This window comes from Thermobia domestica, chromosome 10, assembly GCF_964235325.1.
Source record: "Thermobia domestica chromosome 10, izTheDome1.hap1.1, whole genome shotgun sequence".
Lineage (NCBI taxonomy): Eukaryota > Metazoa > Arthropoda > Insecta > Zygentoma > Lepismatidae > Thermobia > Thermobia domestica.
The window spans coordinates 155,056,216-155,128,304 of NC_137463.1; the positions used below are offsets into that span (position 1 = coordinate 155,056,216).

Below are 72,089 nucleotides of genomic sequence, written 5' to 3' on the forward strand. Positions count from 1 at the left end.
CAAGGGAGAATACACTTCACGATGAAACACCTTTTTCTTTTTCTTCTCATTAACCAGGGAGTTGATTTTCTTGTTTAGTTCATCATTATTCATAGATTATGCTTTTTCCTGACGATACACTAAGTTCTCATCAAGAATACGCCCAAATTCTGTACTAACTCTACCACTAGTCATTTTATTAGCATCCATTGCCTCCTGTTGAAAAGGATTCTTCGAAAAAAAACATCTTTTTTTTTTCTTAGTAAACACCGAGTCACCATCCACTGAAGACCTAATCTCATTTACTGCAGAACTTGGTGGTTGATTTAATCGATCCAAATCATTAAACTAAGTTCGAAATGATTTTAGTTCTTCATTATCCGGAGCAGTTATTTCTAACTTCTTTTCGATACTGTTTACCTCAATATCACATTGAATTGAACGATCACATCTATTAGATGACACTAACATTTTCTAAAACAATGATGAGATCTTCCCACTAGTACCTAACTCTGAAGAAATATTTCTGTTAAAATGGCCAGTACGATCGCCTGATGTAAACTCCAGTTTATCCAGGTCTTTTCTATTAGTCAAATTAATAACACCCAATTCATAATGGAAAAGCAGTCTTATTATTTTTGAATACAAGTCTATTCTTAGAATAATCTATTGCCGAAGAAGTTGCCCTCAAAAAGGGGGTACCCAGTATACAGCCGCATGGTAAATCCATAAAAACTTTAAAGGTGACTCGCTCGAACCACCCAGAGAGGTTTACCGCACAACAAATTTCCTTATCTGAAAGATATTCAGATCCTAAGGGAGCACGAATGGTTTCTGGAACTGTCTCTACAAAATGAGGCACCAACTCACATCTTTTAATGAAATCTTCCGTCGCGAGATTATATGATCCGCTGTGCAAACAAATTCTAACTTTTATTATTAGTGATCGCATCGACAAAGAAGCTACCAAATCACTAGTCTGAGAAGGAATAGTTCGACTATAATTCCTATCAAGACGTTCAGGTTCCGCTAACGATACTCTATTTGAATATTTTGATTTTTCAACAAACCTCGTATTTTTGTCCTTTAGTTATTATAAATGGAAAGACTATAATTTTTACTAACAGTTGAAACAGATACACCAGATTTAACACCAATCTTTTCCCTGTATTCTACATGTTCTCGACACTGATTAGCATAATCCCGGCGGGAGCTCATGTGGTTCGGATTCCACGTTAATCAGTAGGTCCACGTCTCATATAGCCTTGCTGCTGAAAGGGACGCTAAACTAAAATCCACTCCACTGATTAGCATAAGCATTACATGTTTCCCTTAATTCAGCCAAATGTCGAGGAATCCAAGTTGGAAAATATAAAGATCAGCTCGATAGATACATGTTCGTGCCCGTAGCCATTGAATCGAGCGGCATTTGGGGCCAAGAAGGGCTCAATTTCATCAAAGAAGTAGGTCAACGTATTGCACACCTTACTGGTGACAAGCGGGCTACTACTTTTCTGATACAACGTATCAGCATAGCAGTTCAGCGAGGAAATGTGGCTTCCATTTTAGGTACATTACCTCCTGGAAAATTATTAGAAAAAGTTTTCCTTTTATAACTAATTGTTCAGAATTTACTGTTTATCTTTCTGTAAAGAAATGTCAAGTAAAAAAATATGAAAATATCATAGCAATAAAAAATTTGAGAATAAAAAAAATTAAATGTAATTGATGGATTCATTTCGTCCATAATAATTCTAATTAACTGAGGTTCGCTAGCACCAAAATTCAGTACAACAGCTGAAAAATATTTTCTACATATTGATCTATTATTTCATTAAGTTTCTGTTTACGAAAAATTCTTTCCGAAATTAAAGAATGCTTTATACTATCGGTTATAAATTTGTCAACTATCTTAGATCTAAATGCTTCCTACGGAACATTTACACTAAGGGCTTGTATTTCCAACTGGAACTGACCCTCGCTCTTTGACAATAACACACTATAATATGGCAACAAGGTAACAACATTCGTCAACTATTTTTTTCTAAAAATCTCATTATTTCAAATATTATTAAACTATGTTTCCCATCTAGCTAAAATCATGTGGTTCGGATTCCACGTTAATCAGTAGGTCCACGTCTCATATAGCCTCGCTGCTGAACGGGACGTAGAACTCAAAATCACCTCACCATCTAGCTAAAATCTTTTAATCTGATTTCTAATGACTCATGTAGTTTTTGAAAAGCATGTTTATCAATATTTTTTGCAGTAACTCTAGGTTCTGTAGACTCAACAGGAGCATTAATATTCTCTAACCTATTTCTTGGAGGTGAGCTAAAATAATTGTAATCATGAGGTAATGGCCACTCAGTTCTGTACATTCCTATTAGGGTTGAATTCTTGATAGAAGAAACCTTTTTATAATAGAGAATCGAGCAAAATTATTATTTATTCTACGTCTATTTCCTAATTCTAAGCTGTCTTCTGAAATTTGAAAACCGACCTCCCTCGTATTTGGCATTCGGAAATAATTCTGACTACTGTAACAAGCATTCATTCTTGTGCTCTAATTCACATCCTAAGTTTACTTGTGTCCGAGATAATACAACACGACTGACATTAGTTAAATATGGCTTCTCTAAATTATACCTCCACGTACTTGATAATTATCAAATAAATTAGCTGGGAAAATCCCCGTACCATCATCAACCTGAAAGAGATTATTTTGGAGAGGGTCAAACTCATAGACGCTCTACTGAAACTATTTTCGGCTGGAAACCCCGTCTGATCTAAAGTTATCAAATTCAGACGATCATCTTCGTCTTCAATATTGATTCTGACCATCTCTGCACGCTCAGATATATTTAATTGTATCAAAAACTTATTTGAGGCAGTGTACTTAAATAGTTCAATAATTATAACAATTTCAAATACATTAACAAAGAAATCCCAAACAAATGTTAAAAATTATTAATTGTTAATCTAACACTACTGCTACACTACAACCAATAACTAGTAGGGAAATGAAACCATCATGAATCGCTGCAACACATCTAGATTTCAAAATATTCGAACACAAATAAATATTATAATTATTAAGTATATTATTCATCGAACAATATCAGATTTTTTTCAGGCGATAATTTACAATAAATAATACAATTCCAATAAATTAATTTCTGACCGTCAAAATATTACTATAAAAATTCAAAGTAACAACCAGGACAGTATTGAAAAACGACAATTATTGTGAGTGGAGACAACATTGGTTGAATGGTGAAATTTGTGGTGGAGTTGTGATTAAGTTTTTAATTTGTTACGTTCCATTCCTGTTCCGTCTACGATTTAAATTTAGCTCAAGAATCCATAGTCTTAAGAAGCTACAGAAACGCAAACGGAATGTGGATGGTCGCTTTACAGTGTTAACCCTTTGGAGATCTTGTGTTTTTGGGCTATTTTTGAGACTTTCAGTCGAGCAGCTACTGCATCGTCACTATTTATCCTAGGATCATGGTTCATACCTCATTCACTTCAGAATAGAGCTGGCTTTCAAATGGTACCATTTGCATGCTCATACCATATACCAGAAGCGGAAAAAAATGTCAAAGTGAAAATTTCGGAGGGAAAAAATTTTTCTCGAAATTTGGCCCCCCCTGGACCCCCCCTGTGTGATCGTAGCCATCTAAAAATATCATAAATAGTACTTGGTATACTGAATGTTTGTGCCAAATTTCAAGTTTCTATCTTGAATAGTAAGGGCGGGAGAATTTTTATCAAAAATTCCCACAATGCCCCAAATCATCATAAAACACTATGATCTCAGGGGGAAAAATCCTGAGACATCCCTAATTACCCTAGGGTCATGTGTCGCCCATATTATCTTCTGAATAGAACTGCCTTTCAGGCGGTACCATTCACATGTCTCCATCATGTATTTAAGGCGGGAAATTCCTGAAAAAAGGGAGTTTTTGGGGCAAAATTTCCCTTTTTTCAACTTTTGCCCCTCTGGACCCCCCTGTTTTTACGCAGAAATCGGAAAAAACTTCTGGTAAATACTACTCGGTGGACTGAATGTTTGTGCAAAATTTCAATCTTCTACGTGTAAAAATAGGCCCGCCAGAAAAAATTTCCCTACCATGCCCCACTTTTACCCTATACAGAAGTATATTTAGCTAAAAATTCACTGAGACGGCCCTAGTTACCCTAGAATAATAATTCGACCGTCGTTCTTTTCAGAATGGAACGGCCTTTCAGACGGTATGACTCACGTGGTCCTATCATGTTTTTTTTGGCGGGAAAATGACGAAATACGGGATTTTTGGGGTAAAAAATCCCTATTTTTACCCCTTTGCCCCTCTGGTTCCCCCCTGTTTTAGCACTGACATCGGAACAAAAAATCTGGTAAATAGTACTCGGTGGACTGAATGTTTGTGCAAAATTTCAATCTTCTACGTAGAAAAATAAGCCCGCCAAAAAATATTGAACATAGGCTTAGAAAATGAGAAAATAAATTTTTGACTTATGACGTCATCACCTCCCATGTCTAGACGCAGGACGGTCTGAAACCATACGTAATGTCTTCTACAATGTCTCTGGACTTGAAAAAAAAAAAAAAAAAAAAAAAAAAAAACCGGACGAAAAAGCTCAAATAGAAGAGAAATAACGCAATGTACCATGAAAAACGCGTATGGTACAAAATGTACCATAAGATCCCCAAAGGGTTAATAAATAATAGAAATCACCACAATTCCGTACATTGCGGTCACCAATTCAAATACCTCCAATATTTTAATTAATTTCCACTCTAATTTTTAAATAAGTTCAAATACATCAAAACACAATCGGGAATAGTGGAAACTAACAGCATAAAACTAAACTCAACTTTCGTCTTAAAAATGTATCACAATTATCCAAAATTAAGTGAACAAATTCAAGTAACGTATATTCAATACTGGTTCTAAAATTTCCAGCGATTTAAATTACTCATGTATCGAATGCCAATAATCCATCAAATCAGGTCTCCATTCAATTTTCAATTTAACTTATCGCAAAAGAATAACCTTCTGCTAAATCAAATAGAAATTTCGTAACGAAAACAGCCTTAGCTAGAAACAATACAAAAATACAATTTTAGTTTCATATTGACTTTAATTTAAATTTTAACAATTTACTAATTATTAAAATTACGTGTACTAAGAGTTCTTTATCCAATTAACAAAAATTGAATATTTATGCTGATACCTCCCAAAATGACAGGTATCATGTGACGGAAAAATTTGGAACACCCTATATATATAAATAAATTAGGTACTGTAGATAGGTGTGTATTTTCTGGTTTAAATTTTGGTCGTATTTCGTGTCAACAGGAAAAATGTATCTTGGTTAAGTTAGTTCGTAGAATTGTAGTATATTGATTTTTGTGTATTTTGTATATTTTCTTGTGTTTTATGATTTTTCGTGGTAAAAACTTCGTATTTCAGCGTTTTTCATGTCTTCAGAACATTTTTCTATCGAATTTTGCAGTTAGAAATCATCTATAAGAATTTTATAATTTTTCTACGTAAATTTTAGTAATTTCTAATTTCTATACTTTCGGCCATCTTAACATAAATTCTCAAAAATTCCTTTAAATCGAACATTTCTTTCTTCTACATGCATCATCTGACGTAAACGAGGAATTATCAGGTGTCAAAAGTTAATTGGTCGGTATTTTTCATCTCAAATCACGATTTACTCATCCTGTTATTGTTGAGATTTATCAGCCAATCCACGTAATCTTCTTTGTGAGACAGGGTTCGATTCCCGGCGGGAGCTCAGGTGGTTCGGATTCCACGTTAATCAGTAGGTCCACGTCTCATATAGCCTCGCTGCTAAACGGGATGTTAAACTCAAAATCTTTGTGAGACAGACACCTTGAAAAGTAGCATCCATAGTGGATGACACGAATTTATCAGTGTGAACAATTTTTGGCGAAATACAAAAGATTTTGGGATTATTCGAAGAAAAAATTAGTTTAGAAAAGAAACCAAAGTGGTGAGTGTTAAAAGTGGTCATAAAAAAACATAAAAAGACAGTGACGGAACGAAACGAGGACAGAATAGGAAGTTGGTGCTTCGATGCTGTAGGCCTCATGGCGGAGTAACTGTTGTGATGAATTGGTATCTTCTGATGAAGACTATTTTTTGAAACTACCGTTTTGTTCGCGGATAGCGAACAGTAGAGAGCGAACGATTAAGAAAATATATATATATATATTTACATATCCAAGTGTCTATAGAAGGAACCGTGCGTCGAAGCCAGAAATCTGGAATGTTAATACCTGCAAGTGGAAGTGAAGCCCAATCATCCTATTGTTCAGGTTCGATGTTCGGTGGAAAGAATGGAACCCAGACCCTCTTTTTAGTGTGAAATTGGACCTGAAAATTGGTATTCGAAGTTGTGAGTATAGTGATTGTTTGGAAAGTGTAAACAGAAAACCAGGTTAGTGAACCAAATTCATTCTACTCCATAGTACAGTTTGACGATCAAGAAATGATTGTTAGTGATAGCCACCATTTGCACGATGTGTGAGTAATAACCTCGTTCCCTATAGAGCTGCTTTTCGAGCATTCACATGTAAACCAAAACAGTTTCTCTTTGGAAAAGGGGAGTTATCAAAATTTACATATCATGTACAGTATCTTACTTCAGTATGCGATGTAGAAGGTAAATAAATCCATAGGAATTTCGATCTCTCTCTTTAGGCTTGCACAACATTTTTTTTATATAAACATGTACCAAATTAACTAGGTAGTACCGTAATGATACATACAAAGTAAAAAATGAGAATTCGGTAGTGACGCGTTCTGAAATACCTATAGTTCATTATTATTTTATACACTCTCAAAAGAAATGGAAAATATATATTTGTGTGTACAGTTGCACCACGCCATTGATGGTACGGAGTTCGTATCCCGTCTTCGATATTTAAAAAAAAAAAAGTTTGCTGTTCACCTTGAAAGATTTTTTTTAAACGCTAAATTAGAAGAAAATGATGGAAAATAGACTAGGGTAAAGATATCCGTTTCGCTTTCTTGCACGTCCCTATGCTTAATATGTGCCGATACATATAATGTGATTTTTGTGTTTTGTTTGTGTATGTACTTGTGTGTAGGTTAAGTTAGGGTAAGGATGCAATGTTGATTTGTGCGAATATGTAATGAATATTGACATAGCAGTTGAGTATTCCTGCTTAATTAATTTGTAATGAATAATAATAATTTGTGCCAAAATAAGTAATATAGCACACAAAACATGAAGGGACAGGGTGTTTAATTCCCTGCATTAAAAATATAAAACTGAAAGCTTATTGATGAAGAATAATGATTTTAACGTAAGTAACAGGGACGATGTAATACGAAGGTGGATTTGTAAGATATTAAGCAAACTTTTGTAAAATGAATATTTTTGATTTTCTGCGGTAATAGAATACGTAGTAATGTTTAACATAGTAAATATAATGCAGATATTGAAGATGAACATGCTGTGCAGCATAACCAGAGAAATGTAGCATAACTGTACACATTACATTATTTTTTTATTATTTAATTTTTCTTGAGATACCAATTAAATAGATAAAATTTGAAACCTAAAATTTAATTTCAAATAAATACAGAGAAAACCCAATAGTTTAGGGAATCTAGGGGCTGTTTGAACAAAAATGGTACAAGGGTAGATTCAGTAACAAGGTTCTGTAATAATTACGGAGAATAGGATCAACAGAAAGTGAAGCGGTACAGATAACGTTTGAGGGGAAATCAAAAGTGGACATAACAACTTTTTCCAAATTCTTAATTATTTTTATTTTTTTTTTCTTTCGGTCGTTGCGCAGATTTTTTTTTTTTTTTCACACATGACCCCTTTTGAGTTCAGCGTTCCCACATGATAGTGGAGTGTACGAATGTTTTGTGGGTTGCCAGGCGCACTTCTGTGGAGGTCAAAACAGGTTTGTGACTGGTTAAACTTGCAATGCATTTGGGCACACTTCAATCAAGGGAAGGTGAACGTCATACAATACACAAGTCAGATGCATGAGTTACATTTTCTTTTATTTATTTCTGGGTGGTAACAGATATTGGCGCCTTTTCAGCCAGGATTATGTCTGGTCTTGGAACTCTCAAACTTTATTTGCACCGGAAGACATCTAAGTAATGGAAGCCTTAAAGGAATGAACATGTTAGTAAAATAATTTTTTTGTGAAAATAAATCTCAACTTATTTACGAATAACAGTGCGCTAACTGAAACCATACCTTAATGAAAAAAAAAAAAAAAAAAAAATCTGAAAGCATAATTACTTTCCTTTTCTTGAGAGTAATGTGGTTACATGTGTCATTTATTTATTTCGGGTAGTAACAATGCAATACTTAATCCTCAAACAAGAAATTTAATATTCATTTCCCTGTTACATCAGTTATAAATTCGACCACCCCCATTCAAAGCACTAACTGCTTATTCAAAATGGGTTCAAAATTCTCAATAATGATCACTCTTATTCTATTTTTTTTCTTTCTTTCAACTAAAAAAAAAAAAAAAAAAATCCAGAAATGCTCTCCAGAAAGCTATGAATGTTCAACTAACCGGAAAATATTTTGTGAACAAATTTTGGGTTTCTTAATTTTCCGCTTTCGATTGATCGGATTTTCCCAAGCAGAATCTAATCAACCGAATGGAAAACCATGACACAACCGGGCAACATTTAATTAACGCAGACAAGGAAGTTCTATCTGCGTTTACTTATCGTGCTTACTGCTGCCAGGGCTTCTAGGAATTGCTCTCGTTAACTCTGTACCATTAGATCCAACGAAGAAAAACTCAGACAATTGCTGAATTATTAATGTCACTACGAATTCATATAACAAAGAGATTTTAACTTTTAAATTAACTTCATTGTCCCTTTTCATTCCTCGCCGAAAACAACTTTAAAAAAAGAACTGTCCAATACTAAGCTAATTTCAATTAAATCTTGTTAAACCGAGTCGAATCATGAAGGCTGTCAAATCTAGGCAAGAGACTCTACCCTGAAGGAAGCTTAATCACAACTGCCAACTCCCACCAGGACAAGCAGCCGCGAAGGTTAGTCTTGTGTCCTGATTGATAGCTGTCATACCTATATACCAGACAGCTGTATACGTCTTTCTTTCCTTCAAACAATAGGCTGACGTAACAGCTATTTCAATACAAACCAGTTTTTGCTCTCAATTTACCCTTACGTTACATTCCCCCTTAAAAAAAAAAAAAAAAAGAAAAATATAATACATATTTTCATTATTTCCTTAATTATTAACAAGTTGTGAAGTTTTTAATGAAAAATAGCTTCAAAAAACATATTATTACTCCACTTTATTTTTCGACCCCGAGCATAGGTGTCGGTAGCCCTTATAACAAAATTTTAGAACAGTCCAAACTCGAATCTTCCTTGGAGATAATGATCTACATCAATTTATAGTCATTGTAGCCACCATTAGGCTCCGCCATAGGGTTGAGGATAATTCTAACATAACGAAGTGTTTCATTTAATCCAAGATCAAGCAAGTACTATTCAAATAGCAATATTAAACGTTTGACTATTCGGAATTCTAATTTAACTGCAGGTTCACAAACTGAGGACCGCGTCTATATAATTTACACTAAATAGAAATTTAATCTTTAGTTCAACATTCATAGAGTATACGCATTCGACCTATAACAGACAGTAAAACATATATAACCTAAAAGAAACATGACAGGTTAAGGTTTACATTAGTAAGTTTCGGGTTTGAGACTCTCTCCCCACATGAACTGGATTATCAATTAATCGAAATCTCTTAACGGTTTAAACCGCCTGAATTCTGAATCGAATGTATGCAGTGACAGGCAAAATTGCAAAATAAACACCCAAAAATGGCAGGTAAAATATTAAAATAAATAAGCAGTCATGAACTTTGGGAAGAAAAATAGATACTAAAATATGTAAAAGCTATAATAGGCTATAAGTCGTTTACTATAATGTTTCATTTTGCACTTTGTACTTTCCACTTAAAATTCTGGAAACTTGCCCAACCCGTGAAGGACAACATCTAACAATTCATTCGCCATTCTTCAGTAGTAACAATGAAACAATAACACAACTTAAAAACACTATCACAATTTATTCACACGCGGTTACATTAGCACAAACATTCAAAGTACAAGAAACACCAAAGTGAAGTCATTTTACACTACACTAGCAGTTTATTTTCACTTGCGAAAGGTTTTTCATATTTTTGTTCTGAAATTATTAACATCTCTTTAAGATTTTCAAAGGAAAGACTTCGTCTCCTGTCAGAAAGAATTTGCTTTAAATGTGAAAATGGTCTTTCCACATCTACAGATGTCACTGGAGCATACTTAAAACATGTAATTTGGGAAGGATCCATGTCACTGTCAACAGTTATATCAGCATCACCTACCATAACACTAGCGATGTCCTTCAATTTTCCCAAATCTCGATTAGAACTTACAACACGATTACACTTAACGCCGAATGTACTCGCCCTTGTCACCAGGTACAACACTCAGATCGTTGAGAGTAACATTGAATATTTTCAGAGAACTAGCGAGAGTCTTTCTTTCTGTCTCTATCTATCTATCTATCTTTCGTTCGTTTTTTCGTTTCTTTTCTTTTTTGCTTTTTCATTTTTTTAAAGCTTGGCAATAGCATCTGGTAACTTTGCAAAATGTATTGCAATGAAGACTGTCCTTTTTCAAGGAATTTTTCTTAAGCAGACTTTGAGCAACCTTAATTAAAGACGCATCATCCTCATCAACAGTATCAATGATTCTTTTGATGGGTTCAAAGTTGTTAGCATAATAGAGAACAGCTGTAATCCATGTATCGCATCTCGTTAAGACAGGCTGTGGTGGAAGCGGAAGTTCAGGGGCTAATTCGCGAAACGCACTTGTTGGCGAGGGAGCTTTTAGAAATACCTTTTTCACATTCAAGAAGGTCAACGTCAGGAAAATGAGAACGAACTTCCTTTGCAATTTTATGTAGCGCGTGTGCCAAACAGGTGACATGCAGCATACGTGGGAATAGAACCTTAAGCTACACTTTTCATGTATGCAGCTCCGTCTGTGACAAAAAAGAAGGACCTTATCGTATTTTACACATTCTGGCCACAGAATATTCAGCGATTTTGTAAAAACCTATGCAATTGCCGTGCCATTTACTTTTTCCAGAACTTCTGATGCAATCAAAAATGTTTGTTTGCCTTCTTCTCCCAAAGTTCCAATAACAACGTTGGCAATGGAACGTCCTAGAATATCGCAAGTTTCATGAATTGAAATCCATATATTTTTGTCAGCAACACTTTTACGGATATCGTCAATAGTTCTGTTGTACGCGCTATCAACGTAAGTTTATCTCAAAGATGATTCACTTGGAACTTGTTGTTTTGTGTATTTCTCGAGAAAGTTTCTAAAGGAAACATTTTCTAACTTCCATAAAGGGATGTCCGCGTTAATTAGAGCTTCACACAGATCATTCGCAAAACTGTTAGTACGCGAAGCGGGATTCGTGACTGTTCCAAGATGATTTTAAACCTTTTCACCAGCTGATTTGCGTGTCCTTGCAGAATTGTGTTTTGCAGTGCTTATATGGTGTGTTCCAAAATAACGCTTTTCAGGTAAAACCAGTTTCACATAACTTACAAAACAGTACAGAACCGACTGTTGAAAACATAGTACACCCGAACTCACTCACAAATTTTTCCAACTTCTGTTGCCTAGAAAGACCAACTTTCGGCATCTTGAAACACTGAAACGCACATAAATACCAGTTCTGTATCACGCACGCTTAAGATTCACAATAACTGCCCACCTAGCTATTTCTGTAATATACCTATTACAGTTAGGTATAATAATTTTTTTTTGGGTGAAATTAGAAATGGGACACCCTATATAATAATGGCTCTTAATAGTGAAAATTTCGATTTATTTGTTAAATTTATTCATTTTACGTTAAAAATTAACTTTTCTTCATATAATTCAATAATAACTAAAAGAAATAGACTAAATTTATATTTTTGATAATATTTCTCTTTTCTTAAATGGTAATCAAATTTTCTCTGTTTATTTCCTTATTTGGTCAGTAACAATGGGTAAAAATCTGGTTTATAAATTTTTTCTTTAAAACAATCTGTCAGAACAGACACACAAGTCTTTCTTAAAGAATCCTCCAATCATAAAATTAATAGAATAAATTAGAACCTTCTGAGATTCCCAAAAGTCAGAAATTCTGCCAGATGTTTCTGCAGCATCATAGCGTCAGTCACGAGTGTTTTCCTTGGCCGTGATTGGGTGAGAGATCTCAGCTCACCTCGGTCGAGAGGGTGGATCGTGTCTTCTATCATCAGTCATCGAATGATCAACATCTCATTTCCGACGCAGTGACGTTATAAAATTTGGTGTCTATTTCGGTTTTATACTTTATAGTTCAGGAACAGTTACGATCCTAGATTTTATTAGTTTAATATAACATATTCCTGCATTCAGTGAACAATATTTGGAATCTGAAATTTATTTTTGCAAAGAAATTAATGATTTCGAAGGAATTCAGTTACCATGACAGATGAGTGGAATTGATTTGGACTAAATTTGGATACTTCAAACAGTGAGTAAAAGTGTTAGTTATCACAGACAAGTCTGGGAGGTTTAGGAGTTTGTCATCGTCATTGGTTCTTTTTATCAAAATTTTCCGTTTTTTTTTTTTTTTTTAACCAGGAATCCCTAGTTTGTACGGTGTGTTTGTTCGAGAGATTTTTTTTTAACATGATGCATTGTAATTTGAAGTGTGCTAAGTTGGTCGACACTATGACAGCTTAAATTTCGAACCGGGTTTCTATCAATCTTGATTTGTCGCTCCCATAATGTAGGATATTTTCACAATGTAGGTAAATTTTGCAAAGATTTCCTCTTCCTTCAGGGGGGGAGGGGGAATCTTCTCAGGACAATTTAATAGGTCCTCTTGAATTTAACAATGATTTAGTGAGAACTTTAGGGCCAATGGGCCCCGAAAATTTTCCTCCTTAAATTTATCTTAAATATTTATGTTATGTATTCAGAGCTATATTATTGGGATAGTGAAATATTTATACATGTAGATTCTAATTAGTAACTCGTATTTATGTCATGTGTAGTTTTATGTAATTTATGTCATTATGGTGCAGTAGTTGAATAGTTGTGTGTGTGAGTGAGTGGATTATTGAGGACGATTTAGTGTTATATTTATGCAATTAGTTATTTGTTTTCTTACATTTTTTGGACAAAAACCTTAACCACAAAATTAAAATTTATTCTTGCTTTAGTACGGAATTCAGTATTCAAATGTTTAAACTTTTATCAGCACAAGGTTAGTTTATGCTTTCACAGCGCCCTCTAGTAGGGAAATAGCGTCAGTCAATTGTCGTCGACTGATTAAGAAAATAGAGGTTACCAAAATGAGAACATTGTTATATTTTCGGAAAATAACAATAAATGGAGTAATTTCAATGTTTCAGGTTAGTAGGTTGTATTTACATGAATCGGTATTTGCAAATTTTTACCTCTTTCAACTCGAAATAATTATGTAATTGCAAAATTTCAACTTCGCTTTTGGCGTTAACAGAACTTACTAGTCCGTATCTTAGAACCTTAACAGCATAAAAACTATTTCAGTCACTTTATAAACAGACATTCTCTCGTGTTGTTTTATCTACCCGCTTGTTAAGAATAATTGGGATTGAATTCTAGTAAAGTATGCGTACAGAGTTATTCAGCCAAATAGTTAAAATTTTCATATTACTAAAAATTTACGTAAGGTAAACACGAATTCGATATGTTACGGATACAAGTGTTTGGGTTCATGGGAGTTTGATTTGTACTAGCCATTGGTCGATTGTATTTCCTCGAATATGTTGACTTGAGTAGAGGATTTATTAAAAGAGTACTGTAAATGTAGGTTAGGGGTAGTTAATATATGGATTGATAGTGGTGTAAATGGCTATATTAATGACTGGGTGTGCTTTAAATGTGAGTCGTCGCGATAATAAGTAAATAGAATTTTTAAAATGAGTCGTTGTTAATGTAAATGACCACCCCAAAGTATACTTGTGCCAAGTGAATTTTGCCACTAGAGATATAATTGAGCTACTTGACCTCCTATTAAATATTCATCGTTAGATAGGAAACACTTGACCACTGGCTCTCACATTGCAAACTCACATGAAACAAGTGTTGTATTAAGTTAGGCTATTGAGTTTGCCTTGTACAAATAAATTCATAATAGTTGTTGACTCGAGTTCTGTTTATGAATGGCATGGACTAAGAAATCGAAGCGTGAACAGATAGAAATAGCTGTGAAAGGTTCAAGGTGGCGACGAATTGGTTTTCTTAGTAAAATTTATTACAGATACCGATAAATGTTGAATAGCTTATATTTAGCTACGGATTAAAGTAACTAATTCATGAAAGTAATACAACCGAGGTGACTAACTAATCCAAAAAAACCTGAATTAATGTGAGTTAGTCCCGGATTTTTTAAAAAATTTCTTCTCTTTCTCAAGCGCCAGTCGAATTTAAAAAAATTATTAAGGTTCACCAGTGAAGGAGGGGACAAGAGTGTATAATATTGAAATCATTTTTATTGTGTATATGTAAATTCCATACCAGAGTGTCGTTCTCCCCTCCCCCCCCCCCCCCCCGTTATATCTTCAATTTCCTTAATTTAATATTAGATAGCATGGAAATTTACACGACACTTCAAGGTTGGCGTCCTTGTGTACTGGGAGCCACTAATGAGAATTTGGCAAACAACTCGTTAGTACAATTTAAATTTTTTTTTTTTTTTTTATTATTTTTACTTTGGTTACCCCCTTTGAATATAGTCTCTTTAAAATCTCTATTATCTTACTTCATACTTTTGTCGTTGGGATATCGAACAGTTTTTTGTTGTTTTAGAAATTTCCAAAACATAGACCTAACTAACCTTACGGCTAGACCGTTCGTAATTCTGATTGGTTGGGCCGGATACGGTGAGTATTAATACATTTATGGGGACTATTTTCTCCCTATAAATGTATTGATCTGGGCACGGACTTGCGAAACTTTCCGATCAGAAGACACCCCAGCGTGGCGTTATTTAAGCCCGCCCCGTTTCGAAAAAATAGAAATAAATTTCGGCCTAAAATCGACACTTGTCGTACCCTTTTTTTTGGTTCTTTTATCACTTAACGACCCTTCTCTCTCTCTCGTTTAATTTGCTTTCTTGCACTTTTCTATTTACGTGTTGTTTTTTTAACCCTCCCCTCCCCCTTTTTATTTTATTTTATATTTTTCTTTTTTTAATTTTACATTCTTGTATTTGATTATGAAATCGTTCATACGCAGAGTTAACTTGGAACATTCAATTGAGACATTGACAGACAGAACTTGTAAGGTTATTTGCTCTTATCGAATACCAACGAAGCTTTATGCAACTAGTTTTGGCCAATTGTGTTTGAGATCGATCGTACGGTATGAGACCCTTTTTTTTTTTTTTTTTTTCACATAGTACAGGCCTACCAATTGTTTATTGAAAATTCCGTCTTTTTTTTTTTAATTTAATTTCACTTTTGTTTCCACGATTACCATGAGAATCTAAAACCTCTGTAATACCTGCCATAAAATTTTGAGTAACTTATTTAGAGAACAATTAAGGATTCGTTAATATATTGCCTTTTTGAAATGTTTGTTGTGATTTTAACTACGTAACTATATTTAATGTGTGGCAATGAGTAATGAAGCTTGAAAGTTATTGAAATGGGGTAATTGACGTAAAATAAAAAGTAAAGTAAATATAAGTAAAATGTATATGATGAAAATATTAGTGAATATTAATAATATATGTGAATGTGTTAAAGGGTCTTCACCTACCCCGCCGGTGTGTGTTTGCCATAATTTTCATAAATATGTTGCACGTAGTTAGTCATTGTATGTCGTAGAATGTAAAGCACTATGCCATATTACATGTGAATCCTTTGTGTCGGAAAATATAAACCCTGTGTCGCAAACTAAACCCTATATGTATGTAATAGCATGAAGCATGTCAAAGGGCAGGTTAAAATAGTGATGAATGTTCAATGGAATTTCCTAGCCTCCATATTTTAGATCCATCCCAGTATGAAATTACCAAATCATCTTCGCCTTTGTGTAATCGTGGTCACAGTGCGACGGAAATTAAGATCTAAAAGTGCGAGATTAAGCAACTGAATTTGGAGAAAGAATCCTAATCTCTTCAATTGATACAACCAATTTGTTTTCCATTAATTATTTGAAACTTCCTTCCTTCCTATGTTCCTGTAACTCAGGTGAACGATTATGACGTTACGATAATTAATAAACTTTGTAGTGTATTTCAATTTGAGACTTGGATGTAACTTTAGAAAAATTAAACCGATTTGAACTAAGTAGTGGAAAAACTGGATAATGTATGAAAATATCCACTCGAAATGTTTTAGAAAGGTGTAATAGAAACACCACGTGAACATAAGTTGTCTTTTAATGAACGCTCGCAAACTCCTGTAGTACAAGGGGTCAAGTAAGGTGAACTTCTGTGCAAGGATTTAATTTAAGAAATATGCACTTTAGTGCAAGGACACCTAACATGGTGCAGTGAACGTGCGCTTTAAGAAGTGAAATTAATAATAACACGAGAGACGAACTCATTCCAAGTAAAATTTACCCTTTTTTTTTTTTTTTTGTTTTATTTCGTTTCATCACATATATATATATTTATATTTGTAATTTTATTTTACCTTATCTTGTTTTGAACATTTATCCGAATATATAGTGTAACCTATAATTTTGTAATGATCAATTCTTGTGATTTTTGGTCTGCTCCTTGAATTTATTTACTACTGAATATATGTTTCCCATTTTTCTTCTTTCTTTATGATTTGTACAATAAATGTACTCAAAACGTTAGATAGAATGATTCCTTTTTTTTTTCCTTTAAAAAATAACATCGTCCTGCGCGTAAGTGTGTGTGTGCTTGTAGATGGATTTTTTTTTTATTTTAGGTACTAGTGTTGTCTTGTGATATTAAGTGCAGTAATTATATGTATAAATATATGTGAATGTTTATGAAACGCACCATAGTCGTAGTCAAGGTGATAACGTAGATTCTAGTTTGATATGGCTCTGAAAGGCAAGCTAACATCGAAGAATAAGCTAAAGCCAGTGAAACGTTCTGTTTAAATTGTTTTTCCAAGATAACTATATATATATATATATATATATATATATATATATATATAGTTATTTAATTTGAGCAACTCAAAGTATTACCGGAATTTAAGTAAATATACCAGTTTATATATAATTTAAAGGTAAACAATTGCCACTCCTTATAAAATGGACTGGGTTTGGGTAACTCAAAATTGCATAGTTACCTGGATCCAGGTCAGAGTGGTATGAGCGGTATGCAATACAAGGATACGGAAAGAAAATCCTCTAATATTTCTACTCTTCTTCCTTTCTTTTTGATCTTTTCCTCTCTTTCCCTCCTATCTTTTCTTCTCCTTTTCTTCTGTTATTCTTCCTTCTAACTTCGTTATCTACTCTCTTTATTGAAGTAAAGGTCGTGACAGGGAGTCATCTTCAGGAATACGGTCAATAAAAATTTAGATTTTTTTCTTTCGTCTTCGGAAGCCCGATATTGGAAATTTTAATTAGTTTAAATTGGCTCTCTCTCGAGTCAATGACTTTACCTCGACAATGATTTTTACAAATGGCTCCCTCGAGAAACGATTTTTACACTTCTTGAAAGTAAACATCTTCGTTTGTCATTCCAAGAACCGAACATTTCTTCAAAATTCCAAGAACTGAATACGCACTAGCATCCTCGCTCCTCCACTTGCAGGGTTTGAAAAAACCGAGGCTTTTTTGAAAAAATCCAACCCACCTGGGCCCATATGGGTTTTCTCGGGTTTTATTATTATTATTATTTTTTAAATATATCAATTTTTTTGGAGTAAAAGTATTAACATGTGATTTATATTTTAAGATTGTCATTGTCACTGCTTGCAACAATTTTCTACCCACTGCTGTTTTTAAAAAAAAATTGGTCGCCATTTTGAAATTTTACATTGGATCGCCGAGAAAATCAATACAGCAAATTTAGCATATCTCGTACTTCCACCGTCAAAATTTCAACTTAAGAGACTGAAAATTGCGCTTTGTGATGTGGACACTCGCTATTTTAAAAATATGGCCGCCATTTTGAAATTTTACGTTGGTATGCCACCAAAATCTATACAAGAAATTTAGAGTGGGAAATTAAACTCGGAAAATGCTCGGAAAATTTTAACTTAAAAAACCGAAAATTGTACCCTGTAGTGTGTGTGGTAAAGGCAGACAAACGAGTTGAGTTGATTTTGTGTTTAAGGTCCCTTTCAGCAGCGAAATTATGAGATGGGACCTACTAATTAACGTGGAATCCGAACCACATTAGCTCCCGCCGGGAATCGGACCCGTGTCTCCCACGCCGAAGACGCGTATGCTAACTGCTTAGCAATGACAAATGTAGATCAAGTCAAGCGTTCGGCAGACAAACGAACAAATGTAGATCAAGTCATGAGTCTATTAATTTAAAACAAAGATACAATTCATGTTGTATGGAATAAATAAATGTTTCAAAATGTTTTATATGAAATAAACATCTTCCAGCGTAAAATAAATGGCTTTATTGTTGAAGTATTCATTTCCGATGCTTCTGTGTTCAATTGCGGAAATTTCCAGAGCGCTTTTTTCACAAGGCGGATTTTTTTCCGAAAAATACAGGTTTCTTTACTGTACATCAAAACTTCCACTAGTACGGAAATTTGAATTCAGTACTTGAAATGGTAAGCGTTACATTGTCTTCAGAACTCCGAGCATTAAACTTCTTAAATTTGACAACAATTTTTACGCTATTGCTGGTGTTGATTCTACAGAATGCTTATTTGAAGAGTAGCAACAAATGCCTGAAGGAAACTGTTGTTGGAAAACCAAATTTTACTGAAGAATACTTGTTTTTTACATCAGACGTAACAAATAATACTAATAGTTTTACTAATGTATTCACATATTTACTATTAGTACCGGCACCTATGGCCTTAAACCGTCAAACGTATACGGGATAATGTCCCTCGGTGTCGCCGAGCCCACTGTTCACGGAAAGTATTTTCTAAAGTACAAAATTGCATATTTTACTTCAAATAGGCTATAAGCATAATCCATACATTAATTTGTTCTATAACTATCTCAATCTAAGGTGTTTTTTTTTTTTTTTTTTTTTTTTTTTAATTCATGCAGTGCATTCGGAACTTTATAAAGGTCTTATGGTGAATTTTTGTTTTATACCTTAACGTGAAAGCATCTGATTCGTGCAAGGAAAGTCTAAAATCTGATAAAAATCACTTTCAATGTGATTACCTTAGTTGTACCAATAATATACTAACAAAAAGGTCAAAACCCCAGATAGGTTTTAAAGTGTTTTTTTTTTTTTTCAGGTGGGTCCAACCCGAAAAAAACCGGTGGGTTTTTTCGGACTGGTCCCACTTGGGCAAGCCCTGTCCACTTGTCACATTCCAACGGTAATAGACCAGTTATTATCAGACACCGAGATCGCTTGACCAGATAAGAGCGACTCAGATCTGTGGTACGCTGTCATTCATGAGTAAATAAAGAGTAGTTGAAGAGAAAACCTGTGACAATGGCAACAAATTGCTTCTAAATTGTGAAATTGCACTTTCCCTGAAAATATGATGAAAATTTCAATAATTGTACTTATGGGATTTTGCCATTAATGCCGGGCTTTAGCAATGACACAACTCACACAGACAGAGAAACACTGACAAGGACGTTCTATAATTAATTATAATTCACTCATCTTTTGTCTAATTTGTAAATTTTACCTTTAATCTCCGCCCACTGGTGGTGAGTCGTGTACTTTGACTCTCAGTAAATTTAGAAGAATAATTTAGGTGTAGTGAGGTATACAGCTTTATTCCCATTCTGAAAAGCACTCTTTAATGCGACTCCCTAAATGGGACGCTAAACAGAAAATAAACCGAATTTCTTCCACAAAATTAATATATGAGAACTACAACAAGACTTTGTTTGATATTCCACATTTTAATGTCACTGATCTTAACATTTTAAGAAATATTATCCAAGTATGTTTTCTTTGACGTTTCTTCTTTCCTACACAAAACGTGACTCCTAATAAGTAAGGAAGTCGTAAGTTGCAATATTAGCACACATTTTTCAACTTGGATAATTCTCATTTCACAGAGCAATGTATCTTGACTTCACCTTTTTTTTATTCTTCACTTCACAGTCAAAACCATCACTTAATACTCCAACAAAATAATTCTTTCGAAAGAATGGACTGAAACAACGAAGCCCAACATGTCTCCATTCACCATAGGGCTCAACATCTAAGGAAGAGACAGTCGATCCACGCCACACCAAAGCTAGGGAACAATTCGCAACCCAAACCGCGAGGAGAACGCACGAGCAGAGTAGCCAAGTCCCACACGCTATAACCTTGACCTCTAACTTTAATGCAAAGGATTTTTTCTTTTGTATTCGCTCAATCACTACGAGAATTTTTTATCTTTTTTTTTTAACAGAAAGAAATTAATACAAATACATTGCAATAAACTTAATAATTTTATATCTATCTATCTATCTATATCTATATAATTGTTTCCTATATTGTTTTCTTTCTTTGCTTTTTTAAAACATAATCAAGAAATAATAATCCAGATTCTCAGTTCCATTGGTAACGGAATGTTACAACATGTTTTAAAATAAAGAAGTGACATATAAACCTTGAGCTGAAATCAGTCATACACAATTTCTTACAAATTGCTCACACAGCTCTTTGTATCACAAAGAATTTATTGCTCATTGAAAGTTGAATCCCGCTTTGGTTGCGTTGGTCGATTTTATGCTAACACCTGTGTTCTTGGCACACGGACCCCACTCGCAAGACCGTCAGAGGGATACAAATAATCGAGAATCACCAAATCAATCTAGTGTAGCAACTTACTTGGAGACAAAGTTGGAATAGGTTCCAACCGCACATCCAAGATTTTCTACCAATAAACAATCTATGGCCACTCACTGAGCCACAGGAAGAAAAATTAAAACGTTGATTCTTAAATCAGCGAATGTCTTTTCAGGGACACTACCGAGAAATATGCACGTATTCCTGTGAGACGCACCCTTAAAGCGAAGTGAAGATCGAAAGAGACCCATTGGAATAATAACCGAGATGAAATTACCAAGCAAAGTTAGATAATTGGGATTCTTCAATCCAGCCAGAACACTCCGACGGAGGTCATTACATACTAGACAGTTTGAATTGTGACTTTTTAACTTAGTATTAAGAAAACAAAGTGAGCCATTATGTAAAAGCCCACATACCAAAGGACACAGCAGGTCAATATGGAAATATAATGTAAGTATAGCACTTTTTGTACAAGTGCATTGTTCATAGTAGACACCAGTAATAAGCGTGAATTTGGCCATCCCGATCTTCATATCATTATCTTTTTACTTTAGGCAAGCGTTCATATCCATTTTCTTACACTACTTCTCTTCAACCAAGGTTTATGCTGTTAAAAATATACTTTCCTACCTTTTCTCTTCCTTGATCTGACAGTAAGTCTAGTTATACGATGCAACCTACTTGGTCACTGACAGACTGTTGGAAACGTTGCTTTGTGTTCCGCTCTTTATAGTGAAAGTTAAGCAACATAGCTGTGTCACTTTACAGAATTTGTTGATACGATAAGCGCACTTGTAATTATTATTATTATTATTATTATTATTATTATTATTATTATTATTATTATTATTATTATTATTATTATTATTATTATTATTAATAATAATAATAATAATAATAATAATAATAATAATAATAATAATAATAAATAGTATATACTTCAACTAAGCTTCCGCTTTTATGATTGGAGAATTAGTATTTATTAGTCGGAGATATGTATATATATACATATATATATATTCTTTATTTTTTAGATATTTCTGTTGACAAGTACGCTGTGGCACTGATCACACAGAACAAGCATGGTGGAAGAAACACAAAATTCCAGTAACAGACCCAAAGTAAGTAATTTTGGGAGACAGTGGTAATAATAAATTCAAGTATAATTTGTAAATATTGTAAAATCTTAGTTTGAAAATGCTCAGTAAAATGTAACTGCTTAAAATTAAAATTTGTTGTTCTGAATTGAGAAAGAAAGTGATAAGTAACTAACTCATTGAGTCATCCATCTAAGGAACGTCTCTTCATACGGGCCGTAGTATCTTGTCTAGTCCTACATGAAATGTTTTTAACACTGCAGTAGTCGCGCGGATCACTGCTGTGATCCAGGGGTATATCTTTTGTTGTCGCTGGGAATTGATAGAACGCTTGCCCTTGAGCAGCCATCTACCTTCCCCCCACATCATGTGAAACAGACCAGTGCTGTCACAGCTTTCCTGCTGCCAAAAGTGCATTTAGCGGGTGTTTGTTTTTGTAGCTGGATCACTATTGTGATCCACGCGACCAAACACGGACTACATTTTTTTAAAAACTTTACCCATTTTGGGTTTTGGAATAACTGTGTTTGTTTTCTATATGTTGCGTATATTTAGTGTTTAAAATATCGGAGCGAGGCCGTGAACAGATACGTGAGTAGTTAAATGAAACAGAGTGATTGTGACAGCATTGTTGATATAGAAGACCCAAACGAAGTAGAGGAAGACCTCTTCATTGATAACGAGGTGTCTTATGAATTCGACAGTAATGGAGTTCAATAAAACTAAGAAGCAGAGGATTCCACTACCTGCAGAAGTAACAGAGGAAGATATTCCAGTAGAAGCAATTCCTACAGGAGACTCTCAACTACCTAATCTTGGTTTACGTGAGCTTTACATAGATAGGGAAAAAGGTAAGAAAAGAGAGCTGATATTTGAAGCCTCAATTGCCACGTACTTCTAGAGTTCCATATAACAATGTAATACCTCCTTTTCATACACCTGGTCCTTAGGGTGATGCTGAAAATGCTCGTACACCTGTTGGGGCGTTTGCTTGCCTGATTGACAATAAAATGAATAAGTTTTGTTATAAGTTTGTTATGAGTTTTGTTAAAATTACAAAATGTCTTATAAATAAGTGTTTTTTTTAATAATAAAAAGAATATTATTAAAATGTGCGTTATACTTTGCTTTATACTCTCCTCCCACCATATAATAACAGTACTATAAATATAACCGTTTGAATACAATTAAGCTGTGGATCACAATAGTGATCCGCGCGACCAAACAGGTAATCTGAAAAGCGCGACCACTGCAGTGGTAACTACCTATCTGCTTTTGTGCAACATCAAATAACTGATTGCTGTATGTAAGTAAATATCACATTGAGCGTCCACTGAGGGTGCCCGGTTTGAATTCACCATGTTCAAACTTTCTAACATGATTCAGTTTAAATTTTAATCAGTATTCAATATGACAAACAAGATAATCTTCATGGAAAAGGAAACTAATGTTCGAATGAAGATAATGGATGGAAATAGGAATAGATCAGTGAATGGAGAAGAGATTTACAAACTTATTTCCTTCAGTTGTTAAAGATTTGATATTTTCAATTTCTTGTAGACATTTTGTAATTCATGTATGACCAGTGTTTTTCTGTCTTCTCAAATGCAGTATGTAATGAAATGATAGATTATACACATAATGAGTTATGTCATTGATACATGGAGTTCGTGGAAGAACACGCTCGAAATAATAGAGATTCATCATAAGATGGAGAAATTGTTCTAGTGTCATCCACCCTACACCACAAAGACCTGTGTCAGAGCTGCTAACTGCTAGCGTTATAACTAGAGCAACCCACATTATGCTTTATTTTTTGTTTAATTATGCTTTATTTTTTTCCAAATTATGCTTTATTGTTAATTTCATTCATTGTTTTACATTAATCGTGTATAATGTAGAATATTTACTATACATTAAATAATCTAAATATCTTGATCTATTTATTAATATTTTATGAAGCAATTTCTTTCATATTTAATGAACTTTTTACTTAATGCACTGTAAAGAGATATGCTTTGCTCGATTCAGTTTTTCTATCACTTGTGTGCACCTTAGAGGTTGTGTGCACCTTCCCATATATACAGAAAGGTGCACAGAAAGTACAGAAAGTGCTCAAATTCGAGAGGTACACATAACAATATAGTGTGGAGTTCTTGTGTACTATTCATTGTTGGCGGAAAGTTTTCTTTTTTTCTTTTCTCCACATCAAAGGATTACACCGAAAAATTTACAGAAATAAAAATAAGCTTTTCATTGTTGCATTATGTTCTCAATGATTTTGCATTGTATTTTTTTTTTTTTTAATATTAATATAGTATATGTTAAACTTGCAGTTAAATAGAATTTCCAAAAATTATGGCATATATTTTAAATTATGTTTTATGCTTTATTTTCTAAAATTATGCTTTTGAAATTAGTTTCTTCTGGACCGTTAGACAACCACAACCATGTTCAAGGTACCAACCATATGTGTAAATTGCTATTATGTTTTTTATGCTTTTGGATTGCTCTAGTTATAACGTTAACCTCCAGTTCGAATTATTAAACTCTCGTAGTATAATCCATACAAAATTATTTGCCACTTACTACGAAGATTATTTGAGGATCACGCACTAGTTTCAATCATATAAACAAACTATATTTCGCAATAATTCAGTTTTTACAGCAATGCGATGCACGTTCATATTATACGACGTCTTAATAATTATATATAAAGAAGTATCGGTACATAGTAACCAAACCAAACTGTTACCTTAGTAACCGGATCACTGACATAACAAGTAAACAAACATTTATACCTAGCGACCGAAAAATTAACATTCACATATCAACATTATTCGTGACATTTTTCTTCTTCTTCTAATATATAGCTAGTGCTTGTTAACCTTTAGATTCATTTGGGATCTTTGTCTACGTTATTACATTTGGGAGGTCATTTTGATCCCTTGACTTTTTTTTTTTTTGTTTGTTTCTTCCAACATTGTTTTGTACTTCTTGTTTGAAACCTATTCCTAGGACATAATCAATACTTCCTCGCAATAGTTTCGTAATGATTTCCCATTTAGGTACAAGGGCTCCATCTTGGTATTAACAGTAAGTGAGTAGATACATTTCATAAACATTTAATCTCGCTTATACTTTCAAGAAATATAACTTTATTATTAGTTTCTCATAACAAATTACTATTTTTGCGAACTTGGATACATAAGTGTACATTGCAAAACTTACACAATAGGTGAACTCTTCATCTTTTATGTAGAACGGTTTTAAATTTGTCAGTCCCATATCCGCGTATAGTGTTACTTTTACTTTTGTTTCTACATAAACACGTATTCAACATTATATCAATATTATTTAATATTAATGTATTTTATTTTAATTTCATAATTTATGTACAAAGGTACTTACATAATTTTATACTCCTGTGTATGTACAGCACATTTTTGTTTCAAATTCGAGTTCGGAATTCATTCATCACACACACTAGTGACATAAGCTTTTTTCTTATACTTTCTCTTCTTTTATCTTACGCTTATAAAAAACGGTGTAGTAGCTATCATAACTTAAATATCAATCCTTGTTAGAGATGCAGGAATGCCGGCTTTTTTGAATCGATGTTTTTTTTCCACAAAAAAAAGAAAGAAAAAACAATTTTGGAAATTTTGGCTTTTCATTTTCATGATTTTTCCCATCTAAATAGCTTTCTTATAGTATGCTCTATAGTTAAATAGGATTTGATGACCAAAATGCCATGTTTTGCTCTGGAATTTATCATCATGAATGGAGCACACGTTTTATGAATTAAAGCAAAGATAAAGTAGTATTTGAGGGCAATTTTAGAGGCTAACTTAACGTCATTTTAACTTTTGAGTTATCGACTTTTTTTTCGTCTCTAGATCATTTCATTTCTTAGAGCTTAGTACTCTAGCTTCTAGCACATAAGTTAAACTTATGTTTTTTAATATATCCGTCAGAGCGTACGTATTTCAATATATCCGTGAAAGCGTACTTCCACATTTCTGTTATACTGTGGCTGTGCAATGATTTAGCGATAATCTTCCGGATACAACCCGGGATACCATTTTATACAAATAATAAGTAGCGGATTTAGAAAAGCATTTTGGGAGGGGTTTCTCTGATTAATGTTTGTTTTTTCTAAAAATCCCTCATTTTTATCTGGAAGGAGCTTAGTTTATGAGTACAGGCGTAACTAATATTACGTGTCGTTTCTATATTCAGAAATAATCTTCTGTATACAGCCTTGAAGAAAATTGTGTACTAATAATCAGTGTCGGACTTAGAAAATATTTTGAGAGGGTTTTCTTTTTCTTATTAATGTTTAGTTTTTCTGAAAATTCATAATTTTTATTTGAGAGGAGCTTAAAGTTTATGAGGAAAGACATAATAATATTTCGTTTGCTTTAGAAATTTCGTAATTTCTGGGAACAGGCTTCAGTCCGAAAGACACCTCCCACCCTAATCCCCTTCGCAAATTCGTCACTGCTGGTAATCAGTGATAACAACGATTTAAATTAACAAGAAAGGAAGTCGGCCAAGACTCACAGTACAGGCACTATTTTTACATTGACAGATGGAATTAGCCCTTTTGGGATTTTTGGTACGAATTTTTACCATGGAGTAGTGTTCTGTTTAAACGCTTATTAAGGTTATAAACACGTATTGAACCTGTTTTTTATTGGTCAAGTCAAGCATAGACCAAAGAACACCTCAGATGTGTTGTGGAACCGGATGGTCAACCTGGCAGCGCCAAGTGAGGGCTGAGGAGCGTGACTTTAAGACAATTTCAAAATTTTTTCCCGCCCTTAGTTTTCAAAATATCAGACTGTAATTTTGCATGGGGATTGTGTGCACCTTTGGGTATTTTTTTTTTTTTTTTTTTTTTAGTTCTTTACGTGAACCTGGACCCCGGCCCAAGGTGCACAAATGTTCCGAGGGAGTGATTTTTTTTTTCAGAAAAATTCCGGTTTCTGCCGAATTTCCGGGTTCAGGTGTATGATACGGACATGTGAGTAGTACCGTTGAAAAGGGCGCGTTCGAACCATGTTGCTAGGCCCAATAGTAATGACGCAATAAATTTTTAGAATATAATAATGGGTGACCAGATTTAAAAAAAAAAAAATTCTGTCCTTTGTTTTGAAGATATCAGATTGAAATTTTGCACACGCATTGTGTACGTAACAACGTATTTTTCTAGAGATTTTCTGATCCCTACCTGAACCCAGGCCAGGCAAAAGGGGCGTAATGTACCAAGGAGATTATTTTTTTTTTTAATCCGGCTTTTTCCGAATTTTACGGTTCAGGTGTATGATACGAACATTAAGTGGTATCGTTGGAAAGGAACGTAATACTGAAGGAAATGGCGTTTGAACCATGACGCTAGGCCAAATAGTAATGACGCAGTAAATTTTTAGTGTATATATATATATATATATATATATATATATATATATATATATATATATATATATATATATATATATATATATATATAATGGGTCAAATTTTAGATTTTCTTCAGATTTTGTACAAATTTTGTGGTATCCAAACATAGCATACCTGTCAAATTTTACAGCTCTACCTCAAAAAGGACTGCTGTAGGAGCCATTCGAAGTTTGGGGGTTTTGTGCAAATAGCACCTGAGTCCGCCTTCGACTTAAAGTACTAAAACTGCTAGATCTCTGGAGATATTGAAGCTATTTGAAAATGATTTTCACTAAAACAATCTTAGAATTTTTAGCATTTAAAACATTGTAATAATGAACTGCCCAAGTAGGGTTAAGCATATGAATTTCACCATCAAAGAGAGAGAAAAAAAAAGAAGAAAAATAGTCAAAATTTGGCAACTATTTCTGAAAAAGGTCCATCTAACATCAACCTCAAATTTTCAAAATGAGTAGCTCTGGTGTTCCTCTTTAACATATAAAAAAATTAGGGGGGTGTTTTTTGGTATGTTGGAGAAAAAGAAATTATGAAAATAAGTTGCGGACAGATTTAGGCACTTTTTGCACAAAAGCCCCAAATTTCGAATGTCTGTTTCCAATTTTCCGTGTTGAAAATGTTTACAATTGTCAAGACTGAGGTGATTTAATAATTGAGTTGTGCCAGAAATCTGAAACTTCAAGTACCATTGCTGAAGGGACTCACATTCTGTCATTAGTTCCAAAATCATGAACGACTATGAAAACTATTGGAACATTTCAAACAACCGTTTATCTCGTTCGTGCATTAAAAGAACTGGCTCACTTATTATAAGATATACAGGGTGGTCCAAAAGTAGGTATACAACCCTGTATGTTTTTTATATGTAGGTCTGTATACCTACCTTTGGGTCACTCTGGAAGTCAAACAATCGATTCAAACTGACAAAACCCAAATGGAGACAATGATTAAAGATATAGACGACTGCATTGAGATTTTAGTAGGAATAAAATGACAAATTAGCGCAGCATTACTTCATAGTCAAATCCCAGAGCAGCTACTTTAAATACACACAATAGAGACTTTGGATTACAAATCATGCTGAATTATAGTTGATTTTGCTGAAAACTACTGCTGTATCAGTCAAGATGAAGTTTAAGAGTAGCACTTGACCAACATTCCACTCAACTGTGCAACATTGTAATCTTTTCAAATGAAACATGCTAAGAGATCCTGTAACTTCTGTTATCAAATGTTTCATTATGTTGTGTCAGTGATACGTTAAAGCACGATACAGTTACATTCCAAGTTATTCTTTGGAAGTATGTTAACGATGTTTTTCCTCAAATTAAACACGTTATCTACTTTGGAGATGGGTCAGCAGCCCGATATAAAGACTATATATAAAAAAAAATAAAAAAAACTTTGTCAACTTATGCCTGCACGAGTGATTTTGGACTTACTTGTGAGTGGAACTATTTTGCCACAAGTCACGGCAAAAGTGTTTGCGATGACATAGTTGAGACGCTGAAATGTCTAGCGAAACATGCTAGTTTACAGAGGTCACTGGATGACCGGATTGTTACTGTTGCCGATTTTTTCGAATTTTCTCAAACTACAACCAATGTCAAACTATAACCAAACGCTTTTTTATGATGGGATATGTTGGAAACCTTTGTCAAATGCTTCAAGAGAGACTGGAAAAGCCATAACGTTGCAAGGGACGCGTGAAATTCATCATGGACACACCAGCCTGTTGAAACTTGAAGTCAGTTGTGTACTTTCTTCCAAGACTCGAGCAGACACACTAAATACTCGAGCAGAATCGAAAGACATTAATCTTCCATGTGAGCAATTTATTGCGGGCATTTCTGAAGAGAAATGGTGGATTGGAAAAATAGTTGAGAATGTACAGGAACATCGTGACTAATGTGAATTTCCTTCATCCCCGTGGACTCACGAAAATGTTTTTCTAGGCAAAAACACCTAACACATGCTGGATTCCATACGAAAACTGCATCATTAATATTGGAGTACCCAGTATTTCAACTGGTACTGGCAGAAATTACAGCATTTCTGAAGAAATTCAAGCTACAGAGAAGACCTTCTCTAAAATTGGTCATCTTACTATTTCAAATTGCTTACAATCAACCAAACATAAATTTTATTTGTGTATTATATAACGATATTTCACTGTTGTTCATTGTTTCTTTTATTAAATCAAACAGCACTACATAGGCTGCGTAATGGGCACATATTGTTTTAAAATAACTTTATAAATTACATTTAAGGAAGAGTTTGTACTTTTTTTTCCATAAGAATCATCAACCATTATAGAGGAACATACTTAGCCATTCAAGTCGTATTACTAGAAAATTAAATAATATGAGACTTAAATTATGTTTTCTTCCTTCGACATATCAAAAAACACCCTCCTATTCTTTTTTTTTTTTTTTATATATATGATAAACAGGAATACAAGAGCTACTTATTTTCAAAATTTGAGATTGATGTTAGGTGGGCGTTTTTCAGAAATAATTGAAAAAATTTGACATTATTTTTTCTTTTTTGTCTTTGATGGTTAAATTCATATGCTTACTGACACTAACACTTAATCCAGCATTTCGAGGCATATCATCACTGTTGTAATATTCTGTGACTAAGTTAAAGGTTTGAAACTAAAATGTAGCTCATATGTTTTACATTTTATTCAAATTTTGTACATGTGTTGTGGTACTCAAACATAACACATCTGTAAAATGTTACAATACTATCTCAAAGGGAACTGCTGTAGGAGACATTCGAAATTTGGGGGTTTTGTGCAAAAATACACCTAAGTCCGCCTTCAACTTACAGTACTTAAACCGCTAGATCTCTGGAGATATTGAAGCTATTTGAAAATGGTTTTCACTAAAACAATCGTAGAATGTGTAGTAATTAAAACATTGTAGTGATGAACTGCCCAAGTGGGGTTAAGCATATGAATTTCACCATCAAAGAAAGAGAGAAAAGAAAGAAAAAATAATCTCAAAATTTGGCAACTATTTCTGAAAAAGGCCCACCTAACACCAACCTCAAATTTTCAAAATAAGTAGCTCTGGTGTTCCTCTTTAACATATAAAAAAATAAAAAAATAGGAGGGTGTTTTTTGGTATGTTGAAGAAAAACAAATTATGACAATGTAAGTTGAGGGCAGATTTAGGCACATTTGCACAAAACCCCCAAATTTCGAATGGCTCTTACAGCAGTTCCCTTTGAGATAGAATTGTAACATTTAAAACATAGGAGCCACATTTTAGTTTCAAATTTGGTGATTTCATATGGAATGACCCATATATATATATATAAATGGATCACCTTTAGACTTTCAAAAACTTTTTCCGGCCTTTGTTTTCAAGATTCAAGATTGAAATTTTGCACATGTATTGTGTACATAACTACGTATATTTCAGGAGATTTTCACATCCCTGCGTGAACCCAGGCCCGGGCCAGAGGGGCGCAAAAATTTTGAATTTTTTTCGAAAATCTCCCGGTTATCCCCGATTTTCCAGTTTCTGGTGTATAATGCGGACAAGCGAGTGGTACCGCTGGAAAGAATGCTCTACTCTGAAGGAAAAAAAAAAAGGAAAGAAACCTAGGTATGAACCATGACCCTACAATAAATAGTAAGGAAGCAGTAACTCTGACTGAAAGTCTAAAAGTTACCTCAAAAAGTGGAAATCCCAAAAGGGTTAAGAAAAACTTCTTGGCAGAATGATCGAATGCGGGATTGGATCCCTGACTTCCCGATAGAGGCGCAAAAGTTAACCATTCACTCATGTTTGTTGTGCAGTTGTAGTTGACTTGGCTTAAATGTGTTCCGTAGTTTTTCTAACGGAATAGTATGTTGAATTCCTGTTAAATATTCAGAAACTTGGAGGAGTGGGTAAACCGTTTTGGTGGTTATAAAACACAACTGTAAAATTTCAAGAATATACAGAACCATGGAAACGAAGGTCTTGATGTGCAGCCTATCACAGAAGTATATCATATCATAGAAATATAAGTATTTCTCTTATGTTTAATTTTAATTTTATTTTGTTTTAAAAAGAGGGTGTGGAATATTTTGAAGTAAAAATACTACATACAATTTGACTAGTTATTTGTATATTCTTTTTAAAAAATGTACTTATTTTTTGTATATAAAAGGTTAAAACATTATTATTATATACATTGGGTAATCCTTTGGTACTCATAATGCAAATATGTTAAGAATTAAAATTATTTGAAATATCTTTTAGAAATTCATGGTTTATTTTCGAGGTTTTATATTATCTGCATCAACCACTAATTAAATGAGTTTTTTGTGTTGTAGAGAAGTAAAATAAAGTTTGTTGTATCAATTTAAAGCATAATTTTGAAAAAAAGCCCAAAATTTCCCAAGCAAAAAAACGAAGCAAAAAAAAAATGTTTTAAAAAATAGTCTGTTTTTATCGAGCCCTTGCATCTCAAATCCTTATACAAAATTCCACCAAAAGAGAACAAAATTGAAGAAAGGGTCATATTAACCCCCCAAATGAAAATACTTAGCACATGTAATAACTACATTCATACGCCGTTATTATAAATAAAATTTTTAAATAAATATAAAATAATAATACAAAAGAGCCTACTGCTAGATGTCAGAAACAACCATTACGATAAAAAAAATATACATACATACAGCTCTGAATATAATACAACTCCGAAATACATCTAAAGGTTAAAATAGCATTTTTTTCCTAAATACAAATAAAATAAATGGAGTAAATACACGTTATTTTTGTATATGGCTCCCGAACTATGGGACTTCTTAAATTGTTCGCAATTGAAGAAAGAATCCTGGGACCCGTTACATATATATGGTCACCTTAGTTTTTGAATTGCCATCATATGTATTAAAATTACAATTCATTAATACATTATATTTTTTATATTTCATTTCATAATGATTATATTTTAATTAATCGATGAAGAGAAGGCGAATTCAAAATTAAACATTTTAGTTATTTAAACAGGTCCCTAATTCAATTCTTTTCTCAATAATAAATTATAGTTATTATTGTTAGAGCCAGGCCAAATGAAACAGGAGAATGGCCAAAAGACTTTCTGAAAACGATCATGATACCGATGGCTAAGAAATCGAACCCAAAGAGATGTGAGGACTATAGAACTATTAGTCTCATATCTCATGCAACTAAAATTCTGCTCCGAATACTGAACAGAAGGTTATATGAAAGAACAAATAGAGGTTGAGGAGTAGGTCGGGCTCAGAAGAGGCAAGGGCACAAGAGATGCAATTGGATTATTAAGGGCGATCGGTGAAAGATTTATAGAAAAAGGGAAAGAGGTGTATGTTATATTTATTGATCTTGAAAAGGCTTTTGACCGCGTGAATTGGGAATTGTTGTTGGGAGTTCTAACGAAGATAGGGTTGGAATGGAAAGATAGAAGACTTATAAGAAACTTATACATGAACCAACAATTTTATTGTTAGGATAGGTGAAGAACTGACGGAAGAGTGCAATTGGAAGGGGAGTTCGACAAGGATGCTCCCTCTCGCCAACACTATTTAATGTCTATCTAGAAGAGATAGTGAAAAAGAGTTTACATGATGATGATGGTATTTCGGTAGGAGGTAGAATGATTAGATGCGTAAGATTTGCAGATGATATGGCGCTTGTTGCAGAATCTGAAAAGAAAATCAATAAAATGTTAGAAAAAATGAGAAAGGGCTTTGAAGAATATGGGATGAAAATAAATGTTAGACAGACAAAAGCTATAATGATTGGAACGAAGGGGTCTGTGTCAAATATAAAAGTAGGAGGGGAGAAAATAGAACAAGTGAATAGTTTTCGATATCTGGGTAGTATTCTTAGTAATAACATGAAGTGCGAACGTGAAATAAAAGCAAGAATAGGAATGGCGAAAGAAGCCTTTAGGAGGAAGAAAAGTCTGTTTTGTGGGACCTTGAAGAAAGAGTTGAGAAAAAGACTCATAAAATGCTTCGTGTGGAGTGTTGTACTGTATGGGGCGGAAACGTGGACGTTACGTAAAGGTGATGAAAATCGACTGGAAGCCTTCGAAATGTGGGTGTGGAGAAGAATGGAAAGAATTAGTTGGGTCGAGCGCAAAACGAATGAGAGTGTGTTAGAAATGGTGGGTGAGAAAAGAACACTTTTAGATATTATTAGGAAGAGGAAGAGAAACTGGTTGGGACATTGCCTAAGAAGAGATTGTATCATGAGGGACGTTCTAGAGGGTATGGTGTCGGGAAAGAGGGAGGGGACGAAGGAGACTACAATTAATGGATGATATAAAAACAAAAAGATCATACGCGAAGACGAAGAAGTTAGCGGAGGACCGTGGAGCATGGAAGCTTCTCAGCTGCGGCAAGTGACCTGCCAATGAAGGCAGAATACCTATGATGATGATGATGATGATGATTGTTAGAGCCAATACAAGTTAAAATACAACATAATTGTGTTCTTCCATTCGGGCGCGGCTATTATGAAATTGGCAAACAATTCGTATGTCATGAAACAAAAGAACTATCACAAGAAACCATAACAGTACTTAAAAGAAAACGAAATAAGCAATAATTAATATTACATTAAAATTATACAAGAAAACTATGCTAGAACCTTTGATTCACTAATGCATAGTCCATGTGAATTGAATTTATTGTTTCTAGTTTTCACACTTGTAATTTCACGACATTGAGTTTCAGTTGCTGACATGGTTTTAATCTGATCCCCACCAGTAGATGTTACTTTCAAGTATTACTTCATGTTGCATCAATTATATTACACTGAATTGCATAGTCTTGTGTAGAACTGTTAGGAAGATTCGATTCATTTCTTATGTCTCCTATTGGAAAAATTCCTGTTACCTATTCGATTCAAATTGCTACGAAATCTACCAGCGTTAATTAGAATAGGTTTGTTGAATCTATTATTTCCGTAAACAATAATACCTTTGGAAATAGGTTCAGTTAAGTTACCGGTAAATTTAGAATTTTCTTTTTTATTACTACTATCTTGTCTTATACCAATGTTATGTAGAGATACTTGACTATATTCTTTATTGTTGATATTGCGTGCACTCTTGTTTGCATTATGTTGCATAGCCACTTGATTTTCAAAATTCAATGTTATTAATAATAAATGGTTGAAATTCATACACTGCGATGAAATTAAGACCTGTTGTAATTTATACAATAACAAAATTCTAATTGAGCCAATAATCCTTGAATCCAGTTGATAAGGATTCGATAATTTTAGATCGTTGTACGTAGTAATAACAAAATCCATAATACTTCTATCTATTTTAGGGTTGTATCACCTATTTCTGACTTGTATATCCCTTTCTGACTTGTATATCCTTATTTGTTTGTATAAAGTTATTTTCAAAGTTAGCAAGCAAAATACTCTTGAAGTCCTCGTAACTACGAAAACGATCTTTAATGGCGTTGAACCATACTGAACATGGTGGCAATAAAACATGAGGTAAGATTTTAAGAATTCGCATTCCTCAAATTTCTCTATAAAAGTACTTGCCGGAGTGCCATCTACGCGACCACTGAATGTAATTAAAGATTTGATATCACTAAACTTTACTGGTACATTTAAAGATTTAGTATTACTAGATTTTACAGGTCTTATTGTTCTAGATTTTACGAGATTTGAACTCCGCTTTGGTCTTTCCTCTTCCTTTTCACTCTCGGGATCAAAACTGGTGTCTTCGCTTGCCGTAATTTTCGGTGAAGTCCCGTCTTCATATCCACACCAGAGAACTGCCTGATGAGATTCGGGAACGAGTACTACCCACTGTAATTCCGGGATAACTTCGGTTCGTGTTTACCTCACTAGTCGTCCATAATTTATTCTTGATGCCCAAAACTTCCTTTTGTAGTTTGGAAATTTGGCTAAAATAGCATCTATTCGGGTTCCCATACCATCGAACTTACTTTTCAGACTGTGACAATTGTTCCAGCTTGACATTGTGAGATTGCTGAAATCGTTCCAATTTGGCATTTGTCTGTGACAACGCCAACCGTTCTTTCAAATGTCCCACTGATTGTTCTAATTTACAATCGAATATTTAGAACAGAATCTGAATGCCTGATCCTTTGACTAGTGTATATTCTGCGCTTATTCCTTAGCAGTATGTAATCCATTTTCGTAGTCCTTACTGTGCTTCAGAGCTATCACAAGGCATTCCCGGGCGGAACCACCAAAATTATATAACGTTAACCTCCAGTTCGAATTATTAAAATCTCGTAGTATAATCCATATAAAATTACTTGCCACTTACTACGAAGATTATTTAAGGATTACACACTAGTTTCAATCACATACACACACACTATATTTCGCAGTAATTATCAATTGCTTTACGGTAATGCGATACACGTCTATATCATATTATGTCTTGGTTTGTTATATATTGATAATTATATATAAACAATTACATAGTAACGAAACTGTTATCTTAGTAACCGTATCACTGTCATAACAACGAGTAAATATCATTTGTAACTAGTGACCGAAAAATACATTCACAAATCAACATTATTCATGACATTAATAATATTTATTCTTCTTCTTCTAATGTGTAGCTAGTATTGTTAAAATAGCATTTTTTTCCTAAATACAAATAAAATAAATGGAGTAAATACACGTTATCGTTGTATCCACGTTTTCCTGTCATGGAATTATTAATAATATTCGCTGCAGCGTCCTAATATTTCTTTCTAAAGATCGATTTACGTATATATTAAGCAAACAAAGGAAATTTTCAATGGAAATTCTCGAAAAGCAAACTTCTCGAACAGTCTCCCTTGTAAGCCAGCAAATAAGCCCTAATTTAGCAATGAAACATTTAGTCCGGCGATAAAATAAAAGGATAAACGAAATTGCTAGAGCCAAAGGTCGGAGATTTGAATCACCGCCAAGGAAAAGTTTTTTTCTTTCTTTTTTTTAAAGTAAACTTATAAGGAAGAATAACGGCTGATAGCATATTACACAAGTTACAAAATAATAGAATATTGAAATAGTGATACCTTGACATCATACATGGCAATAAACAACTTGGTTCGTGCGAAAATTTATTTTGTGTGTGGGGACGCGGTGGCTCAGTGGTAGAGCGTTCACCTCCGGTGTTTATGGTCCCTGGTTCAATTCCAGCTCTCGCCGTGTGGACTTTGTGGTAGACAAACACCGTGCTCGTAGGTTTTCTTGGGCTTCTTCCGTTTCCTTCCACTTTCTTCATTCCACCATTTCATTCATTTCTCATCATCACCGTATCCTTTAGCCTAACCGGCATAATCGTAGGACGTAAAACTCAAAGATTTCATTTCATTATTTTTATTTTGAGTGAAATAATAACCTGCAGCGTTCGTTAGTAATTCAAACAGAAATCTGCATTCAACTGATTTCTTATTCCATAATGCCAATAAACCTATACACTAATTAATGATGCCTTTGTGTATAAATAAGTATTGATTTTTTTTTTCCGAATATATTGAAATTATTTCGATTTAATTGTATGATTTAAATAATGCGAGACGTGCTAGGAGGTATGGTGAAAAACAAAAATTGTACAGAGGTGAGGTTAAAGCTGAAGTTAGTGGTGCACGAAAGCTTCTTGGTTGCGGCAAGTTGATGATTATGCTATGTTGATGGTTGTAATTTAATTATCTCGAAGTATTATTGCTTAAGGAGAAAAAAAAAAAAAAAGTGAATTTTCTCGTACGTAAAGCCAACATATTTGATAATTATTATAATCTGTCCTATCGTGACCTCTATCAATGCGTGACTTCCTATTTCTCGGTTAACCAAAGTTTTTTTTTTTCCCCTCTAAGATTTCTCAAAAGTCCACATATTCTTTCCATACGATTATTGCAGCAGTATTAGACATCTCAGACCAAAAAGTGCCGCGTGAAATAATTTGGAATGAGCCTATTATAAACAAGCATGCCCAGAAAGCTTTGTTAAATACAAGTTACAAAATATTATCAACTGTAGCAGTTCTCAAGAAACGGGACAACTCGAGACGAGACTTATGGATTTTTCATCTCGTCTGCTGAAAATGGTGTGTCGTCTCCTCGCCTTCTGAATTTCAGGCAAACGAAAACAATACTAGTTAAAATACATAATAATAATTTAAATGTGGGAAATTTGCAACATTCTGAATATCTTGCAGCGTATCTCACAAGTTTATGTCGGAAGCAACTGACAGACGGTAAACGGACATTTGACGAGGCGATATTATTCTTTCTCTCTGAGCTGGCCAACTTTTGAGGACAATAATTTATTTTATGTTTCGTAAAATTTTAATGTTTTGGTTGCTCATCACTAACAGTCATACATTTTTGAAAATATAGGATAAAAATTCTAAAATTTCTCTATGTAAATATTTAGTACTTAGAAAATACATAGTGGAATAGTTTGTATGTTGGTATGTTTTTCATTTTGAAAGAATAAGTATGCAGTTCAACTGTGATTTGTGGGCTTAGAGTACAAACTAACCAAAGACGAAGGCAACCTCAGAAACATTGGTTAGTGTACTAGGTAGTATTTTTTTCTCTAGAAACGTACACAACTATATTCCTAACATACGACCTGCGTACAATTCGCAGTAATAGCTTAAATGGTTCGAATTGCATGTTAAGCTGTGGGCTCGCGCCTGATATGACCTTCAGCGCTTGTGAGCCCCATTCCATTTTTTTCAAAGTAGTTTACAAGTAAAAGAATAATATTGTAATTTCTTTACATAATTTTCTTAGAGAACATAAAATATTTACTAAACTAACCACTCTGTATTTGAGATGGTTTTCGTACTTCCTAAGTTAACTATTTAATTCAATGAAATTATAATTGAAAACATATCGTTTCAGAAAAGAGTACATATCAACAACACAAATTATACCTCTAAGTGGTATTTTCCAGAGTTGTAAACGTCCACTTTTTAAACGAACTTAGCTCAGGTCAAACTCAAAGTGTAAAAAGTGAGTTAACTCTCTCAAACTCAAGCTTTTTAAAAGGAATGCGCTCAACTCCACGCTCAATATAAGGAAAACACGCTCTGTTGATTTAATAACTAAAAATATTTACAATGATACAAATCGAGAACGATCCGGATTACAATTAGAAGTATTAGGGTAAAATATAGACCTATTACTTTACAAAGAAAGAATAATGTCCAAGGAACACATCCAGCAGATCTTGTACTTACAGTAATAAGGTAGTACGTGACCTCCATATGTGCCACCGTAAGCACTCCACGCATCTTATGTACCCTAATACTAATAAGCACTTTCTGAAGTATTGCAAAGGTGTGCCTTCGACACCTTTACACTGTCACTCGCTTGCCTTTTACTCCCTCAGCCCGTGCACCTCCCTGTGTGTTGTGAAACAAAATCCTTGCCCAACGTATTTAGCAAAATGGGAGTCTGCTAACATAATAAATGTATTTAAAGCATCAAGAGATTTGTGTAGTCAATAATAAATATCTTGTATGCTGGGCAGTTCTTAACCTGTACGAAAAGATTAAATCTATCTACATTATGCAAGGTTTTAAGCACCATAATAAATGCTTTAACAATCGGTCAATCTATGTGAAGTTGCTTGGCATCAATGAGAGTTGCTTCGCCACTTTTAATTTTTAAAGATTTTTTCTTACTGTTACCATATACTTTGGCAACATAAAAACAAATTTTATTCCCTTCCAGTTTTGCTATGTATATATTTTGCAGATGGCACCCATCAAATTAATCTGCATCTCAAAATATGTGTAACTGCCTAGACACTCCCAATCACAGCCCCTACAAATCCACGGAATATTATTTGAAATTGTAGATACTCAGTTGTTAGAAGTTCATCATAAAAACAATGCATTTCTTCCAAATTCTTTTCATTAAGTAATTTACTCAACTCTAGTCATACTTTCCATAACCTGTTTCAGTAGATATTAAATACAATTATATCTGTTATGCCATAGTCATACATACAAATCTATTTTAACAAAAGAAACACTGACCAAAGCTTAAAACCCACTGTATTTTAAATTATGATATGTAACGGTTTCGGATATCTAACATATCCTTCTTCAGACCTATCGAACATAAGGTATTTTCATTTATATTCGATAGTGTCTGAAGAAGGATATGTTAGATATCCGAAACAGTTACATATTATAATTTAAAATACAGTGGGTTTTAAGCTTTGATCAGTATTTCTTTTGTTAAAATAATCAATCCAAAATCATGGATAGTCTTGCTATACAAATCTGTATCAGTTCATTACATTTACAAAAGTTGAATTCATTTCAGTTACAAAAGAAAATAATTACATACTGTTTATCTTAACCACCGGACATGTAAAACAATTCCAAAACCATTTCTACCAACTCCAAACATTTTTCCCGGGCTGCCTTAAGAATTGGACTGTACATAAAATTAAACTGCTTGTAGAGTACGGTTCGGAAGTCTTGTCACTCCCGTCTCATTACACATCTTTCATGGTTTTCCGGTATGTGGACGTTCATGAGCTCATGCGGTTGTCAGAACATTTTCTTTTACACTGAAGGTACTTGTGTCAGCCATCTGAAAAGAAATTAGAGAATAAGTACACATACAAGAAAAACGGGAGGAGTCAGCTATCTGAAAAGAAAATGGAATATAAATACTCGTACATAAAAATAATTAAAAAAAAAGTTCAATATAAACAAAAAGGGAAAGTGACAATACTTCTGACCGTACTGTACAGTTTCTATCTAATTTTTAAAATTCTTATTTTCTCTTTTCTCTGCTTCCAGTTGCTTCTTCATTTCCGCGATGTCCAAAACCAACTAAACCAACAAATCAAATCATCCCTCTCTCTCTCTGTTATTTCCTCAGACATATATTGCATACTGCCCTTCTTACATGTTCTTCCTCTCGTTTACGTAATTCCTTTGATAGATATTTGAAAATACCTTCTTTAGAATTGACCAATAACTCTTCCTCATTTTTCCTAAGTTTCTCACTAAACTTGAAATATTTTTCTGTTAGAAATTACTTTCCCTTCCACTTCTGTTTTTTTTTTTTTTTTTTTTTTTTTTCCATTAAAGAACTAGATTCTAAGTCAACAATATCCAGTGACTGTGTGCTTCCCAAGGATCATTGTTTCATCTTTCTTTTTTCTTCTTCATCTAGAACTTGAGCGATTAGCACTATTGTTGCTAACTACAGCTTCCTTTCTCATCCTCCCAGTTTCTTTTTTTACTATCATTCACTTCATCCTGAAGAGTTGAATTGATGTCTGATGCGTTTCTTGAGCTGCATATGTCAGTGGCAGTTCTAACGGCTCCGATGTGTTATTCACAGAAGAATATCCATTGGTACTTATAAGTGTAGCGTAAAATAACTGACGGCTGCATTTGAACAAGCCTGATGTCTGCAGGCATATGAAAAATTATTCCACCTGTGACATACAAAACACTGATTACGGTAAGCAGGACTGTGTCGAAATCCATGGTATATTTCGCAGCGATGACAAATAAGCTTTCTACTCTCAACTGCCTTACTCCATAGGCGACTTTAATCTTATCAGATCTTTTGCCACATTTTGCCAGCTTTATTTGACTGGTTAAATTGTTGATCACAAGGACGAGCTGCTGTTTTCGTTGGTCGAGTATCCTGTGAAGCAAAGAACGGTATCTGTTCAGTTGCACCTTCCATAACACAAGCAAATCGTATTGCCTCATTGAAGGTTAGGTTATTCTTGTCAATCAACATTCTTCTCACTTGATCATTTGACAGTCCAAATATATGGTAATTTGATTATATAATGCAAACTCTTGATAAGCTAATGCTGTGAACTTATTCTGCACACCTTTACAAATTGCCTAATTGTTTCGTTATGTATATATTTTGCAGGTGGGACTCATCAAATTAATCTTCACCTCAAAATAATATATATTACTGCCTAGACACTTCCAATTACACTACGTACAAATCAGCGGAATATTATTTGAAATTAAGTACTCAGTTACTAGAATTTCATCACAGAAGCAATGCATTTCTTCCAACTTCATTTTATTTAATAGTTTACTCAACTCGAGTTATACCTTTCATAATCTATATCATAGATACTAAATACAGTTATATCCATTATGCCACAAACATACATACAAATTTGTATCTCATCCATATTCTGTATTGAAACCATTTCAGTTCTAAAACAAATTAATCACATACTATCTTAACCACTAGACATATGTAACAACTCCAAAATCATTTCTATAACTTTCCTCCATTACAGATATACACTCATCGTGTTTATCACTTACCTCCGCGCAACATTTTAGGAAGACATTTAGATGATAATGTAGAAAATGCAATTTAAGGTACATATTATAACAGCTGTCTTCATTTTCGTATTAGGCATATATTGTATTGGTGGGACAATACGAAAATAGCACTCCTTTGTATGATTAGTGGGCTCCAAGCATATCATGGAAATAACAAATGGCATCGATGGTCTTCTGTGTTTCAGCCAGTCCAGTAGATTTTTATAGCAGGTCGTACAAATACCTGTGGAACCCAAGTTTTATCTCTCTCCAAATTTGCAGTGTTCACAGAAATACAGATAGTTTGCTGTTCTTACAGAAGGGTAATATTTCTTCGCTGTCCAGGAAACACAATTTGACCAGAAACATAACAGTAACTGCTAGCATTTATTAGTGCCTTTACGTGGCAAGTTTTATTAAATCACTCGGCTGTTTCAGTAAATGCCAACCTTATCATAAACAGACGACATAATCCGCCAATACGATCTTCTATAAATGCAAACCTGAACTTCGTTTTATCAAACCACAATTGCGTCTGCACAAATAAACACCTCGCATAACAATGAATAAAGGTGTTTCGTAGCTGATCTTGAACAGTTTCCACTCTCTTTACAAAACAAAGATAAGATCAGAAAAAAACAACTCAATATTAACTTTTTACAGGTATGGAATACCATTACATAGGAAAATTCTCCAAATCGACAGCGTCCTGTAACTCAATTATAGTAAATCGATTGCAATTTTTAACGAGGTTTGTATTTAGGAGACAAGTATTGACTAGAAATTGTATGTGTCACATTTTGGCTGGGAACCAATAATTATAACTATATTCGTGTATGTAAGTAACTTATTCTTTTTCAAAAATAAACTTAGTAGTACTCATAAATGTGGTACATGATACAAATAAACCAGTACATAATCTTACTTTGATCTTTAACACAACCCTTCACATTGAGTTTCAAGGGAAGAAACAAATGAAATTAAATTTTTACTTTTATATCGTACGCTTATGTTGTTTAGGCTAAAAGAGACGAATGAACTAATGAAAGAACTACAAAATAATTGGTGGAATGAAAATGTGGGAGGAAACAATACTCGGAGAAATGCTACGAACACGATGTCCACCACCAACTCGCTTGGGCGCGAATTAAAGCAGGGATTCCTCCTTGCACCAAATATGGAAACTCCACCACTGAGCCACCGTGCCCTCTACTCTACTCAATCAATTCTGTAAAAAATATTCGGTTATATATCCATTAACATACATATGTGAGAGTGTAATTTGAAACACACAAAGAACTAAGTAATTTTGAAAAGTTAATTTGCTTTCTTTGTTATCGTATGTTTATTTATTTACTTCTAAAATGGAGACACGATAATATTTTCATGATACATTGAAACAAATGCGTTCATCTTCGGGTGTTCCTAAAGCAAATGAGTAGTTCATTCGATCATTCATTTTCAGCACCAAGACGTAGATCGAGTGTTAACATAGACTCTGAATCACATATGTTCCTATCGAGAATCGAATACTGGTATCCCATGCCGAAGACGAATTTGCAAATCATATACTCTCGAGAAAACTTCAAAATATGCAAGAAGTTCCGCAAATCTACCGGGGAACGAATTTACTGTCCTCAGTGAGTGTTGTCCCCCTTAAATTTACCCTGTATGACTTTGGCAATTGACTATTCTCTACTACAAGTGATATTTTATAATTTTGAATTTAAAACACTTTCATATTTGTTTGTAACTTCACATGTTTGCTTTCATAGCAACGTTTCAGTGGTAAAACCAGTGTAAAATGTAGTTGAAGAATATTCATTCGTTCCCTAAATGGTTGCTAAAGAAATTACGTAAAAGTAATAGTAATAGTCTTTTATTAATGTTGCTCTTGTCATTTGCAACTTTTCAGAACAAGACTGCTCGTCCTAAGCCAGTTTATATGTGGACAGTTGTAGACGTTCAAACTTGGCTAAGAAGGCATTTCAACGAGGAATTTCATCTGTACTGGGAAAAATTTCAACAGGTGAGTTTCTGCAATATTTTGATGTAAATGTAAATTACTGATGTATAGAGGTACAAACAAAAGCTTATTAACGCCATGAAACACAGTGTGGAATTGCCAAGTGTGCCAAGATAGTAACAATATACAGGAACTCGGGTAGCACTAGCAACTTCCGATAAAGTCGCGTCATGTCATGATTCGAGAATTTCTCACCATATCGATATTTATCGGAGGACAGTAGGCGGCTCCATCCACTTTCTCTCAAAAAACAAACTTTTATTCTAATGTATCTGGAATGTGTAGAGATACTTCCCTTTAGGTCAAACCTGCCTAGCTATCTTATGATTTCATTTCTTTTGCCCCACAAATTTATAAGAAATGCCTCGGAGTCCTTCAGATGCCGAGTTGCAGACTTTTGTGATTGATTCCTATTCTTTTGATTATTATTATGATTATCGTGATTCCTATCGATTATCGAGTTAAAACACAAAATTTGCTTTGCATTAACAAGCGTTCACTTGGTTTTCTGTAAGAAATCACACATCATTCTTTGCCAAATTAGGTTTACGTGAAAAACTTATACCTGCTGGCAATGTAAAAATAGTCTGTATGGCTAATATTGCTGAAAAAAAGTTTATTTTTAACATTAGAGTGTATGAGTAGGTAACATACTTTCTTATCTAACTTTTGTCCGTGGAAATAAGATATGGACAAAATCTTATCTAACTCTGTTTTATATAAGAAGTCTTGTTAGCAATGTCGTCAAATCTCTCAACACATGGCTGCACAGTAGATCTAAAGGAATCGAATTGAGTTTCTATAATGCAACCTTTTAACCTAGATTAAAATTGTTATAATTTTAATAAAGCATTTTGAGAAAAAATATATCAAAAGTAATTTTAAGTGTCGTTTAATTTAAATGCAAATGGAATCCTCAGTCAAAAAACATCTTTCTACAGTACATACTTGAAACGAAATGGTCGAAAAGAAACAATATCAGTGGTGTCAAACCATAGAGTAAATACATCGTCCGAGGAATACAAGTCGGTAGAGAAATCGTGAGTGAAGTGTATATTCATAATTGATTGATCACGTTAAATCACAGTTTTAAATAAAAACTTTTTTTAAGAATCCTTATGTACACTTCTCCAAAATATAATTGCGTGCCTGAATTTCATTAAGTTTCTTAAAATTGTGAGTTTGGCAACAACGCATTCAAAGTAATAGGAGAGGAAGTCTAAGAAAAGAAAGAAAGGAAAAAAAAGAAAGGGTAATGAAGCCTTCCCAACACATCTTGTGGATTGCAGTTTGAAATATTCCTGTACTTAATGCATTGTTAGTTTCAGTGCAAAATAGTATTTGACAAATGCAGAAAAAAAATTTTTAGTTAAAGAAAACACACACGCTTTTTTATCTAAAAAAAATCGTTAAAGCAAAGCAGATATGAGGAGTTTCCTCGCTTTCAATACAACTGAAAGGTTGTTTTAGAGAGTGTTTCGATAGCCGTGCGTGTGTAGTTCTTCCTTTTTTTCAACGTGGTTCGAATCCCTGTGGCGGCTGCTTTTATTATTATTATTATTATTATTATTATTATTATTATTAGTATTATTATTATTATTATTATTATTTAAAAAAAAACTTTTCCGCTGTTCTTAGTTTCTACTGTTCTCAGAAGTTAGGGGATGAGGGATTCCTACGGGTCTCCCGCTGACTCCCAAATGGGAAACTAACCCGTCCCATTGGGTCTGGTAGCGTACGTGGTACCTCAACACGGTAAAAAGTGAGGTAGTCCTTTGGGCGGCCCTACCGGGGGAGAGCAGTGGCCACGGCCCTTCTCCCAAATGGCGATTTACACGTGCTGTTGGGTCCGGGAAGAGATACTGAGTATCTCAGCGTGTACGTGGTACCTCAACACGTAAAAGAGAGGTAGTCCCGTATTCCTTGGACGATCCTACCGGGAGGGGAGAGTCGGATTCCTGCCTGCAGGAGGACCAAACGGAAACGGGAAAGGTCCAATCCCAGATATCTGGGCAACGGTACTAATTACGCGGAAGGGAGGTAACCCTGCAGGATATGGGCCGTTTCCAAACTCAAATGGTGACTTACACGTACCATTGGATCCGGGATTAGATACACAGCATCTCGACGTGTGTGTGGTACCTCTACACACGGCGGTTGCCAGTTGAACGAAAGAGGTAGGCAGGGCCGGGACACGAGCCCCCTTGGGCATTGCCTGAGGTTCCCGGATTGGGTTGGACTCCGCCGGGTTGTGGTCATACCGTGGGATTCGGTAGCACATGGGAACTAATCCCAGGGACCTGGGTAACTGTGAACATGTGCGGGAGGTGAGCTTGCCTTATAACGCTCGGGCACCATGCCTGCAGAGTATGGTAGGGCCTGACTCGCTAGCAGGACCGCCTCCACCAGTAGGTCAACTGGTAGGCACTCAGGACTTCGGTCTGGCCGCGCAGTGGGCGTATCCCACTCCCTCAGAGAATGGGGGTTACATCGCTTCGGCGAGTCAGAATTAGGGGACAAATTCTGACGGTGCACTACGTGCACGAGGATCAATAGCGTATATTGAGGAACTACGGGCGGGGTGCGACACATTGTAGCGGTACCCGTCCATCAAATAGACTGAACGGTCGCGGGCATGCTCCCCATGCATGCAACTAAGCGTGGCATAGTAGACCACTAGCTCCTAATGTTCTCAGAAGTCATGCTTTAGAGTGTCGCTAACTGATTGCTGTTTGTATCTGACGATTTAAAACACCAAAGAAATGGATAATCGGATAATTTTTTTTAAGAGTACATAGATGCTACTTAATTGTTACTAAAATGTGTTAAAGAGTTTGTTAATGCATATTAAGTGCATATTTTAACACAGTTAACAGCATAGTTGCATTCATATATCGTCTGAATTGTCTATTAATAACGCTTGAGCTTGTGATCAGGACAAGGCCAATGCATTTGCCAACTACCTCGAAGACATCTTTAATCCACAACTTCCTTACCGTATATTTTTCTTATCCGGTTGATATTCAACACAGCGAGTTCCCTCTTCCAACCTAGTGTCAACCATATATTGCTGTCCCATGAACTTACTTATTATCCGCAAATTTTGTAAAGCGTGTTACATAATAAAGACCTATATCTTCAGGTCACATTCTGTAACGGCTTTAATCTGTGTTTTAGTTTGCAATTATAGTCGTTGCAATTATAGCCGTAGTTGTCATAATTGATTTTGCATGTTTTGTGTTGCGTCGCGCTCCACAATTTTCTGGAAGATAGTACGGCCACTTCAAAAATTGAAAACTCACAACGAGTAAGCCAGATGGCAGCATGTGTTTCTTACAAACCCACTTGACCACGGAGGCAACTTATATGTGTTTCTTATACAATTGAATGAGGTTAAAATTGATACTTTCGTGTAGGAGTAACATTATTTTGGAAAAAAATCAAATACTCTTAATAAACTTTTCAGTACAAAAATGCAAGTTGACTAGGTAATACCATAACTGATCAAAATTTAAACAAAATTTAAGCTCCCTGATAAGTCATACAATAAAATTGAATATATACTAATACTGCATTTCTTCATCGACAGCTGGCAAGGAATGACTATATTTACCAGCCATTTATGATCACCTTGTTCCCTACTCTAAATCAAGTCAACTTTCTGTCGTTCTAATCACATTACTCTTAACCACCATCGTACCTACCTCAAAACAAGCCATACAGACTTACGAGCTTAGCGCAAGTTTTTAAATTTTCTATCCATTTTATCACGTAATTCTCAACAGCCAATTAGAACATTTTTCTGCTGTTTTCAGCCAATCAGGACAGTGTGTCCTGTAGTGGAGCTATTATCACTATATAATACACTCGAAAGGCATAAAATAGTTTTGCCTGTCAATAGTTTTGTGCCATAACAGATGCATTATAATCAGTAGTATGACAAGTCACATGGTTGATAACTGCAGTTACGACGATAGACCATTATGATGAGATTCCATAAGGTGATATATAAATGGTACTTAAATTATGGTTCGGATTTGAAAGTGGAAAATTCTGTACGACTACATTATTGCAGGTTATTGGTTAAATTTTTATTTATGATTTTAGTGATACGGGAATATTCAAGTCAGTTTCGATGTTTAGGTAATTATATTATTGCAAGATTAACATAAATTGGGTGAGTTATTGCAGAAACCACATATGTGACATTTTTTGACGGTTTTGAGTTAGCCATGAATTTTGAAAGAGGATAGCAAGCTGCACCGTTTAGTGCAGAAAACTACTATGTACTGTATTGCTAAACGTGTTTTAAATAGCGCCGAAGTTTCTGATTATTGCAGAAACAACGCATGTGCAGCACATATGTTGTTTCTGCTGTAAAGTAAAATGCTCTGATATCGTTGGTTCGTGTTCTGGACGCATATTATTCCATTCTGTACATTATTGGAGTGAATGAGGGAAAATACTCGAAGCTACCAGTTCAAAGTTCTCGCGTATATGGAAGTCCAGGGGTACAAATCCGTTTTCTCGCATCAAAAGCACTAAATTTAACTACTAGAAAACTTTTCGTTAATCAAAATAATGTCTGGAGAAAGGAAAAATCTTTCCTTCATGTGAAATTTCTCACTCCAAATCAGTATAGTTGAGTTTCTTTGCTTATATTCAGTAACTTTTGATGAGAAAAGAGGGATTTGTGCCCTTGTACTTCCAAATATACAAGCACGTTATTGGCAGCTTCGAGTATTTTTTCTCCATTGACTCTAATAATGTACAGAATGGAAATTTTCGTTCTGGAAAGCAAATAGCGTGGCAGAGTGGGTAGTCTGACAGACACATGTTACCGTTGGTAGTCTGATTTGACAGTGCATTAGGGCTATCGCAGCAGACGTTGTTCGTGTTATTGTGAATACAGAGAGAAAGGTAGTTGTGTGGAAGTCTGTGAGCAAAAGTAAAATGTCTAACACCAGTGACTCCGATTCCGAGGTTTCAGTAAAGAATAGAAATGGAGTAGTGAATCAAGACAAATACAAGCGAAATGTCATTCGTAATGCACGAGTAAAGGGCAGTGCATATAAATCGTATAAATGTAAAGATGTCGCTGAAAAAGTGCAAGAGACGTATGTGTGTAGGTGTGGTGACAAATGTTATTCGAATGTGACCGAGGGGACGAAAGCGAACTTTGGGCTTACTTCTATTCAATGGAAAGTAAAAATGTGCAAGATACATATCTACAAAGTCTGATAGAAACGAGAGGCTGCAAACGAAGACGTAAGTTACCGCAGCTGCGACACTGAAGAAACAGCAAACGCAGGAACGGAACCCGGTCCTAGCGAAACTAACTCTGACGTTAAACATGTGGCGAAGAATCACTTCTTTACGTACCACATAAAGAGAAATGGAAAGCTACAAACTATTTGTAACAATACGTTCATGAAATTGCATGGAATAACTGCTAATAGGGTACGTAGCATTTGTAATCTGCTTGTGGCTGGGAAAGCTCCTAAAGATCAAAGAGGAAAAATCCGAAGTGGTAACGCTTTGCCCGGTGTAATTTGTATGGTGATTAGAGATGCAAGGGCTCGGAAAAAACTCGTTTTTTTTCTGCTTCGCTTTTTTGCTTGGGAAATTTTGGGCTTTTTTCAAAATACTGCTTTAAATTGATAAAACAGACTTTGTATCGCTTCTCTATAACACAAAAAATCATTTAATTAGTGGTTGATGCTGATAATAATATGAAACATCGAAAATAAACTATGAATTTCGAAAAGATATTTCAAACAATTTTTCTTCAACATATTTACATTATGAATTCCACAGGATTAACCAATGTATATAATAAGAATTTTTAAACCTCCTATATACAAAAGTAAGCAGAGTTGGCAAGAACCATGGTTGTTTTTGATAATGCCAAAAACCCGTTTTTTTGGGGATGTTTAAACCAGGCTTTTTTGGTTTAAACCAGGCTTTTTGGATTTAGATTTTTTGCTTTATGTATTTATATTACATATTCACATAAATAAGTTTGTTTTGCCTTGGTGTTATTATGCAACAGCGGGGTTATGCCGGAAGAATTCCCATAAGCTTAAAGAAGTCCGGTCAGTAAATTTCTTAAATTGAGAACCTCCCGCCCTAGCCATTGGGAAAATCCCGTCATTACTTGAAATGTAAGACAATAACGGGAAAATCCTGTTATTGCTTTGCATGTAAAATTTAAAGGTCAACGTACCATAATCAGTACGCTAAAACTGAGGTGTTAAATTACAAATTTAGTACGTAGATATCATTGAAACTCCAATCCAAGCTAATGTTGGAAGCTACGTAGGCAATCGATAAATTTTGCCAATTTCTATCAATATATTTAAGCAATCTTGGCTTCTTTATAAAACAGCAGGCATTTAGGCATGCAGAAATATACAATTTGGTTTGTTTCGTGTGTTTAGGCTTAACATCCTTACGAAATACCGAGGTTATCAAGAAGAAGACTTTCGCTTAAACTGACATCCGAACCGCTACTTGGGTTACGCATGAAAGAAGGTTTGTGGTTCGACCGAGAATTGAACATGGGACACCTTGATTAAAAGGTGAAAGGGAAATAAAACTATTGCAGGTGGTTTGATATCTGGAAACGTCACCATGAAGTTCACACGATTCGCATTTTTCATTCTTTTTATTTTCGTGGTTTAAACCAGTTATTAAAAAAAAAAAAAAAAAAAGTTGGAGTAAACCAGCCAACCCTAAAAGTAAACACTTCTTTTAAAAGAATACACAAATAACTAGCAAAATAGTATGTAGTATTTTTACTTCAAAATATTCCATACCCTCTTTTTGAAACAAAATAAAATTAAAACATAAGAGAAATACTTAGATTTATATGATACACTTAAAGGCTGCACATCTAGAGCTTTTGGTTCTGTATATTCTTGAAATTCTACAGTTAAGTTTTATAGAACCACCATCACAGTTTACCCAATCCTCAAGTTTTCTGAATTTTTAACAAGAGGGATTCAACATATCATTACGGAACTTCCTCCCCCCCCCCCAAAAAAAAAGCACTACGAAATATATTTAAGTTAAGCTAAATACAACTGCACAACAAACATGACTGAGTGATTAGCTTTTGCGCTTCTATTGGGAAGTCCGGGATTCAACCAGCATTCGACCATTCTGACAAAGCTTTTCTTCATTCCATCTGTGAATGTAGAAATAGTGCGTGTACTGTGAGTTGGGCGACTTCCTTTCCTATTGTTTTTAAATCGTTATTATTACTAATTACCAGGAGTGACGGTTTTGCGAAGGTTATAGGGGCGGTCTTTCGGACTGAAGCCCGTTCCCCAAAGTTACGGAATGTCTGCAACAAACGAAATATCTATTATTTATACCTTCACTCATAAACTTTAAGCTCCCGTCAAATAAAAATTACGAATGTTTAAAAAAAACTAAACATTAGTAAGAAAAACCCTTCCCAAAATACTTTTCTAAATCCGCCACTGATTCTCAGTATAAAATGATTTTTAAAGTTGTATCCGGAAGATTATTGCTAAACATGTAAACGAAACGAAATATTAGTTATGCCTGTACTCATAAACTTCAAGCACCTCCCAAATAAAATTAGGACATTTTAGGAAACGAAACAATCAGAAAAAACCCTCCTAAAGTACTTTTCTAAATCCGATACTGATTATTTGTATAAATCGGTATTCAAGGTTGTGTCCGGAAAATTATTGCTAAATCACTTCACAGCTACAGTATAACAGAAATGTAGAAGTACGGTTTGACGGATATATTGAAAAACGTACGCTTTGACGGGCAAGTTTAACTTTTGCGCTAGAAGCTAGAGTACTAAAAGCTCTTAGGAATGAAACACGGATGACAAACTAGAGAAGAAAAAAGATGTCGATAACTCAAAAGTTAAAATAAAGTTAAATAGCCTCTAAAATTATCCTCAAATACTACATTCTTCATGTTAGCTTTAATTCGTAAAACATGTGCTCCATCCATCTTGATGGTGAATTTCAGAGCGAAATATCACATTCAGGTCATGGAATTCTTATCTAACTATAAAATATACTATAAGAAAGCTATTTAGATAGAAAAATCATGAAATTGAAAAAAGCCAAAATTTCCAAAATTCTCGTTTTTTTCCCAAAAAAGCCGGCTTTTTATGTGAAAAAACCATCGATTCAAAAAAGCCGGCTTTTTTGCATCTCTAATGGTGATACATAATCATATTGCCAAGTTGGAAGTTAAAGAGACGCACTACGGTGGGAGACAGCAATTCTATCTAGATTCAAGGCTCAATATGAAGATTATGCATAAGCTGCTTTTGAAAGAGTACCCGGAATTCGCCAATAAGGTTAAATACAGTTTTTATCGTCGATAATTCTTAGAAAATTTTGATTATAGTTTCGGCAGGCCTCAAGTAAATGTCTAGTAAATGTGAAAGTTTTAAAGTATAGTTGTTAGATCCTGCTCTAAGTGAAAATACAAAACGGAATGCTACTGCAGAAATGATGATACATCGAAGGCGCGCTAAGAAGTTCTATAGTGCCTTGCAGGCAGCAACTATCAACGAAGATAACGATACTATGGCAGTAACATTTGACTATATGCAGAACCAACCTTTGCCTCTGATTCCCGTACAGGACGTATTTTATCTCCGGCAACTATGGGTAAACATCTTCTGTATTCACAACTTGAAAACTACCAACGCGAAATTTTTTGTGTACCATGAAGGACAGGCTCGTAAATCTCCAGATGAAGTTTGTACGTTTTTATTGAACTACTTTGAAAATGACGTACCTCGTACTGTGAAGAAGCTCTTGCTTTTTTTGACGATGCAGCAGGCCAAAACAAAAATAACACAGTGGATGATTTTTGTTATCCTTGTGTGACAGCGGTAGATTTGAATCAATTACGCACTATTTCCCTACTAGGGGACATTCCTTCCTACCCTGTGACTATGACTTTGGTAACATCAAACGACTTCTACGAAGAGTCGATACGATTTACACTCCTGAGCAATATTGTGAGCTCATCGAACAAGCAAGTGCTACGGGCAGGTTCAGTGTTGAAGAGGTTGTGACTAGTGCTATTTTGTCTTTCAAAGACTGGTGGGAAGCATTTTACAAAAAGACTGTACTCTCAGATGAATCTTATGGAAGAGGAATCCCTAGAGAACATTTCAGGATCTCTTCACACAAGGAGTTTACCTACAGCACCCGTGAGAAAGGGAAGGTTGTGGCAAAAACATTCATCGATGGTTTGGGTGCGAATACCTTCAGTTTTGCTAAGACCACCAGAGCCCCTTCTCTTCCTACCAGAAAGGCCTACCCTGCAGGTAAAATCCCCATTCACAAGAAGAAGATTGAGGATTTGCGAAAACTGGAACTATACACCCACGGCTACGACTGGTTCTACAATCCATTATTAAGGTGGCCAACTGTCAGTGAACAACTTGATGCTCACATCCCCTCCGATGTTGAAGATGATGAAGACTAACCAAACGGACGTTGGATTTTGTTTCATCTTTTTTTAGGTACTGATTTTTAACTATTTTTGTTGCCATGTAGTTTTTTTTTCTTGTCTTCATGCATGTACAAAGATAATCGATTATATTCTTCAATACGCAAAAGGAACGTTTATTTCAGACAACAGTTGTGGAACACTTTACAAGTTATCTCCGATTTCAAGAGCAATATTACTTTTTTTGTCGCGCTGCAGGCATTTATGATGTACAAATAAAGGTATAAAGAGGGAACTTATGTTAGGACAAGTCATTTCATGCAGAAACAACACATGTGCATATTTGTTAACATTTAAAAAAAAAAATCAACGGTGCTGCGTTTTCGTCTAACCTTGACATAACAGTCACAACAAGTAACAATACATCTACAATATGCATTTTTCTAAGTATTTGTCAACAACAATTAATGAAATAAAGTAGTTTTGTTTTTGTGCGTTTTCTTAAAAACACAGAAATGTTACACGTGTGGTTTCTGCAATAACTGATTCAATTGATGGTATCATTTAGACTAGTAATCACATCAGAAAAATTATTAATTAGATAACATGCTCAGTATACGAGATTGCGTAATTCCTGCACGAACAAGAAAGAATACGTTCTAACTAAAATGTAAGACACTAAAAATACAACAATGTTGGTACAACAAAATGCTGATAATTCAGTAGTGCAAGGTCAAGAGAATAAACAAATCCAACTGTTTCCTGTGAATATGCAGTCTCAGTTATCCGAACTGTCAATATCTGATATTAGATGGGGAAATGCCATCGTTTTTCAAAGAATTTGATTACGCGTGTCAATAAATTAGTATGATGGTAATGAGTGTTTTGAAAAGTTTAAATACACGATACATTAATATTTTCTTTCAAAAGAAAGAATCTGACAGTATCGTATGTAATGATTTAAAGAAAACATTAAAGGAGAAATTTAGAAATTCAAACTCCAATCTTGATATTAAAGAAAGATTGAAAAAGAGGTATAAATTTCATTTATATTTCTTTCTTTAATCGATAAATTTGATAGGGTAAGGAAGTCACGATAAAAATAGGTCTCATATCGTCGGGATTATTACCTTCCTTTGTAGGTGAGGTTTATCGTTCATTAGAGAATTTATTAACGATTGATGTATAATAGAGAAACACAAATGTAAGAAGCGTAGTCAAGGAGAAAAAATGAACGTACAAACAATCAATAGGAAGATTTGATAGTTGAAATTAGGAATCCAATCAAATTAAAAGCAGATTCTTTATCTAGTAGTAGTGATTCGGATGAAGTAAAGGTAGTAATGCCTAAAATAGAACAGTTGATTTATCTTGCCAGCCTACTTGGATACCATGATGGACTCAGCAACTCCTCACTTAACTGTAACCTGTAAAAAAGAAGCATTATTTTTAGCATATGAAAATCCATTTTAACAAATCAGCTAGCTAGTAATGTGTACTCTTACATTTGAATGCAAGCTAACTGTAAGTACATTGTATGCATAAAAGCCTGTTTTCTGTAATTTTATTTTTCCAATAAACGGAATAGGCTTTAATGACTAACGTTCATCTTTTCTAATTTAAAGGTTCGGAGTTCGCACCTCACAAGGGACTATAGTGACAAGTTTTTTGAGACGAATGATGGTAGTGGTCATAAATATACATCTAGATCAGCCTACTTGGAATTGTACTTTCCAAGTTTCTTCTTCTTATTATTATTATTGTTTTACAATGCAGCTCTACAAGAGTTGGATTTTTAGTAATGGCAACAACGGTATATCTTGAGAGGTACAGTAGTTACAAGGTTTGAAGTTTTACAGGCCCTCGATGTAATCACCAGCATTGTGAATCACGCATTCCCGTTCCCAGCGATGTGGAAGCCACTGGATGCCGTTGGCAGTGCCTAATTTCTGGATAATGCGGATGAAGCGATCGGTCGCCGGAGGAGATTATCAACTGTACAGAAGCGTTCCACGAAGTGGTTCCTTCATCTTCGGGAAGAGGTCGTAGTCGCAAGGATTTAAATCTAGAGAATACTGGTGGCGGGGGAGTGATACAGCACTTCCCAACCCCAACGATACAACAAATCAGTGATCGCATCTGCTGAATGTGCCCTTGCATTGTCATGCAGAATGATGGGTGGGTTCGTCAAGAAGAGGCGTCGGTTTCGTCTTATAGTTGCTCGCAGATTGTTTTGCAAAAAAATTGCAGTAGTACTCTGCACTAACGGTGTGTCCTCGGAGAACGGTATGGATTATGATTACACCATCCCAATCATATGCAATGATGAGCATAGCTTTCATTGATTGGGATATTCCGAACTGTTGTTTTTCTCGGTGACCCAGGATGACGCCGTTTGATTGCCGTTTCAGCTGTGGTTCATACGCTCTGGCCCAGCAATAGCAATGATCCGCCGTAAGAAGGCCTCACCTTCACGTTGATACCGCTCCAAATGTGTTCGAGCGGCATCATATCGCAAGCACTTGTGTTGTTTAGTCATATCTTGTGGAATCCACCTTGAGGCGATTTTACGCAATCCCAGGTTCTTCTTCAGAATTTTACAGCACAGTCGAATGCGCTAGTCCTGTGTCGTTGGTCAATTGACGAATCGTGGCGTTCCGATCCGCTAGCACTAACGCGTTCACGTTCTGAACATCATCTTCACGTTCTGAACATCTTCACCTACAGGAGGATGGCCGGAGCGAGACATGTCTGTGACATTTTGTCGTCCGTCATTAAAGGCTTTGACCCACCTTGCTACTGTACGGTGTGGTAATGCACTTGCACCGCAAACATCTTGCAATACTTCGTAGCATTTTTTTTTATTCCTACCTCTAGCACATTCGATTTTCAACCAGCTCCTCTGATCTTGCTTCGTAAACATGACTGTATTCCGTGAGCACTCACGCAGCGTGACTGTAGTCCACGAGCACTCACTCAGAATTGTCTTCTAACTGCTGGCGCTGCGCGCGCATGGAGGGGAGGACAGGCGAATTCATGTGCTCTGAGGGAGTGTCGGCATCTAACCTACCGTTGGTATGAATTATAATGGATTGCTTTGTTTCCGAATGTATGTATTGCAGTGTTGCCATTACTAAAAATCCAACCCTTGTATTTGAACATCTTATTACATGTGAAATTTTATCAAGATAAAAATAAATGCAATAATAATAAATTATCACTTTATTAATACATATTTTTGTACTCTTTTTTACCCTTTCAGCACGATATAACTGGCCGAACATTGGTAAGGATAAATGAGAATACTCTCATGAGACTAGGAATCTTAAATGTACAGCACAGACAGGACATTTGGAGAGAGATTATGAAGCTGCGATTAAAAACTGATATTTTGGAAATCAGAGACCTTGAAAGAAGACATAATATGAATTACGATTGATCAAATATTCGAATTTTTATCATCTTTCTTACTCTTGTGAATATTTATTTTTAAGATTTTTTGTGTATTTGAGCAGATATGCTTTCTGTCAATATACGTAAATATAAGCTTATTTTGTTTGTTTTTATTATTATTATTATTTGTATTGGCTTGTTAAGTTTTGACTATATTGACAGTACGTATAGCTTACATGCAAAATATGCAGTATTTAATTTATAAATAGAAGTTAATTTTATATGTGTTCCTATTCAGAGGCGGACTGGGCCGCCCGGAAATTTCCGGGTGGGCCCTGCCGTCTGCAAAATCACTTAAGATATTGCTTGAATAATTATAACGATTTAAAAACTTCGTTCTCATTCACAGTAACCAGTGGTGAACTAACAGACCCGCAGTGCTAGCGAAGGGAGGGCATTAGTGAAAGGGGGGCCCTGCCCAATCCATAGCCTTGTTTGTTGAAAAATCAATAAGACAATAAACAGTCTCAAAATTACATGTAGGTTATTAACTCAAAAATGTAATCTCGCCCATAGTTTATGTATCCAATAATGTGATGTGCAATCGATAACATATAAAGAGCATGGAGCTGATTCTCTTTACTGCAAGAAAACCGTGTTAGACATGGAGTTGTTGGATGCAGATGGTGGCGATAAATAATGGTCCCCCGAGCACACTGGTGATGTCAGAAAACGGGCCCGAAGCCTCAGAAATCGGGCCCCCAAGTTTGGAGCTTAGGTTCCTTCTATTCACCAATGAAATATGTAGTTTTAGACGTGGGAAGTGGCAATAGAAAGGTCGTGGTCCCCTAAGCACAGCGGTGATGTCACAAATCGAGCCCGGGGCCTGATGTTCCTAGATATCGGACCCCGAAAGTATAGGGTTGGGTCAAGCATGGAGTTTTTGGACGTGGGCGGTTGCATTGGAAAGTGTCGGTTTCCCCTTAGCACATCGGTGATGTCGTAAATCTGGCCCGGGGCCCGAAGCTCAAGAAATCGGGCCCAAAGAATGTTGATGCCATATTTTCCATGCTTTTTGCTCAAAAAGTAAGTTTCCTTATCATACTGCCTGAATGTTATTCAACCGAACATTACTAATTAATACTGATGCTGCATGTTAGTAAGATATAGCGCAATATATTTGATATCGAAGAGAAGGAACCTGAACCCAAATATGTGGAGTCCGAATTCTTGGGTTTTTGGCCAAGGGACCGATTTCTAATACACCGCTGTGCTCAGGGAACCCGGTTCTTTCCAGCGCCACAACTTGCGTTTCCAACTCCATGTCTGAAACGGTTTCCTTACTGTAATAGGAGTTTTATGGAATATTCTTCATATTCTTATTCAAGAGTAACAAAAACATTACAAAGCTGTAAGAATTAACAGGGCATTAGATTGGGACAATTTCTTTTTATCGTATATATAAAGTACACTGGAAATAGTGGACCCCAATGGAAACGAACCACTCCTTTCTTGCAAATCTTTCGTTTATAACTTATGTTTTTTTATTTTATATTTTTTACTTTTTTCCAAAACTCGGGTGGAACGAGGTCTCCATTGCTGATGCGATCATAGTATTTTTAAGTTCGAGTCGATAAAGAGGAAGGGGGATAGCAAGATGGGGTATCTAATTCGGTATACCTAACAATAGTGCACGAATATTGACAAGGGCTCATTTGTGAATATTGCGGGGTGTTGGCATTGGAGTACAAATCTAGGGTAGATTAAATGATAGTTTACAAACAACAAAAAATTAATCTTTGATGCTTCTTGTCTTGATCCTCCCCGATCTACTGATTTACTAAATGAGGGTGTTCCAGAAGGTGTTTTGCAGTAGATAGCTGAAAATGTTTAGTTGAGCGTGAAAATTTGAAATGTAAATTGTTGAAATTTGCTAAAATAAAATAAAATAAAATAAAATAAATAAATAAAAAAAAACACACACCGGAAAACTCTGTTAGACTACTGTGATAAAGCAAATAATAAAGACTGTGCTGACATACAACCCGACGTAGATGTTGCAGAATGCGACAGTTCTGCAACATGTAGTGCCTTGGAGCATGAAAGTGAACCTGAGGAATGCATTGTTTCTTTTTCAGAAGGCCAGTCTTATAAGATGTGCAACGAAAATCATCCGTGTAAGCAATGTTATTTGTGTTGCTACAGGTTGCTACTAAGGTAACATGCATGTTTCCACTTTCCATACACTGTTTACTGTACACAAATATTTGAGAACTCTCTGTTACTCAAGTATCGTGAGCGAGCATTCACTTATCTTAAATTAATTAAAACTCGTACGCGTTAGTCTTTGTCAAATCATATTCTGGAATCATTTATGCTTATGGTCATTGAAAGGGAAGTTCTGCAAATAATCTCTAATGGTGAAATTATCGATGAGATTGGGAAATCATCTTCTGTCTTTAGAAAAGTGTTACTGTAAAAGTTGGTTTGATAAATGAACTTCATTACTCACGTATTTCATAAGCAATGCAAAACGCATTAAAGATGACTGACAACTGCGATATAATCTCTATGTTGTCAATAAGTATGCGAATTTTTACATCTAAAGTTCGTGCTGTTTGTTCCGTTTTCCTTTCTCGATTTTGAGAGGGTGATTCCTAACTGCCGTTAGTAGAAAAAAATATTTTTGGCTGTAATGCTAATTTATGGTAGTTATGTTCCAATTTAATGAGTGTTTAAGAAGTCAACAGAAAAACTTATCAAACTCAGCTGCTTTATCAGAACTTTCTAGAACCATTTCTCTAAACTTTCTGTGCTTTCAAAATGTTACTTTCTTGTTTCTCACCTCTATAATTGGATGGTTACTCAAATGTTATTCATTATACATCATGTAAACAAATCTACAAAGATAGACTATTATTTTACGCTATAAAATTAAGTTTATTATAATTTATTCACTCATTTGCATGTATCATTCATGAAAATTAAATTCCTCGTAATTTTGAAGAATCGTATCATATTCAGATTTCTTTCAATATAAACAGTCGCTGCTTTGAAGGGACATGTACGATTCATTGCAAAGATTGTCAGACTGCAAAAAAGAAAGCGAAATAATACTTGGCTATAGATACGCATACACGGGGGCGGGGATTTAGCATCCAAGTCTCCAGCTAAGGGTTCATTCCTGAAAGGGCAGTTCTGACTCCAGACCAACTCGGTATTCATCAAGACCCTTAAAGGAGCAGTTCGACTTAGAAATGCATTTTTTACAATTTATTTCCATTTGTAGAGTTGAAAATTCTAAAAGGAATGGTGTTTGTTTGATCGCGATACGTTCAGTCGTTAGCGAGTAACAGAGGAAGAAAGATTTTGTGATGACGTCATAGGTGGGCAAAGAGCGAGAGTAGGCTTACATACTACACAGTGCCAAGCATTTCGTTTCTGAGAGGTGCGGTGGCACGTTCTAAGTGCGGTTTCCTTTTCCAGGACTGATTGCAAAGAGTTACAAATATCATCTGCATGTAGAAAATGATATCTGATGGTGGGCTGTACAATATTATAAAACGTATCCTATAAAGCATGAGTTGAGCGTTAAAAAAAAAAAAAAAAAAAAAAAAAATCGAAACCAATATGTAAATAGATAGCGGACGAGATTGCTGCAACACCTAAGTACCTTTTCTTTAATCATTCTTCCGATTCCCAAACATAAGTATGTTCATTTTCACGTTTTGTTGCAATTTTTAACGCTGACCCTATAATTTTGTGCTTCAAGGTATGTACAGGAGCGCAACATATGAGGCAAAAATGAAATAACATCTGTAAAGTTTGCCAGAATACGAAAAACACTTCACCGGTTAAATTTCTTTTATTCTCATAGCTGTCCGCGGAACAACTCTCATCACCCGTTTCATCATCATTGTCACATGATACAGAGAAATTAAACGATTGATCAATGTCTTGAGGAACAGTCATCGTCACTGATTCCTTCTACAAGCCGGTATATTTCACTCCCTAATTCACATTGTATAGCTTATTTCTAAAGCAGTAACTTCAGAATCATGAGTGACATTGTCTCTATCACCCTCTAATGCCTGGTCTTGACTACAACCATCAATTGCCTCTTGTACGATATTTGTACGTTGGTAACTGGACATAGATCGGTGCTTGTTCAATGGCTCGGATTTTAAACCTTTCAATAATATACTTGGAACAGCATTCTTTCTCAGTTTGCGTGTAAATAATTCTCCTGGCATTAGCCAGAAGTGGATCTAGACGGTAAAAACTCAGGGGAGGGAGTCAGAACCCAGACTATGATATGTATATCATGTTTACTAAAAACTTTCAAAAATATCTAAATAACAGCTTAAATCAATTTTGTCACTCAAAAACTGGGGGGCCTAAGCCCCCGGCCCCAGCCTAGATCCGCCACTGGCATTAACTTTTCTTTCAGTAAACTTGACTTCTCGAAGGCAGGCTCTTCAAGATGTTTGGAACACGAGTGATTTTATTTGGTACATTTTTTTCCCATTGATTTTCTTGAGCCATAATTTATATCGATCTGGTGATTTCTCACGACTTAGAAACGTAAGAAAAGATACTTTACGTCCTCAGCTTCAATTGCACAAGAATTACAACCGAAAGCACAGCAGGTGTTAAGCATTTCTACTTCACTTCAGACAAAGCACGCGCTGTACTAACACGTGTTTTCTACTTCACACTAGTGTTTCTTTCAGGAAAAAAAAAAAAAAAAACGGGGGGGGGGGGGAAAGAGACACTTAGTATTCGGAGAGGCACATTATTTTTACACAGTACTATTATATTTATTACATTATAGACGTATGATTTTGGTCTCCTCCGGGGTAATCTCTAAGAGCTCCTGGAGACAGTGCCACCCTAAAAACATGTCTGGAAGAAACACTGTTTCGCACAACAAACGTAATTACTGCTCTTTCTCTCTCTACTCTTTTTTATACTAATGCTATAGGAAAAACAACTAACAAAAGCTTCCCTCAAGAATTCAACACAGAGCAAGACAAATCCAAAACACAATCTATTAAATCCAATGCACTATTAAAGGTTTATCAGCTGCGTACAAGGGAGTGGTTGCTGACTCACATTGAGTTTCTCGCGTATCCCACCCATGACGTCACAATTTACGATTCATCAAAAACAAATGCCTGTAGAAGCTGAACGAGACGGCCTATCAAGATATAAAAAAAATACGGGTCCCTTATTTTTTGTTTCTCTTTCTATTGCACCAAACTTGTTTTTAACTCGAACTGCTCCTTTAAGCATCATTCTCCGGGTGGGCCCTTGTACTCCCAGTCCGCCTCTGTTCCTATTTATACCGTCGTATTGCTTATTTGATAAAGTTCCTTTGCAGTGACATTATTTTTGTGTGAACAAACACATTTTCCTGTATTTTACCCCTGAAAACAAATAAAATGGAAAGTATTGTGCTCTTCAACAAATTTCAATTTTGGCATTATTGTGATTATACATTCATTACAAATGGATTTAGTATTTTATGCACATTCTTATTCCAAAAAGAATTAGCGCATTGATTATGGCTATTTGAGCTAACAATTTTCTCCTCAACATTGGGTATCTTCGGAAACAGTAAACCAAAGATGCAAGTTTCGAGCTCCTAAGTCAACCTTCGCAATCGGGGAAAAAATGTACAAATGTGTGTTTCTTTTTAGTGTAATAAGACATGGTAAAATGTTATTAAGTGTAGAAAAAAAATTGAAATATTTAATGATACATTATTTTGAAACGATGTATATGTGTGAGCAGCACATGCTTGTTTTGTCATCTACGTTTTCATACATAAAAGAACAATTTTAATCAAAGGAAAGACAGCGAACATAGTTCTCTCATCCATGGTATAACTACAAAAATCAGAAAAGAATAACATTTAGAAATGGAAATGGGAATGTCTTGGGAATTCAGTTATATTTCTTCAGAAGGAGCTTGACAGGGGTGTTCATGTTAACTCAGTGGTAAAGCTCGGCACTTCTGATTGGAAGGGCATGAGTTCGATTCCCGTTTGGATTAAACTTTTCGTATTTAATGATATCCTTAATGCACGAATATATAAAATAATTATATTAAAATAAATCAGTTGTATGTATATTCACATACATACTGCCACATTTGAGAACAAGTAATTATTATGTTCAAAATATAACTTTTGAGATTTGGTGGATGTTGGCAAATGTGAATGTTAAATAGAAATTAAGAAAATCGTGTAATACCAATATATAAGTGTGTGTATCTGCAACTATTTGTCATACGGAGATTACTTCTCAATTTTGTTATTACAGTGCAGGATTTACATTCTTAAAATATAGTCATAGGCGCAAAGATAATATGCGAGTATAAACAGAGAATATCTAAAATCGGATCATGGTTTCAGACAGCAAGCTTACTATCTGCAAAACCATGTCCACACGAAGTTCGCGACCCTCACAGTTTACTTTAAGAAAGTAAATTGTACTTTAGCAAGGAAGGCAGAACAGAACTTCTTTCCATAGGTTTCCAGTTTAATACTCTGAAATATCTATTTATATGGAAGTGATGAGGCTTTTGTCACACTCTGTCTGTCTGTCTCTCTCTCCTTCTCTCTGTCCTTATCTGTTTATGCTGTATGTATGTGTGTTCTAGCATAACTCTGGAACGCCTAGAACAATTTTAAGCAAACTTCCTACACATGTTATTCACGGTCTGGAAAAGAGTGCTGTTGGAGTAAAACTCCCTAGCACACCTACGGGGAACGGGAGGGGAATGGATATAAAAATGACTAATATTTGTATCGAATCCGTAGTTTTCGGAGTCACTAAACTGAACAGTGACACTTCCGATGCAATTTAAATCCAATTTTAGCCCCCAGTGGTATTCCTGAAGGGAAAAGTGACGTTAACATAATTGAAAATCATCGATATTAGTATCGAACCCCTAGTTTGCGGCGTTTCTATATTGATTGGTGGTAATTTTGGGGCTCTCTAAGTCTGTCTGCTCTCAATTAGGATAAGACACACCCTAGCACTCCTAGGGGAAGAGAGACACAAAAATGATCGAAAGCGACCTATATAAGTGTCATATCTATAGTTTTTGGGGTCGCTTAGATAAATAGTGACACCTGATGCCATATAACTCCGATGTAAGCCCCCATTTACACCGGGGGTAAAATAGTGGCATGTAAAAATATTGAAATCGACTGATGCTAGGGTCGAATCATTAGTTTTCACCGTTTCTAAGTTAATTGGTGGCAGTTTTGATGCCGTTTAAGTCAAGTTTCAGCTCACAGTGGTGACAGGGATCCGTTTCCAAGGGGGAATGAGAAGGGACGCGAAAAATGATAACCGATATTAGTGTCAAATCGATAGTTTTCGCGGTCGTTTAGATAAAGAGTAACACTCTAGATGTCATTGAAGTTCATGTTCAGTCCCCTAAAGGGGTGTGAAATTGCGGTATGTCAAAATAATTGAAAATGATCGATATTAGTGTCGAATCCATAGCTTTCAGGGTCCCTAAATTGATTGGTAGCAGTTCAGATAGCCTTTAAGTTCAGTCTCCAGTAGGGATAAGACCCCGTAGGACACTTAGGAAGAATGGAAGAGAGTAATATAAAAGTGATCGAAAATGTCCAATATTACTTAAGAGCAGTGATGAAAATTTTCCGATTAATAAAAACATATTCCACGTATCCCTACATCGTTGTATAGCCGTGATGTGAGGTGGATGATTTTCTTCTATACTTTTCCGGAAAATTTTCCGTTTTTAACATATCAGTGATCAAGTAACAATTCCTCAGTATTCATAAATTGATTGAAATCATGTATAGAAATGTTAAAAAGTGAAAGATTGTTTAAAGAATCTGAAAATTTTCATGGCTTAGACAATTTTCAGTACTATGTAGGAACAAGTGAAACAATTTTTCATGAATCGAAGAATTGTCTGTCCTGTACAGTTTTAACAAGAGACACTGACCAAAGCTTAAAACCCACTTTATTTTAAATTATAATTTGTAACTGTTTCGGATATCTAGCATATCCTTCAGACGCATGAGAAGGATATGCTAGATATCCGAAACAGTTACAAATTATAATTTAAAATAAAGTGGGTTTTAAGCTTTGGTCAGTGTTTCTTTTGTTAAAACAATCAATCCAAATAGTCTTACTATCCTGTACAGTGATGAAAATTTTCCGGAAAATTTTGAAACGGAAAATTTTCCGATTCATAAAAACCTTACTCCACATTCCTACATCGTTCTTTAGTCGTGATGTGAGGTGGAAAATTTTCTTCTATATTTTTCCGGAAAATTTTCCGTTCTTATCAAATATCAGTTATCAAGTAACAGTTCCTCAGTATTCATAAAATTGATTTAAAATGTTAAAAAGTGAAAGATCGTTTAAAGAATCTGAAAATTTTCATGGTTCACACAATTTTCAGTAGTATGTAGGAACAAGTAAAAAAATGTTTCATAAATCGAAATATTTTGTGTCTTGTATGGAGAAATTGAAGAACCTTCTGAGTCGGAAAAGTTTCATCATTTTGAAGCAAAAAGTAAAACAACTTTTTGTGAATAGGAAAGTTTTATTGCTCTGTAGAAACAAATGTAAGGAATTTTCATAAATCGGAAAATTTTCATCACGATGTAGAAACAAATGGAAGAAACTTTTCATAATCCGGACAGTTTTGGATATTATGCATAGTGATGTTAGGTGGAAAATTTTCCACTATATTTAACTGCACATTCAGCTACAAAATTGAATTCCTGTAGAGGAAAATTAGACAGCAACAAATTATAATTTTCCAATTAGATTTCGGGAACCAGAAAATTTTCTAATATTTCAAGTTGGGAAGTAAAAATTTACATAGTGTTTCTCTCTCTCTCTCTCTATTACATCTACTTATTTATAAATGTTGCAAAATGTAAATCTATAAAAGTAGTAAAGCTATGAGAAAACCGTCTTATGCGTATTAAACTGACGAAATTAAATATTGTAAGATCAAAGCTGGATTCTGAGGCAAGAACGCATTGAAATTTTTGAAACATTCTTGAAATGAAGAATCATTAGATTTTCACTTTATGAAACTTTTTAAGACAATATTTATTACCAATAAATATTACGGCTAAACAACTATGTAGGAATAAGTGGAGTATGTTTTTATGAATCGGAAAACATTCATGACTTTTAATAAATTGAAATTTTAAATAATAGAATGGGATATTTGTACTCTACGAACTTATGTTCTCTGCACTTTGCATACACACACACACACACAGAGAGAGAGAGAGACAGAGACAGACAGAGAGAGAGAATTGAATTAAGTTGATTTTGAGTTTAACGTCCCTTTCAGCAGCGAGGCTATATAAGACGGGACCAACTGATTAACGTGAAATCCGAACTACATGAGTTCCCGCTGGAAATCGAAGCCAGGACTTCCATACCAAAGGCGCGTACGCTAACCGCTTAGCAACGAAGGAGCTCGCAGATGAAGAGAGAGAGAGAAACACTGTGTAAAAGTTTACTTCCCAACTTGAAATATTAGAGAAGTTTCCGGTTCCCGAAAGCTAATTGGAAAATTATAATTTGTTGCTGACTAACTTTCCTCTACAGAAATTCAATTTTGTAGCTGAATGTGCAGTTAAATATAGTGGAAAATTTTCCACCTAACATCACTATACATAATATCCAAAATTGTCCGGCTTATGAAAAGTTTCTTCCATTTGTTTCTACATCGTGATGAAAATTTTCCGAGCTATGAAAATTCCTTTCACTTGTTTCTACAGAGCAATAAAACTTTCCGATTCACAAAAAGTTTCTTTTTGCTTCAAAATAATGAAAATTTTCCGACTCATAAAAAGTTCTTCAATTTTTCCATATAAGACCGAAAATATTTCGATTCATGAGAAATTGTTTAACTTGTTCCTACATACTACTGAAAATTGTGTGAACCATGAAAATTTTCAGATTCTTTAAACGATCTTTCACTTTCTTTTACATTTCTGTACATGAATTCAACCAATTTTATGATTGCTGAGGAATTGTTACTTGATTACTGACATTTTTTTTAGAACGGAAAATTTTCCGGAAAAATATAGTGGAAAATTTTCTGAAATGGAAAATTTTCCGCGGAAAATTTTCCACCTCACATCACTACTTCAGAGTTCATAGTTTGGAGATCGCTGAGATGAATAGCAACATTTTCGATATCGTATAAATCAAAGTTCAGCTCCAATAGTACTGTTGGTTGGGGGAGGGGAATGGTAACGTAAAAATAAAAAAAAATTACCGATATTAGTATCGAATCCATAGTTTAAATAGTATTTGGGAGCATTTAAGGACTTTTTAGTTGCCCTCGATCTCTGTTTAGGGGCCATGACCCGGAGGTGCATAGGACTACTCTCAAAATTTTGGCAGGGTACCTTTGCCCATCTCTAAAATTCGGGACGGGTACCTAGGACTACCTCTATTAAATTTCGGAAATTGTTAAATTTAAATTTGGTATGGTAGTATACGGGCTGCTTACGTACCTCTTTACGTTTTGGAGGTCCATCTCGTTCCCTTAGTGGGTAAAATATTGCCAAAAATGTAAATTTTGGTGGATTTTGAACTAATTTATTCTCTTTGATGAGGCTTTATATGGTTATATGGGTGAGTACATGGGTCCAGTCCCTGTTATAGGACATATGTTAATTGATGCTATGCTCCTGAATTTTGGGAGAGAGACATAAGATCACCCCTTAAATTTGGGATTTGTTTAGAAATAATAGTTGGTAAATATTCACTAAGTTCTAATACATACCACTGTAAATTTGGGATGGTCAACTCGTTTCCTTTCGCATGTATAAAATTACCGAAAATTCAAAATGTGGAAATTTTGAACCTAATTTTTCTCCTTTGATTAGGATTTATTTGTTTATTAACTAAGTTTCATACAGCACAAGGCCACTTGGCTGAAACTGATCAACATAAAAAAGTTAAAATCACAAAAAGAAAAAACAATCAAAAAGAGAGCAAAAAATAAACTAACAAATACAAGAAAAGAAGGATCACCTTTCACTATACAATATTCTCGTCAGTTGAGTTCTAAAATTTCGTTCAGAAGTAAAAATGTTAACATAATTGAAACAGTATTTAATCGTGCGCTAGTCTGTAAAGCAAATAACTTAACAATTGATAACCTTTGTGTCTCGTAAGCTAGCAAATTAAGAGAGCGAGTTCACTTCGGAGGAACACGAAACTTAGTCTGCGATAGTAACCCACAATCAGGATCAATTTTACGATTGATAATCTTATATAGATAAAGAAAATTAGCAGCACGACGTAGTTTGTTAGGATTACATAGTTTCATTAAAGATTGTGTACACTCATGTCCAAAATTATTGTCGCATGTCTATAAATATGTTGTTGTAGGAATATAATTTGATAACGAATTCACCTGGTATTTCTTATAATGTTACTATGTGTATAATCGGCAAAGACATGGGTGTGACAAAGTTCATGTCAAAAGAGTAGTAAATAAGAACAATAAGACGAAAATAAAACTTTCTTGTCCATTTTGTTTTACTCATTCTAATTTTCGTATTTATAATTCTTTTTTTTATGAAATTTACCACAAATATACATTTTCCAATTATACACATAGTATCAGTATTAAAAGTACCCTGCAAAATCATTATCAAATTATATTCTTCCAAGAAGACAGTTATAGATATGCAACAATCATTTTGGTCATGAGTGTACCTATGAATTACTCGAGTGATCACGTAACTCAGGAATCTTAAATCTAGCTATGGCAAGAAGTAGAGGACCGAGTCAATGCGAGATAGATTAGTAGGTACTGCCAGCTTGCATACAGGTGAACGATATTCAATGATCTAGGAAATGAAAGCCTTATTAAACATCGTAAGGGCAGGAAGACTTTGCATTTCAAGAAATCCAAAAAGTAGACCAAGTAGTTTCATGGCTCTGGATGAGGTCGTTATGATGTGATTCGCAAAGGAGAGCTTTTAATCGAGAACAAGGCCCACATCTATAAGTCATACAGTAAAGACCCAACACACAGTAAAGACCCAAGAATGGACCCAACACACTCCCCTGAGGCACTCCGAATAAGACAGGATTATACTGAGACAGGGATCCAGGAAGAGTAACGCGTTGTTCTCTCTCTCTCTCTCTAAGAGATAAGAATCTATGAAAGAGAGAATCTTGCCATGAATGTTATATCTATTAGAAAGTTTATAAAGAAGCAGCTTGGTGTTTATGGTATCAAAGGCGTTAGATACGAGTACTCGTATATCAAAGTAGACTACATCAGGCTGAGAGTTAGCCGTGATTGCTTGGACCGCCTGAGTGATTAACACTGATAGATTAGCAAGACATGAACGTCCAGGTAGGACCATGCTGGGAGCTGCTTAAAAAAGGTTTGACAAAGCTGAATAATCTGTCTTTTACTATTTTTTCGCGGAGAATAGATATAGAACAGAGAAAAGAAATTGGTCTATAGGATGAAACTAATTTTCTATCTCCACACTAGAAGATGGGTATGATATGGGAGCCTTCCACAAATTGGGAAAGGTAACTTCTGAAAAACACTTGTTGAATAATAACGACAGAGGGTAGGCAAGTGAGTGCGCTGTCTTGCAAAGAAAAATTGTGCTAATATTATCGGGATCATAAGAACTGCGAGAGGGTAGTGAGGAACTAATAGATTTCACTTCATCAGCGGAGGTTGTAGTCAATGAGTGCGAACACATAGATTGGACCTTAGGTAAAGATGGGGGAGTCCCAAGAAAGAAAAGCTATTACAAAAATGCTCATTGAAGGCAATAGCTCTGAAATTCCCCTCAAAACTGAGTTGCAGTTGACTTCTTACGGGATATGGTGTTGTTGCCTCTGGCAATTTATGAGCGTCCAGAAGCTGTTCGGTTGAGAAGTGAATTGACATTATAGGTCTTCCACATATTTCGTATATTTCATACAGAGGAGATATTTCAAATGCCGTCTAATATTAGAAAAAGAACTATACGTTTGTTCTCTCGGAAACTGTTTCCACAGCAACCAAGCACGCTGTTTATTTCGAAGAACAAACTGAGCTTTTGCATTAATCCTCGGAGGGGATTGACCCGATCGTTTCAGTTTACGCGAGACAAAGTCATTAATAACCACAGTAATAATATCCACGACTTTTACTATCCCACGGTGACTTCTTCCATAACCAAATAAATTGTATAGACTCAAATTAATTATGATGTGATGACGGCCTAAGTAAAGAAATAACATCTAAATATTCATGATCAGATGAAAATAAATTTCTGCGTGGAGTGGTAACAAGATCATTTAGAGAGATCACATAATCAGGAATATTCTTCCGACGAGTAGGAAATAAGTTAAATTGACTGACCCCCTAAACCATTTATAAACATGTCTAAAAATCAATGGTCACTAGGGCAATTACCTAGGCCGTTCTAGGGTCAATCCAATTTATTGATAGATTAAAATCGCCAAATAGAACGATATCACTTTTGTTAAGGGCTGCAAGCCAGGGGCGGCTTTAAAATTTTAATTTTGGGTAAGCCCGTTCCCTCTCTTATGGATAAATATACACATTTGATTGCTTAATGACAGTAGGAAATTACTTTTACAGTATGGTTGATGTTATTTGTTAAATATTTATCTACAATTAATATAAATAGTGGAAAATATGTTTACTCTTTATTATATCTTTTAACATATATATATATGTTTCAAAATTTTTGGGTAGGCCCGTGCCTACCCGGCCTATCGCTAAAGCCGGCACTGCTGTAAGCACAGAATTCCTACAATACTCGAGTACAGAAATAGGAGAATTTCTATGTGGTTTATAATAATAACCAATCAAGAGATTTTTTTTTTTGAACTTTCTACAAGTTTAACTTCAACCCAAATAATTTCACAATTAGTAACAAGATCATTACGTAATTTACACTCCCATTTGATATTCTCGCCTCCACCACGTCTTCCTCGATCACTCCTATAAATGTTAAAGTATGAGACTATAGTCAATTCACTATTATCCAGCCATAACTAGTTAATTCACCTATATGCATTGCACAATCAGCCAATTTATTTTTCACACTTAGTAAGTTTTGGTAATACGCATTAAATGCAGGAGCACTTGCTGAAGGTTCAGGATTTAGAGTACGTTTGCTTTTACTTGGCACGCTTCCCGCCTAAAAGATGGATCTGTCTGCAACACGTTGTTGTTACGCCACAGTTAAGAGTTATAATACGCTAGGAAACACAGTAGAATGCCACACCACTTACAAATCAATGTAACACGCTTCTTGGCGTGTGGCAACTAAGCACTTCAAATACCCGCCAAACAGCAATGACCTCATTTGATGGGTTGGCTGACAACTAATGTCACCTACACGACAATGCCAATAAGACGTTTATGGGGCTAAAACGTTCACGTGAGTGCTAGCAGAAAATACTTTAAAAGTCAATCAAGTATACTGTCGGGAAGTGATGTATATCAGAGTGCCAAGATAAAACAAACGTACTCTAACTGGATATCACCACTAAGTAGAACTAAAATTAGAAGATGGGTAAAGGAATGCATGGATTTCTTAGCTATATGTGATTTTGAAATGTTACTTCCTGACGCAGGTGGGAAACCAGTTACCATGCCATAAGTGGGAGTTAGTAGCTTTCTATGTCCAAAACATTCAACCGAAACTGTGACATAGTCGGCTCTATGCTTTTTGATTTAATAGTAGCACCGAGAAGAATAAATAAATATCAGAATAAGACACGATGACAGCTTTAAAGTTCAATTTGGTGGAGACTAGCAGCGCTTGCATGTCCATGTCTGGCAACATTTTACCCATACTGCACCAACAAGAAGAAACAATGGCGACGTCCTTGTTCAGCAAAGGAGATCTCCAAAACACAAGAAATTAAATTGTATGTTAATTCTTGCAAAAGACTCAAACGTAACTAAATAAGTTAACTACTGATATATATATATATATATATATATATATATATATATATATATATATATATATATATATATATATATATATATATATATAATATTTTTTAAAATGCCCAAATACAAACTTAGGTACTCTTTAACTTTCCAGGTGAGTACAACACGTGTTCTGTCACAACAAACTGAAAGCCACATTTTACAGGACATTATCACATTGTACGGTTATATGAATAAGTTAGGTGTCCATTTTCTTTTATAAGATATGGGTACATTAAC

General features: G+C 34.9%; 1 protein-coding gene across 4 annotated transcripts; it reads left to right on the forward strand.

Annotated features, from left to right (window-relative positions):
• The first annotated feature begins 6,082 nt into the window (after positions 1-6,082).
• Positions 6,083-56,980, forward strand: ave (sterile alpha motif domain-containing protein aveugle). 4 transcript variants are annotated; one of them, XM_081728660.1, is made up of 5 exons: positions 6,083-6,459; positions 21,223-21,500; positions 22,085-22,171; positions 43,857-43,970; positions 56,692-56,980. In XM_081728660.1, exons 3-5 carry the CDS (start codon positions 22,133-22,135, stop codon positions 56,866-56,868), a joined length of 330 nt encoding a protein of 109 aa, XP_081584786.1. In that variant the 5' UTR covers positions 6,083-6,459; positions 21,223-21,500; positions 22,085-22,132; the 3' UTR covers positions 56,869-56,980. The 4 variants fall into 4 exon arrangements, with proteins under 4 accessions (XP_081584786.1, XP_081584785.1, XP_081584787.1 ...); XM_081728659.1 differs by lacking the exon at positions 21,223-21,500; XM_081728661.1 differs by lacking the exon at positions 21,223-21,500 and having other exon boundaries at positions 6,083-6,417.
• The last annotated feature ends 15,109 nt before the right edge of the window (positions 56,981-72,089 follow it).

Bases quoted from the DNA above. Each gene is read 5' to 3' on its own strand.
- ave (XM_081728660.1), top strand. From the start codon at position 22,133: ATGGTGGAAGAAACACAAAATTCCAGTAACAGACCCAAA. The intron at 22,172-43,856 runs GTAAGTAATTTT...GCAACTTTTCAG, and splicing joins ATTCCAGTAACAGACCCAAA to AACAAGACTGCTCGTCCTAA. The intron at 43,971-56,691 runs GTGAGTTTCTGC...TTACCCTTTCAG, and splicing joins ACTGGGAAAAATTTCAACAG to CACGATATAACTGGCCGAAC.